Raw genomic sequence first — 69,719 nt, 5'->3', positions numbered from 1 at the left:
TTTTATTTTAAAGTTTTCATTCTTTTTGGATGTTGATTCTTGTCTCTGTGACACGAAAACATGCAAATAGAAGATCTGAGGTTTAAAAAAGAAAAAAGATTTAATCACAAATTTGATTAAAGAAGAGCTGACCTGGAAATTCGCAAGAATTGGGGGGAGTGATAGCTGAAAATGGGATACAAACTGTATGTTCTTTGGAATTTTTGGTTGCCATCTGTTGCCCATTAAAATTATTTGTTTATTGGTATTATTCTATATTTTCATTTCTGTCTGTAATCTCGCCATTTACAGTCATACCTGGAACACCACAGCGTATTCCTCGTCATTTTAGTTAGCAGAGACTCCAAATTTCTGCCTTCACATTAAAACAGGAAGTCAGCATGACCTTACGTAACCCTTTGTGGGTCACGTAACTGCTGTGTGTGATGTGTGTGACTGTTTGCATCCATATCTGGGTGGGTTTGCTGCGTACTGTATGTGGCTGCACTCTTGCATGGGTTGAATGTATGAGATGGAGTGTGTATTAGCTGCAGTGCAGAGCCGCTGCCAGCTTACAGCTACCAGTGTATCTTACGTGAGGCTGTTTTTAAGGCCGCTTTGCTAATCATTAACTGAATTAGGCCATAGATCAAAGAATACTTCTACAGGTTATTACCTGTAGAAGTATTTATTGCGGAGGAGCAATAAAGCTGCAAAAAAATAAAATCCTGCCCTCTCATGAAAGACAATGGATGGAGCATGAGCGTTTTTTAAATTCACTTGCCTGTTGTATTTTTTAGAAGCAAAGGTTGAGCTTTCCACTCTATTGCACAAGAATTCTTGCATATCTGTGCATTTCAAACTGGGAGTGGAGCCACGGCGCTGATTGATGAGCTGAAGTGGTGAACTGCTGCAGCTGCCCACCCTCAGACTGCAGCTTCTTGCTGCAGCTTGCTGCACTGAACCAGATGAAATTCTGTGCTTTGAAAGGTCCTCCTCGCCAGCCAATAGCTGACAGGCTCACTCTCTGCAGCCACCAATCACGGCGCTGTTGCTAGGGCTATAATAAGTATCCCACTATCAGCCCAGCTCCTTGCTGCACTGCTCAGACACCTATTGCATCCTGTAAAAAAAATTAAAGCTCAAAGCACACTGGAGGCATTAGGATTCGGCACCAACCTGTCTTCAAGCCGGCGTTTCAATGCACTGCTACACTTTCAGGGACGCTGGTGTCACAGTTATAAGTCAATCCTGGTGACATTACACATCCTAAAACACACTGGGGTCTACAGATGGACATTTAATTGAATCTGCAGCAGCTACAAAATCAATTTAGCACTTTTAATAGCAAATTCTTTCAAGTTAGAGTAAAAATAAATACACATTTGCCATAAAAAGACATATAATTAATTCTGTTTTCATGAAACATACATCCATTCAGATAAACTGTTTACTTAACTGTCATCTACATATCCAGAGGAGATTGCATAATAAAGGCCACATCTACAGGAAAACTGCCATGCCTCACTTCCACCTATACAACAGCTGCTCTGTCAGATCACTGTCATCACAAAAAGCTTTATTTCACTGAATGGAGGCAATGATGGCAATGCACAAGTCATCATCGAGCCACAATTATGTCACCCAGAGGCGAATGCCCTCTAAATCACTTGATTGAATTCCTCATTAGCATCAGCGGACCGCCACTGTAGACTTCCCGGTGATATTTTTTAAAAAACAAATGCTGTATGTCTTTGATGGTGGTTTAAAAATACACTGTGGAAGCCAGGTTTGTGTTGAAGATGACACAGATAGATTATTTTTGTCCTCTCTGAATTTCATGAGCACTTTCAAGTTTGCAGTGAGGTTGTTCACATCACCTAATCCTTTTTAGATCATTCACGGTAGAACAGAATCAATTAAGGGAAAACTGAAAGTGTACATGCACTGGAATTGAAGATATTTTGGAAATAGGTCACTCTAAATGTCTGTCTTGCAAACAAAAACCCACCACTACAACCCACCAGCTAGTTTAGCTTAGTATAAACTGGAGTGGAAGCAAAGGGAAACTGCTAGCCTTGCTCTGTCCAGGAGCCGTTTTTTGTTGTTGTTGTTGTTATTTATTGTAAACTGGGATTTTTATACTTCAGTACATCATGTAAAAGGCTAAGGTTTATCATGTCAGGTTATTTACAGAGGATGTTTACTGAAGGCCAGTTTTGTACCTGCAGCTGTTAAGCTAAGCTAAAAAGCTGCTAGCTGTAGCTTCATACTGTACAAATGTGAAAGTACGTATCTGTCTTTTCAAACTAGTCCTTTAAGCTGCCCCACTCTTTATTGGGCTTAATGACGGTAGCACTCTTTTTGTCATAAATATATCCGATGAAACATCAAAACACTACCACTTCTGGGAAAGCTTTCGTGCTTAGAATTAGCATGAGGAATCCAAAAAGAGCCAAATTCATGACATTAAGTTCAGGTTATAGCTGCAGCACCTTAATGTCTCTGTAATCTGTTATTTTTGCATTATTTCAATCTGTCCTGAAAATTTACCGTTGATACAGCTTGCATAGAGTAACTACAACCATGGCAGACATTATTGTAACTGGTCTCGAATATATCCATAGAAATAACCATGCTCCCTTCTTATGGCTTTTTTCCCCTCAGTCTTTATAATGCAATCTTTTTTAAGTCTTAACATCTTCAACAGCTTCTCTCTGTTGTATGTTCATCAGAAACATGTCTGTGCTAGCTGCTATCCTGCTAGCATCTAGTTTAGAGTTGAAACTATAGTTAAAATACACAATCAAATATTAGGTCTGCCTCAGCTCATGCTGCAACAGCTTCTTTGTGGATTCACTAAACTGAGGGTTAGGGTTACTAACATCACATGGCCTGTTTTTAGCCATGCTAACATATGTACCGCCTTCGTGCACCACCTTCGCACATAGTGGAACATCATTTTGTACCAAACTTCATGGTCTCCAGGGGATCAAACTTACACTTATATCCTCTGAATTTTCTCCAGTGTCACCAGCAGGCTTTGATTTGATGTAAAATACCTGTGTAATGGATGCAGTGCTATTATGCAAACATGCTAACCTAAGACGCATACTCTGGTAATAATTATATCTGCAGTGTATCACCAGAATATACAGCAGAATATACTGCAGCTAGCACGGCTGTAGACTCCCCTTGTCGAGCTTTTGTCCTCCCTTTGTTACTTCAGACATCTTTTTTCTCATATCAATCAGTTCTTTAACTCGAAACTAAATGCTGCATATTTTGCTGTATATAAACGCTAACCCTAAACGCTAAACGGCGTTTAGCCTCCTGTGGCTCAAGCTTCTCACAGTTATTGTTGACCCATTCATCATCAATGAAACTACAAAGCTGTCGTGGCTAGCTTTAAGGCTCTGGGGCAGAAGTGGCAGCTCTATGGACCAGCAACAGTGTGAAAACTGACTCACAAATAATTAAAAGTTGAGACATTCCCTGAAAGACTACAGGACGGATAAAGATGGATGGCTCTGTGAATTTGAAGGCCCGGAGCTGAAACATGGCAGCTCATGACCAATCAGGTGTTAGAAAGCAAACCTTGGATTAATGCTGAAGTGAATCACCATTCATCGGTGCTGATAGCAGACACGGTGAGAATAGATTTCTGAGCCGCTCACCACACAGACACGTCATATTTCGAAAATTTTATGATACGACTCAACGTGATCCGCACCTCAAAGATGCAAAGAAGATAATAGCTGTACAGCTCCAGAAATATCAACCCATTAGAGGTAGGGAAGGAGGGAGAACAGAGACATGGAGGGAAAGGGGGGACCGAGAACAGAGACAGATCTATAAATAGGCCTCCCTGCAGCCTGAGAGTAGACAGTGAGTGGACCAGAGACATCAATGTGACAGCATCTCCACTATAGAGACTATCTGCCTCTGTATGGATGGTGAGAGTTCGTATCTTTGGTTAGAAGAGCCTGATTCATCAGTTTTACCCCCAGCTGAGCAAACACATTAAGTGACATTAAATTACACTGATAACACACACAGTTGACTCTGATATTGGTGTTTTCTTAAAGTTAATTTCACTGTGCTACTATTGTTTTTTTTTTGTGGCGTTGAGTTACGTCTGATAAGACGAGAGGCTGCAGTCTCTTTCTGGGCACAAAGACAGCTGTTATGCATGACTGCTGCAAAATGAATTATTCAGGCTAACATTTAGACTTTGTATTATTTATCAAAAAGTGCCACAACGTTCAGCTGAAGGTTTTAAGAGACTATTTTAGGGAGCACTCGTCTCGAAACATGCCAGGATACGTTGCACTTCTCCGTCTGGCTGCAGCACACAACACTGCAGTTTTTCACGTTATTATTTGGTAACAGATTTAATTTCTTTCTTTTTTTTGACACTTGGGATTACAGGAAGTGATTATTCATAACAACAGAGACTTGTGTGATGAACAGAAGTTTGTAAAAAGTGAGTCTAAAATTAAATCCTAACATTTCCTCCCTTCCTTTCTTATGGTTACATAACTCCACATGTTCTTTTTAACACTAACCCGTATCACAGCCATTTAAATAACACGAGTGTGCTTAAACTTCATTATCTAAACTTTGGAGTCTAAGTTAGAATTTTTTAACTCAGAGAAAATTGGATATATATCTTTAGCTAAGGCCATCTTGAGCTGCTGTTCCTTTCTCTCTTTTAAGAATGATCTACTGGTCTGATCTAACCCTAACCCTAACCCTATCGATATAGATTTTTAAATTCCATGAAAAGCCAGTAAATTAACTTTAGTCAAGGCATTTAGCAGGTTTACTTATCTGATATTCCCTTCTCTTCATTATGATTTAGGACTGAGCTGATGTTTGAACCCTCTCCTAGCCAGACAGAACACTTTAGATATCCATATTGTAATAGATTTTTTCCATTCATGTGCGTGATGCTTCTTACTTCAGATATCTACAATTTTGCCGCATCAACAATTCTAAGCACACTATAGTACTGCAACCATAACCACATTTGCGAGATGTATGGGTTTACCGCCACACAGCAGTTTCTAATTAATTTTGACCACAACTCTCAAATGAACGAAGCTTTTGTTCTCCACCAACTCCTCACTGATAAGATCGTCCTATTTCGTGGCTTTTTCCAACAATCGTATCCACCACAGAAGCCACTAACGCTGTTCAAATGCTTTGCTGGACTAGGTAACCCAAGTAACCCTAAGCTTTGCATGATCAGCACCATGCACAACATTTCAGACTATTTCAGACTTTTTAATTGCCCCCTGGGGACAAATAAAATTTTCTGAATCTGAATCTGAATCTGAATCTGAACTAGTCATATTGCTGTTTGAGACAAATGCAGCTATTATTTTCACTAGTCATAGCTTTGTGTGGCACTTTGGCTAGTCAGAATGATATTACAGATATCACTGAGTAATTCTGACTAGTCAAAGACAGACAGAGACAGCTGGACATCTGTAAATTTAGTTCTGGATAGTCAAAATCAGCTGCTGTAGCATGTTTGAAAAGTACCTCCAGCTTGCCGCAGCTTCAGACACAATTACAGATATCTGCTATGTCATTTTGTCCAATTGAAACTCTAATTTCCATATCTGTAATTACATTCTGACTCATAGTAATTCCAGTTTGAGATACCTACAACATCATTTCGACTTGCTCAAGCTTAACTGAGGGAATTAAAAAAAAGACACTGTAGTTATCTTGAATAGCTGTGAATTAAGGATATGTTGAACTTGAATAATGGCTAACCAGAATTAAACTGTAGATATCAGAAACTGGAATTAACACTAGTCATAGTTCAGTTGTAGATATCAGTAATGTGAATTGTAGTTATCTGTAATGAGAAACCCAATACGCACGAATTGTTAAAGTGACGTCATGGATATCTGAAATGAAATGGAAAACTGAAATGGTCTATTTGACTACAAAGAATTGAATTGCAGATATCTGCAATGTCGTTTCTTCCCGCCAAAACTTCCATTCATTATATTTGTAATTGCATTCTGACTAGTCATAATTCCAGTATGAGATATCTACAATGTCATTCGACTTCTTCAGACTTAACTGAAGTAATTAAAAAAGGACAATATAGGTATTTGGGAATTAAAGCAGTCTTAAACTAGAATTACAATTAGCCAGAATAAACAATTTTTTAAAACAAGTCATAATTCATCTTATAATTTACTTAGAGAATATCCAAACACCAACAATTCCCATTTGCGAGGACTAAGGGAAAAAGAATTTGGAATGGAACTCAGCAATGAGGATTGGGACAATGCATGAAGTAATGCTAATTTCCTAAGTGTTTGTAACCAGGTAAAAGCTCTACAACTTAAAGTTTTACATCGTGTGCATATTTCTCCATCTCAGTGCCATAAATTTAATTCTGACCTTTCTCCGTTATGTCCCAAGTGTAAAATTGAGCTGGGCACCCTTACACATTGTTATTGGTCATGTGAAAAAATAAAATATTTGTGGTATGATGTACAATGCGAATTAGGTAAAATATTCTCACTTTCTGATGTTACAGTGTGTAATCCATTGACTATGCTACTTGGAATAACTGATGTCACCATCACTGGTAAATATGAAAGACGACTTTATAGAATGCTTACATTTTGTGCGAGGAAATGTGTCCTTGTAAACTGGATTTCGGATAAAGTACCAAGTAAAAGTCAGTGGCATCGGACAATATTAGAATATGTATCTTTGGACTATCTAACCTGCAAACTGCATGGTAAAGATGATCATTTTCGTAAAATCTGGGACCCTTTTATGTCATACATTGGTATGGACATCTCAGCACTTTTTTATAGAGGCTTTTCATAAACCTCTACTGTATGTCTATCTGCATATTCACTGTATTTGTCTAGATTTCCTGTCTGTCAAAACTGTGCCGGAATGTTATGTTGTGTTTTGGTTTGGTTTTCTTTGTAATGAAAACAAAAATCCAATAAATATATTTGGGGAAAAAAAAATAGTCATAATTCAGTTGCAGATATCCACAATCTGCAACTGAATTGTAGTCATCACGAATGGTAAAAGTGACATTACAGATATCTGAATTTACAATTGTGGATATCTGAAATATTTTAGTCAACTACAAAGAATCGAATGACATATCTGCAGTGCAATTTCTTTTTTTGTGTCATGCTCTTTCTAATTACATTCTGATTACTCATACTTCCAGTTTGAGATACCTCCAACATAATTCCGACTCGTTCCAGCCTAACAGATGAAACTGAAGGAGAACAATGCAGATATCTCCAATTATGGGGAATTAAAATCATCTTAAACCAGAATTAAACTATAGATACTGGAAACTGGAATTAACATGAGTTAACAACAACAACAACAACAACACTAGTTCAGTTGCAGATATCTACAATGTCAGTTGCAGATATCAGCAGTTAAAATGTAGTTTTCTGTAATGAGAAACCCAATACGCACGAATGGTCATAGTGACCTTATGGATATCTGAATTTATAATTCTAGATGTAGGAAATCTTCTATTTGACTACAAAGAATTGAATTGCAGATATTTGCAATGTCGTTTCTTCCCGCCAAAACTTCCATTCATTATATTTGTAATTCCATTCTGACTAGTCGTCGTTCCAGTATGAGATACCTACAATGACATTCGACTTCTTCAGACTTAACTGAAGTAATTAAAAAAGGACAATGTAGATATATTGAATTGTGGGGAATAAAAGACATCTTAAACCAGAATTAAATTGCAGATATCTGTAACTGGAATTAACACTAGCCAGAATTCAATTGTTTACCTCCAGAATGTGAATTGCAGATATCTGCAAATGAATTGTAGATATCGGGAATGAAACCCTAACCCTATGCCTGAATGGTAAAAGTAACATTACTCATGTCTGAATTGACAATTGTGGATATGAAGAATGACATTGTGGATGCGTACATCATTCCAGCTTGTTTAAGCTTAACTGAAGTGGCTAAAAGAAAGGACAATATGGATGTAATGAACTGCAGGGAATAAAAGCTATAATAACCTAGCCAGAATTAAACAGTTGAACAGTAGATCCGATGATACAGCCATTGTCGGGTGTGTATCTGAAGGGGACGAGCAGGAGTACAGGACGGTCATCTCTGACTTTGTTGACTGGTGTGAGCGAAACCATCTGCAGCTCAACGCCAGTAAGACGAAGGAGATGATCGTGGACTTCAGCAGGAGGTGGACACCCCAGACTGCACCGGTGAACATCCAGGGTTTGGACATTGACATGGTGGACACATACAAATACCTGGGTGTTCACCTCAACAATAAACTGGACTGGACACACAATACAGAGGTCCTGTACAAGAAGGACCAAAGTCGTCTCCACCTGCTGAGGAGACTGAGGTCTTTTGGAGTGTGCAGGACTCTGCTCAGGACATTCTACGACTCTGTGGTAGCGTCTGCTATTTTCTATGCAGTGGTCTGCTGGGGAGCAGGGAGCACTGAAAGGGACAGAGAGAGACTAAACAGAAGGTCAGGAGGAGGTTCTGTCCTGGACTGTTCCCTGGACTCCATAGAGGAGGTGGGTGAGAGGAGGATGTTGGCAAAGCTCACATCCATCATGGACAATCCCTCTCACCCACTGCATGACACTGTGGGGTCTTTAAGCAGCTCCTTCAGCAGCAGACTGAGACATCCACCCTGCAAGAAAGAGCGCTATCACAGGTCCTTCATTCCATCTGCTATAAGACTTTACAACATCAGCATCACTGGCTGATGTTAACATAAACTGGACTATATCATTACCACCCCAAACCATAAAATTTGCACTGACATTCTTGCACTGCACATCTTTGCACTTTTAAACTTTATTTTTTTCTTTTAAGCCACTTTATCCTCATCTCTCACCCTTGTATATATTGTAAATATTGTTACTACTGTTCTATTGTTGTTTTGTTCATATCACTACATCTACTGTTGCATGGGCTGCTGTGACAAGGTAAATTTCCCCTGGCGTGGGGAGAAATAAAGGACTTATCTTATCTTATCTTATCTTAAACACTAGTGAACCCAATACAATGAATGGTATACATGATGCCACAGATATCTGAAATGTTCTTACAAAGAGCTGAATTGTGGATATCTCCACTGCATGTCCAGTAGGGTTAGGTAACAGTTAGGTAATGGCGGCTGCCTTATTGAACAGCAGGAGGGTCCTCCACAGTCAGCTGGCTGTCAGAGGAGGAGGTGACCTATCTGACCTCTGAGTGTGACCTCCTCTGACAGAGCGCTGACCAGGAGGAGGCCACACACACAGTGAAACAATCTGTGCACATATTGGGCTAAATTTAAACGTGTCTGCATTGGGAAGTGATCTGTTTGTTCATCTTGATTGTTTTTACAAAGGAAAAGGTGAGAATGAAATCACTGTCTAGCAAGCTGTGGTGTAAAGCATAGGTTTAGCACTGTCCAGTCCTAATGGGGTGTGGAAACTAGCTGGTGATGATTAAAATGCACTATACAGACTTTAAATATTGTGACAAGACTTGATCAAATGAACAATGACTTGAAATAACGTGATCATTATGTAATTTTCACTATTTTTTAAAACTTTATATTTGTAGTGCATTCAGTCCTGTTTGTACTTCCCAGACTGATTTGTATTCCTTTACCTTTACAGTGTCTAGCCTGTCATGCTTTGTTTTACAATTAGCTCCTCAGGTGCCAACTGGTTGACAAATTGTACCTTGCAGTGTTTGTGGGTCTGCCTCGTGTCTGAGCTGGTGACTCATTATGTACAGTATGTGGGCACAGGGGATTCCCCACAGTGTAGGGAAGAGGAAGAAGAAGCAAAAAAAAAAAGGAAAATGAAAAACCTTCCTCCACTTTGCAGCCTGGAGGGGATGTACAGCTCAGTTGGCAGCGGGCCAGTGGGGTCAATCGTGGTGGAAAAAAGGCTGAGAGGGGCCGGTGACGTGAAGCTGGCTGAGGCTGAAGGAGTAATGTGGTGACAGCAATCGAGGGTTAACAGCAAGAGCCAAGGGTTAGTGTGTTCAGGAAGCTGAACTGTAGCTGGCTCTGAATGTGGAAACTGAAGGGAGTCTGGAGGTGGACGCTGAAGCAAAGTTTCCTCAGACCATTGATGAAGCAATGACACCACAGTTACAGCCGCGACATAAAGACTCTATTATGCATTTGAAAATACAGTAGAACAGAATAGAAGAGAACAGACCAGGATGCTGCATTACAACTCAGGCGGTGTGAGCTGAGGGAAAAGAGCAGTCATACAGTGAAGTTACTACTCGGTATGAACGCAGTATTGTGCTGTTGCATGGCAACAGTTTCCACAGAAATCTTTGCTCAGAAACACTCCTCTTTGGTCGTCACATAACTGCAGCCAGTGAGCAGAAAAGTGGCCCGACTGCAGGAATACAAATGAAGCGTTTTAGCTTGCAGGGGCTAAAGAGTTGTTTTTATTTTATTGTAGCACTGATTTACACTGAAGCTAAAGCAGAAAAGGTAACATGGGATTTGTTGCATGTCTCGATCCTTTGTTAGGTGACTGTTCTGTATTGCGGGCTACAGGCCACTCCAGGACACAGAATATTTATCTGCAGCTTCTATACAGAGAGCAGCAGAAACAAAGCAGAAAGGGTTTGAAGATTAGAGGCTCTTAGTCACCCTGTAAAACCTTAATTTTATGTATTTTATTCTATTATTAAACCTTGCATGAAACCTAATATTATTCAGATAGTATATTGCTAGGCCTTATGTTTGGACAACTGAAAATAAGTATATAGAATCTTTAAATACATTTAAATATGATAGTTGAAGGCAGCCTAACCACATAAATCACATGAATTTCACTAGTCAGGCTGCAGAAATGGCAACAACTGGGCTAGGCTAGTTAGCATTTAGCAGGACTACGTCTTTTGGTGTTCTTTTCTCGTTATGATCTAGAGACTCTGTAAGGCACAAATAAGTGCGTTCTGAGTATGTCACAGTACAGAAAAATATGTTATTAACAATCCCAATAAATTGAAATGGTTTTTAAAAAATCATGAAATAAGGATGGAGGATGAAAGAGGAAAACTGGTGCCAGTAACGGGCTCTCCTTTTGTAGAAGTGTAGCATCAACGCAGAATTCTGCCATTTTTTTCACAAAAAATCCTAAAGCGTGTAAGTCCACAGTACACTACTACACAGCTCACAGTGTCCACTAATAATTTACAAAACACGTAAAACTGGTTTAGTTTTAGCTAAAGCTCGAGGTGGAAGGTTACTGCTAGCTAGCCATACTCGTTAGCATTATGCATGATTATTTTTCTTGGTGTTCATTTTTTCAATATTAGTTGAAATTTAAATATTGGAATACAAATTAATTATTAAAAACTGATGCAAACAGATTTTAAAGTTCCAAGAAAAGCGGGTAAATTTGGTTTCATTATGGCTACAGATGGCAGATACTGCTACCAGTTACTCTGCTACCTAGCATTGTGTCCCATGAGTTCGTTCTCCACAGAAAAACTCAAAGACTGAATATGCAATATAATCAGTTTATTCAATAAGCAGTATTTCCCCCTTTCACTTTGATCACGGCTTTTAGTCTTTCAGGCGTGGAATGTTTGAGGTTCCTGAGTGTGGATGGTTCTATCTTCCCCCACTAGAGCTGAGCTGTTTCATGGTCGATGGTGGACTGGTAGAGATGTTCAGGATTCCCCAACAGGTCTCCATTGGGTTGTGGTCAGGAGAGTTTGGTGGCTATTCCTCCTTAAAGCCAGGTAGATGCTCAGAACACCATTGCTGAGTCATGCAGGCAGCGTGAGCAGAGGCACCTTACATAAATACCAATTCCAAATGTCTGTTAAACATTTTTTTGTTCAGTCAAAACTAGAAGTAGTACCTTTTCTAGAATGTTCTTGGTATAATATTGTGCATTAACAGTTGTAGGGTTAGGGTTGCTTCATGTCTCTGAGAGACCTGAAGCAGGCATAGCCCCCTAAACCATACTATGGACACTGAATGTCACCATCAGAAGTTGGTACTTTTTCACCATCATCTGTATAGAAACTGTTGTTTTGGCTGTTGGGTGTCAGAAATAAGTAGAGAGGGCTTTCATAAGAGAAAATCCAGTTCTCCAGTCTTTTGGAGTCAGCGTTATGGACTTCTTTACTAAAGTCAGTCTCTACTCCTTCTGCAGTTTGGTGAGTCGTGGGGTATGTTCTAAGTTTACAGACCCAATGTTTCTGTTAAATAACGATGCTCAGAGCTCTTAGGAACATTTTCTCCAAGATGTTTCAGCCTCTGACTGAGTCACCAACATGACTGGTGTCTTTTATGGTGTCGTCTACCCTCAGCCTTTCACATCAGATCCTTGGCTCTTGCAGTCAGGCCACATGGACATCCTGAGCGAGGCGAGTCTTTGAAGGATCCTCCTATGTTGTAGCTTTGCCACCACTTCTGCACCCAGCAGATATTTCTGCCAACAGCTAGAGCTTGCTGCTGACCAGTTTTTCCTGCATTTCGAAGAGCAATGGCCTGTGCATGAATCTCAGACTCTGGAAGAGGAGCTTCTCCTCTCTTATTCTTGGCCATAGTGACAACACTTCCAACATCTGGTTGTGAGTTTAATGCATTTTGATCAAACAAGAAATTCATATACTGAGACCTGACAGTTTGACAAACAACCAAACAGTACCCGATTGACCAGGTGGAACCCATTTTGGTGACAAACATGTTGTCCAGTGGACAGGGAACTTTTGGGACACGGTGTAGTTAGCATTCTGCAGGACAACTTTACACAATATTCCTTTCTCTCAGATACAACTACAGATATTTTTATGTTATATATAAAGTGAACTACTAAAATCTCAAAGCAAGAAGGAAATATATGGATAAATAAGCTTTTGCTAAAGCCAGAGAGAAGTTACTGACAACAGTTTCTCGGCTAGCTAGCGAGCTGTGCTAGCTAATATTTAGTGGGACTATATTAACTATATAATATAGATAACCATATTATCTGGTGTTCCTTAACTATGTTATCTGGTGTTCCTTTCTCTCCACTAAAATGTAGCTCTTTTTAGTTTGGGATAAAAACTGAAATATAAAAAAAAATGCATCAATATGGAGGATTTACTTCCAAGAAAAGCGGCTAATTTAGCATTAACTAAGGCTAGAGAAAACAGTTACTGATAACAGTGCTAGCTCTCTTAGCTAGCAGTAACTGTTTAGCAAAACTATTTTGTGTCATGTTCCTTTTTCCATTTATAGTTTAATATGACTTTGGGACATAGGAATAGATTTTCTTCTCTCTGGTTCTCCCAAGTGAACTGTAGTATTTGATTTTTTGGTTTTCTGTCATTAGCAGCTGATTGTTCAACCTCTAATTTCATTATTACTCAGAGTTTGATCTTTTGTGTCTTTTCTCTTCACCACAGTTGCTTTAAGATTTTGCTGTATCAGCAAATTTACCTGCAATTTTTTTTAATACTTAACCCACAATTTCTTTTCTCTTCATGGTGCTTGTTGCCATCTGTTCCATATTATAGTGTATTGTTCTGCCTCAGATCATCAGAGCTATTGTTCCACCTACTACACACACCTCCAGACAAACCTTCAACCCACTCCTCCACCTCAGTAAATCCTGCCTTTCTAAAGCCAGCTCAGTGATAAACCTGTAGTTTGTGCTCATCGGGACACTGTGCTGTGACAGTAATGCTGTGTGGTGACTGGCAGTGGCACTCCTTCTAACCCTAACCCATTTTGCAGCATCATGCCTCCTCATCCTTCGAAGTGAAGCATCTATTTTTGCAGCACGATCAAAGCAGACAAGAGAGGAGTGCTGGAACATAGTATGCGCTAGATAACATGCGTTAGTAGTGGCTAAAATCTGCTCGTTAAAAATGTGATTTTCTATAAAATGCCAAACAGGACAATCTGTACCACTATTAGTGGTATGAATTGAAGATTTCACGTGTTTAGGCCACATCATTCTAATTTAACCTGATATTTTTGTAGCTTATCATCAAAACACACCAAAAATAATTACTTTTTACTTGTACTCTTTTACTCCTGCAAAAGAACAATGTGCAAATGGAAACCTCAATATCATATTTTTATTTCTATTTATGTATTTCCATTGCATTATCCATAAAGAAATCCTTATTTGACTTTGTGTAATTTCAGTCTGTTCTGACAGTGTGATACTTACTGTCTCAGGAATTAAACACTATTCAACTGTCTTGCTTAAAGGGCCCTCAGCAGAGTAGTTTAAGTGTCATTGGGCTCTTTATTAGCAACATAATGCTCCCCTCTACTGGTGCAAAGGATGAAGTGCATCAGTAAAGGGTGCACTTCAATCAGACTTTAAAATTCAGCTTTTAAAATTGTGGTGATGAAAATCATGCATTTATACTCGGATTAAAACAGTAATTTTAATACTGTTCATGATTATACGCCATAAACTACCCAGAAAACATGCAGCTTAACCACATAAACGTAATAATGAGGTAATACGGGAACGTGATACACAGATTTTCAGAAGGCCGCCATCTAGTGTTTCATTATAAACAAAGCTGCTGGAGTGCTGCATTTAATACAAGTTGCATTTACAGACAACGTCATTCAAAATTATTGTTTAAATATAATGTTTATTATGTTCAATAGCTGTAGGAAATTGTAAAAATATCTTCTTTATGGAGCATATTTACATTTTTTGGTAAATAAATCACTTTACATCAATGTTGTATGTCATCAAAATGCAGACTTTACAATGGACAGAAGGAAATCTAATCAGATTTGTGGTCACCATGTATTCCAAGTACTATAAATCCATATTTTAATATCAAATATATCACAGAATTATCACAGTCTTCTGCACTAAAGTTCTGTCAGCATATGAGCACAGAAAGCATTAAGTAGAAGCAAAATAAGGAGAGAAAAAGACAGGGGAAAAAGGTACAAAAACATACTTTTCTACCGACTCTGCTTTTTAAAAATCTGTCTGAAAGGGTCAGTTTAATCAGTGCACTCTGTAAAAGCTTCGTCTTCATACAAGTCCTCTAACTCTCCTTCTCTGCTCCCCTCGTTGCTGACTTTCCTGTGGGCGACAAACGCTTGATCATGTTGTTGAAGGTGCCAAGTGAGACTGCAGATGAGGAGGAGGAGGAGGGGAAACACTAGACTAAAAATGTCCAAGTGTCCTTCACAGCACAGCTCATCACTTTTCATCCACATCAACCTCAAGAGGACAGAAGAGTCGGGAAAGCCAACATTCGTGTTGGCTTTCCCGACAACATACACGTGTGTCCTTTTATTTCAGCTGCAGCTCAATGCAGAGCACTTTTTTTTGTCTTTAAATCCTCTCAAGGTTCAACAAACAAGTGATGAGCTGCGACCAAGTATGAAGCATATGAGCTCAACCTAAATGCTGATTAAAAGTTTACCTCAAGGAAGGATGAGGCAGTGGCGAAGACCCCAACAAGCCCCAAGAACCACTGCAAGAAGGAGATGTGATAGAAGACGCCACAATTTAAACTCTGTTAGCTTCCAGCACAGTTTACCAGAAACACAGGTGTTATTTACGGCAGACATTTCGGAAAATAAACTTATACAGTTCTTTTTGCTTGAGCGTCGGACAACAAAGCTGACACTGTATTATGTTAAGAGAGTATAATATTAAGCTCCAGCCCATTAGCCTAGCGTAGCATAAAGTCAGGGGGAACTGCTAGCCTCCCCCTAAGGCTAATCTGTAGAAAAATCACTGACAACAGGCTAAAATCAGCAATCATTTTTACACTCCAGTCTCTGTAGAGACTGGAGTGTAACCCTAACCCTAAAATGGAAACAGCCTATTAAAGATGAAGTCTGTGATCATGGAGGAAGATTGTTGATGTTTAGCTAGTTAGCATATTTAGATAGCATGTGTCTGATTTAGTACCACTCTTGCTGCCAATGCCTCCTCTCCTAGCATCTTTCCTCAGCACAAATGTACACGGGACACACTGGAATAGGGTTCCTCTGTGGATAGGTACAGCCACTTGATTCTCATTCATAAATGACCCCTACTATTTCTTCAGTGCACACAGAGAGTTGTGTATTATTAGTATTATTCACACAGACGAAGGATTCCTACAAACAGCTACAAGCAACAAACTGAAATTTAATTCCCTCTGACAGTTTGTCAAAATCTGTCTTTTTACAAACATTTAAGTTTGTAGCCTGATAGATGTGAAATTGTATGGCAAAGTAAAAAGATGTTTTTTGATTTCGCGAACCGTATCTTTTGCCATCTATGATATTTCTGGAACAATATCAGTGCTGAAGTGTTTTAAAGTCTTCCCTAATAGCTTCACAAAACTGTGAGTACAACGTTTGTGTGTTTGAAATGTAACTAGATTCAGCCTAGTAAGATTGCTGTCGTAACCTTTATGTAAAAGTGACCAAGGTGCTCATTCAGACATGAAATTAACACAAAGGACTACATTCACGTCTGAAATGCTGCTGAAGCGTGTTGGATTAGAATCACATCCTCCACATTTAGTTTGTGAGCTTTAAAGAAAATGATATTGAGATGTTGTTACCTGGGGACAGAGTGATGCCAGGTGTTTCTTCTGTCTACTTATGCTAAGCTAAACTAGCCTGCTGCTGGCTGTAGCTTAACATCAATTTTCTCATCACCTCTCTGCAAGAAACTGTAAAAGTTATTTCTCATCTGTTAACTCCGCAAAGCTCCATCAGGAAACCTGCTGCCATTTTCATTTTAGTACCCCTGCATGGATGATTGGTTTATTTAGGTTATGGATTATAAATGTGAATAATAAGCGTGAAACAGTCTGCCAAATACTTTAAATGTTTTTTCATCCATCTTTTTTCACAGCAAAAAATTTCATTGCGGATCTGCTTTTAGAATTTTCATTTTCCCATGACTGCTTTATTTCATTCAAATGATTGTTTTCGTCAATCAAAACAAACATTACAGAACATTTTGACAATGTTAGAGCTGGTGGTTGGTAAAGAACAAAACAAATACTCTCATGGATTTGTTTTGTTTTGTTGCTGTGTAAAATCTGTGAAAAGATGGATGGAAATACTATTTTATAGTAAAAAGGTGGATGTTTACTTCATATCTATCATATTTATGTATGTGTTTTTAAATATTTAACTGGAACACAATGCCACAATACATCATCCCTCCAAGAAGATCAATCTGAAGGTGTTGATCTTCTTAAAGCCAGCTGCAGCACCAATCTATCAGACTGTGAAATATTTATATTTTTAATTTCATTTTAAGTCCAGCTTAAACACACCTGATTAGGGTTATACACCTAACCCTAACCATTTATTAATCACATGTTTCAGGGAGTGGGAGTGGCAGCGCTCTGTGCTGCTGGTGGCTGGATAAGTGAGGAGGAGGAGGATGAAGCTGCAGCTCCACTTCTCTTCACAGGGAGGTGTAATTAGCTGAGCCCCCCACAGACAGGAGGCTTGTTAATGGAAAACAAAAGCAGTGCAGCCGTTACTTCTGCCACTGGGGCTTCCATTTAGCTGATCAGGAGGACAAATGCTTTCATCTGCCTGAGTGTGCGGCTAATTTAAGGACCCAAAACACAGCAAATGACATGCATGAGTTAGTCAAAGATTAACAGTCCAGATCTGGGGTCCGTTTCACGAAGCAGGTTCAACAAACTCAGAGTTTTCACTAAACCTGCTTTGTGAAACAGACCTCTGCTGGTGTGAGAGACTCACTACATATGATCTATTTTTATCCAAGCATCTGCTCGCTGCTTTGTTGTGTTAGAGGCCTAATCGCAGAGCTGGCAGTTTGGCAGAGCGGCGTAGACGGGATTTGCAGAGTAGGCTACTTACGTAAGGAGACCTCCAGGGGCAGACATGGACCTCTCGGCCCGCCGGCCGTGACACTCAAAGGGATTACTGAAGGAGCGCTTCCTTAGCATGGACTTCACCAGGATCTGCAGCGGACATCACAGAGAAAATACACAATATTTGCATCTGAGTAGTTTGAGGAAATTGAGAAAATTTGCATTTTTTTGAGCACCAAATCTCATTAAAAATCCCATTTTATTCACTTTCTAGTAACAGCTGAGCAGCTAATCTTAACATTTTTAGTCATCTCTCCTTCTATCCTGTCATGTAAATATTACAAATTCACAATTTTGAATCTAGCATGACAAAAAGATATTCTAACGCCAATGTTAGCTCAATGTCATTTTCTTTCAACACCATTAGCTAACACAATGTAGCATTAGAACACAGGAGTGATGGTTGCTGGAAATGTTCCTCTGTACCCCTATGGAGATATTCCATTAAAAATCAGCCGTTTCCAGCTACAATAGTCATTTACCACATTAATAATGTCTACACTGGATTTATCATTCATTTAATGTTATCTTCATTGTAAAAAAAGAAAAGATTTTCTTTAAAAAATAAGGACATTTCTAAGTGATCCCATTTTTTTCAATAGTAGTGTAAATTATATGTTTTTTCCCCCACAATTAAAAGTAATTAAGGTTAGCTAGCAGCTAGTTTGCATCCGTTGTCCCTGAACAGGTACAGAAAAACAGGACAACCACAGACCAATAAATGCACTACATAAAACAATACAAATCATAAAAAAAAAACCAATAAATAAAAGCCAGCTTCAGGGAAACCTTGAGGCTGGTTTTAAACACCGCAAAGCTTCCTGCAGCTCTAAAGTTTTAAGGATGGAATTTCACTGCTTTTACTGAGAAAGCAAATTGACCAAAAGCTGGTTTAGCTGAACTGACCAAATCACCTCTAGCAGATTTTCCTGTTTTCCATGACGTATTACATTGAGATTCTAACGCAAGAGTCATATCAGTGGTTGTATATACACAACATAATATATATATATATATATATATATATATATATATATATATATATATATGTGTGTGTGTGCACAATTTGTGATGTAAACAGCAAAGACAAGCCAGTTGTGGCACCAGAAAACAGAGTTTTAGGAGAAGCTTTCAAATAATCAGATTGAAGATGTAAATGTGAATATTACTAAACAGATGAGACTCACCACGGTGGAAAGGCTGGGGATGCGTTTGATGCTGTTCTGCACCTCCTCCTCAGTGACCTCCACCGCCGTGCAGTGCTCCTCCTCCAGAGGAAGAGGACTCGAGCCGCTCTCCGTCACCCACGGATGGAGCTGCGGCAGCATTAAAAACACAATCACCGATGAATGAAAATGGAGTGTTGGCGTTATTTATGTGGTGTTTGGTAGGGTGACCAGATCTCAATAAACCAATTGTGGGACAAAGAGCATATTTGTGTGGGACAATGTGGGACACCTTACCAAAGCTGAGGGGGGGGGGGGGGGGGGGGGGTCTTATTTTTTTTTTTTTATATAATGTCTATCTAACTTTAAAAAAATAACAAACTTTGATGGAGAATAGAGTGCTTTTTTAGTCATATAAGATTTAACCAATATTTTCACCAGCAAAAGATGTACTGTGTCGCTTCACGTCGTATTCCCCACCGGGTGAAACGGAAAACGAACTCTGGCAAACTTCACAGATAACTCTCTGAGAATCACCTCGCACCGGCTTCACCCAGTGATATGTAGTTTCCCAGTCTTTGTTGAAGCTGCATCTCCTCTTCTTTGCTGTACTTTCCATTATCTCCGCCAAAATCCATAGTTTAGTTTTTGTGTCTGCTTTGCGGTGTGTCGCGACTGGCACAGTTTACGGCAACTGACAACAAGGTGCGGCAGCAAGACACTGACAGGTTAATCTGGTCGTGATTGCCTATCTGCGCAGTTTGACTAACATAGAAAAAAGCCAGATAAAAAACAAAACTCCCAGCATCTGTCCTTTAGAGTTTTAACTTTTGAAAATTATAGCTGCCAATCAAAATGCGGGACAGCGTTTTAATCGGTGGGACGTGGAAAATGCTGTGCAGTTCCGCACAAAGCGGGATACTTGGTCACCCTAGTGTTTGGATGCAGCAGATTCTCACTCTAACCTTAATTTCAGGGATGGTGATTCTTGTTTCAGGGTTTTTATCCAGCATCCTCTCAATTAGTTCCTTCAGTTCTTCACTTATCGATGGCCTGTTTAAAAAAAGAAGCAACATTAAGCTCAGAAAATAAGACCATGGATACTAAATATGCTTTAAAGCTACCTATAGTAGCATGTGACATAAATATGAAATCACAGGTGGCTACTCTTTCCTTTGAAATATTTTCCTAATTTTTCCAGAAATGCCAAACAAATAAGCACAAGTTGTGAGGAAATATAATGTCTAGATGTTTCTGTGTGTCCTCTAGAGAAAGACAGTCTGTAAATCTATAAACACCCTATGTTTTCAGCCCATCCTGGCGCTTTGTGGGTGGTTATGTGTCACAGGTACATGAACCCTAAATGTGAGCTCCATCTCCTTTCTAAACGTTTCCTGATGTTGGCTCACATCTCTGGAAACTCCACAGGTTTGTTCTTGATCTTGTTGTGCAGAGAAACGATGTATTCATCATAAAAAGGGCACTAAAGCAGAACAAGCAAAATGAAATCATTAAAATGTTGAATTAAATGTTGTTGTACTGGTTGTTTATGTGCATGCATCTTGCTTACCATCCCGAAGACAAAACAGTACAGTGTGACTCCCATCGCCCACACGTCTAAAGCCTGGCAAACAAATGCACCAATTATCAGGATGTGTCATCATCACTGGAAGGGTCTCAGACAGCATTTCTTCCTAATCTGATGCCTGATTGTGCTGCAGCCTGATATGAGTCACTTTTAAAAACATATTTAATTCACTGATGAACAACAGAGGATGTTTAGTTCTCACTTTTCCGCTGAAGCTCTGCTCTCGATCAGTCATCATCTCAGGGGCCATGAAGGCCGGAGTCCCTGCGGTGCTGGACAGGAGGGCGTCGGTCCCCTCGAACTCGTTACTCACACCAAAGTCTGCGATCTTGACGTGACCATCGTCGCCCAGCAGCAGGTTGGACGGTTTGATGTCTCTGTGGATGATCTTGTGGTAGTGCACTGGGTATAAAAAGGTTAAACTGCTGATTTACTGTTGATCAGATAAGAGAATATTAGCTGTGTTATCATTTTTAAAAAGCAAAGACGTATAATTATCGATTGTACACTGTCTTAAAATTGCAATTCTGGTAATAATTATTTTGTATTTATCTATGAACATTTCAACAGTTGCTTAATAAAGCAATGAAGTTAATTCACTAAGGCCTATTTTGGATCAACTTCCACCAGGTTTTTCTCCTCTAAATGACACAAGAAATTTGTACCATTGAATCTATAGGCATGAAATACTTTACTTTCATAAAATGTAGATGTTTGAAAATGCCTATCTTCAAAATATATATATTTTCAGTGTTTTTTGATCGTTTTAACAGTATAAACCTACTAAACTTTGAAACACTAAATTTGATGTTGCGCACAAGTGTACTGAATTTCCACTTGCTGTTTAAAACATTATGTTTTAAAAGTTCATGATGCACTGAATTGTCATAAAAACATTTTTTAAACTTCTAATTTCACACAATTGTGGCTTAAAAGTTGCTAACTGCTTCTGAGATGTGCATTTGTGATGTAGACAAACAGTTCTGGCTGACTGTTTCACATGTCAACAAACTGTAGATGCAGGTCAAAGCATACATGTTGGCTCTAAATATTTAAATTCAGGTTATATACACATGTGGACAAAATTGTTGGTACCCCTCGGTTAATGAAAGAAAAACCCACAATGGTCACAGAAATAACTTGAATCTGACAAAATAATAAATAAAAAAAATTCTATGAAAATTATCCAATAAAAATCAGACATTGCTTTTGAACCGTGGTTTAACAGAATTATTTTTAAAAATAAACTCATGAAAGAAGCCTCACAGTACTCTATTCCCAGCACAACGTCTCTGAAGTAAAAGCGAGCCTGCTCCTCCGTTAGAGGGTTTTCTGTAGGCACCTCCATCACCGGCCTGATCAGCATTAAAGGTGCAGAAAGGCAGAAAAGTAAGTCAATATTAATACAATATGTCACAGTAGCTCCATTTAGAGCCCAACAGAATTCACAAATGCACTGAAACGTACCCTTTTGTCATCAATTCGAAGGCTTGAGGACAAAAAAATCACATTTTACTGACATCTTGCCTTCATATTGAAACATTCTGTTAATGCAAAGAAGCTGAATTATTCACTACCCATGTGAAGCCCGTCTTCATCAGGATCATCAAGCACCTGCAAGACATGTTATTCAGAAGTTTCGTATTTCTATAGTTGATTAATTTCATACTATAGGCGTATTAAAAGGTGATTACACCTATTTCGGCCTACTTTTTAGATAAGAAAAGTTAACTTGTTAACACTTTATCCCATTACTACTATATATTGTCTGGTGACACAGTACACTGGAGCTTCACCGTAGTCAACCTAAACAAAAGTCTAATTACCCAAAATTAAAAAAAAAAAAAAAAAAAAAAAAAAAAACCATGGGAGTGTCTTTGATTGTGTTTTAGCTGCACTGTGATTGGTTTTCTGCAGTAAGTTTGCAGGACTGAGCCATTGAACCGACCTCCACCAGTTTAACAACACTGTGGTGATCCAGCTTCTTGAGGATGGCGATCTCCTTGTACACTTTCTCCAGAGGCAACATGGCTTTTGGAAAAGGATCCTGCTGCTGCGATTTCGATCCTGGAGAAGGCAGGCGGCCTGGAAGTGCACAAACACAATCACCACCAAACACCACAGGAATCACACACAGAGAAAATTCTTTATTTAAATGTTATTTCACTTACGCAGAAATCCACACTGCCTCATCAGCTTCTTCTTTGAAACTACTTTCATTGCCTGAAGACGAAGCAAATGATGTTAGTGAAGACAAAGTGACATTTTAACAACACTTTAATGTCTTGTACAGGGTTTAACTTACATAGAACTGTTCAGAGTCTTCATTATAGGCTAATTTCACTACACCATATGAACCCTGAGGTGTAGAAAAAACATAAATTAAAAGCTTCATGTGTTATATTTTCTATCCTGTGAATGACTACAGAATGTAGAGCCTTTAGAAAGTATTAACCCCCATTTTACTGCTTTATAACAGTGAATCATGAATATATTTTGGATTTTTTAAACAAGAATTTACAAAAAAAGACTCTTTCAAAGTGAAAGCAGAATTTTACAATGTAATGCAAATCAATTAAAAAGATATGAAAAATTATAACTTTCTTTAAAGTGAGTCACCTAATTCAGCACAGGTGCAGCCAATCTGCTTTAAACTGATCACGATTCACGTATGTTGAAAAGCAAGGAAAAAAGCAAATGAAATTGATGAGAAATCACCTTTCCGATCTCTTTCTTCAGCTTGTACTGGTTGAGCTGGACACTGTCCTACAGAAATTAACAGGAGAATTTAATCATCTCACAACAAACTGAATCATGTCAAAAATCAATCAGCTCAAGTCTTCTTACAGCAGCATCTGTGATGGAGACACGTTTGGTTTCGATGGTCGGCTGTCTGGCGATGCGACTTCCTCTCTCCTGCAGCGACAGCTTCCTGTCCGACAGCCGTTCTCTCTGGTTGCTGCCGGTTCTCGGAGCTCCTGATCTGTAGCCGTTAGGAGGCGTCAGGCGGTTGGCGGTCACGTGAATGGCCGCCACCAGGTCCGCCAGCTCACCGTGATGCTCCGAGTCCAGCTCCGGCCTGAAGACAGCGTCGGCGCTCATGGTGGTCGGTTGTGATTTACTCAAAGCAGCCGTGGATCAGCTGAAGTGTCAGAGGATGCATCACCGCACTGAAAGATGTTGAAGAACCAACGGAGACATGAAGAGATTTGACACTGCTGACACTCTGCTGACTTTCTTTTAGTGCTGTTGTGTTTAAGTGCTGAGAGACAAAATGGGCATGTAGAAAACTGTTTTTATTTCATCGATCCTTGCCCTCTAGGTTTGGTTTACTAACAACAAAGCTTACTGAAGCAGAGATTTTTAGTATCTGTCTCAAATTTTGGAATTCAAGCTAACTTGAAAGATGCAGTGTTGACCTTTACACCACAATGCATGCATGAAAGACACTGACTGGAAGTAAGTCAATATGCAGATGTACTGATTTTAGTGCTTGTAACAAAACATAAATATTATATAGCTTATTTAAAGCTTTTGTAGTTCTAGAGAGGAGCTACAAAAGGCAGCGTTGTTCTGAAGACAATGATTCAAGAAATGAGACTAATCTTGCCATGAGGAGTTAGAAAGAAGTGTTAAAGGTCAAATTTAAGCCTTAAATAGAATATAAAAGATAAAGAATTCATTTGTACTCTTACCAAGCTTCTTTTGACTACAAAACAGTGTGCTCCAGAGATTATTTGGTTTAGAACAGATCTAAGATGATTGCAGTACAGAAACAGAGATATTAAAGCAATAATAAAAATGTGTCTGTTTTTCCTGAAAATAGAAAGTTTTTGTCATATTTTAAAGCAAAATATTAAATATTTACCCTTTCTTTCTGCTGGAATAAGACAATGTGATGCACAGTAACAAGAAACTCGTGCAGAAGATACAACATTCAGTTATATAACAAGCAACACCTGTGATTTTCCTGCTGCATTTCAGACATCTGCCGGAGAAAAGGTGTGCTGGTTTCTTCTGGTGATGGTTCTTAAGCTGAACATGTCGCCCTTTGAGGAGTTCTATAAATAACACTGATCTGATTTATGCAAACTGTAGCATGACCTGAGATAAGAACTGAAGTGAGATGAAATAAAAGCACAGACAGAGGAAACGAGAGATCCCACTCTAGCTGCAGATAACATCCAACTCCTTATGAGCAAGACTGACTATTACCTAAAAGCAGAGACCTGAAAAGCCTCTTATGCAACAGAGTGGAAAGCTTTAAGAAGGGTGTAAATTCATAAACAATCAACTGACACAGTATGTACAAATATTCAAAAATCTATTGTAGCGCAACATGCAAAGCAATAAAAAGTGCATATTAAAAATGACTTACAGGAAATGCTAGCATGCATGAAAAAGCTATATCTGCTTATTTGAATCCCCCTTACATACATATCAGACCAATAAAATACAGTTACAGTTAATACAGCAGGGAATTTACTCACATAGTGGAGGTGTACTGTGCTGTAGTAAATCTGCAGCTCGTCTGAGCCTCACGGTGCAGGACTTTCACTGGAGACATCAGCAGTGCTCGTCTTAAGGATTAACTGAGGCTACATATAGCTGAGGCAGAGTTATTCTGAGGGCAGCTGCTGGTCATGTTGACAGGACTCACAGGACATCGAGCTGGACGTCAGGGAATCCCCACAAGAAGGAACAGGACGTCAACGGCTCACTGTGTTGACCAATCACACCATATACGTTGCAAAAAAGACACAGATATGGGTTTGATTTTCTGTTCACCCAATAGTGAGGTAAATTCAGTGGATGTAGAAAACAGACAGTAATATCAGTTAATAGGGTCCATTTTGGCTCAGACTGTTCATTTTTACTTCTTGTTGAATATGAAAACTACTGTGCCACTCCTGAAAATGACTAAAGCTGTGTAATGACAGATACGTCAGAGTGCGTAATGATCATGGAAGATTAAGACAGGAAAAACATGAAAAATACCTTCAAAAAGAGGCACTACCCAACTGTAAAGTCTGCTAAAACAAATGAGGGCATCCTTATGGCTAACTCAGGGACATTTACATTTATTTAAATGTTGATTAACGTACATAGTCTCCCTTTTCAAGTATGATTAATGATTGATCAGGTGATTAGTGTCCTCCGGATAAAAGCAGCTTTGCACGAACCGGAAAACCACACAAAAGCTGGCTGCCAAACATGTTTGTTATTTCCAGATCCCAAAGCGCTCTGTGCACCCTGGAGCCTAATAAATAAATGAACCAAGCTGCAAACGCTGCCAGCTGACTGACTGTTAATGCTGATGAATGGTAATGCTAATAAAATAATGATCCTTCACAGAGCCACATTAGAAGATATTTTTAGCTCACTGGAGTATATCTAAGACAGCTGGGTTGCAAGCAAATGTTTAGTAATGTTGAGTTCCAGTATCCACACTCCCATGTTATATGCAAGAAAAACAATTCTAGTATGCCGCTATGCATAGTATATGTCAAATGCAGTATGCTACAAATACTAGTATGCTTTATTACATCTGCAGTGTGCAAGCCAGCATGCTTTTCTGTCCCTTCTGACCCACAATCCTTTGCACAGTGGTTAATAGATACGTCAGAATGTGTCTGATTGTGTAACAAGCATGAGTGGCTGAGAGTGAACAAACAGGTGATTTCCTGCTGCAGGACGCTCAAAGCTTAAGGCGCACTGTTATGACTAAAAAGCATGTTCCAGTTGTATGCACGCTGCATGCGGCAGTATGTGCTTTGTAAGGGCAGCTGGAGAAAATAGTAGGGAGGTTAAGTGACTTTTGACTTCAAGTCATGATGCAAAGGTCCCCTTTGGCATGGAAGTACCTTAGGCTCATAGAAATAATTTTTCTACATTTCATTTCTGACACCAAATGAGGAATGAAACACGGAATCTGCACAATCCAAGATTAGACGTTAGATGGAGTTGCTATTGTCATTTTTTATACCTTGAACCCAGAAAAAAATTGGTTTTAAATTAAATAAAATAGAAAAGAACAAAGACCACACGCAGTTAAGTTTGTGTCGTCGTGTCACAGTCAGAAACGAGGAAACCAGAAATGATGTCATATTTACTAGTTTCTGCCTCTTTGGATTGAATCCACTAACAAACTATCATACGTCTGATCAGCTGAACTGGCTGGATTTAGTTCAGACACAAACACCAACACTATTCTGGACTGCTGCTGGTTGTCAGGTTTGTTTCCTCCTTCAGCTTCACACATGAATAAAGTTACAGACATCTGGAACAAGAGTTCAACATGTAGGGAGGAGTTTTACTGCTTTTATCTCCTTTTCTTCTGCATTTTGACTTTACTGCAGCTGGCATGAAAATCTGTGATGTTCTCTGCAGCCCTGCCTCAGTCAAAAGCTCAGCTCACTGTTTGTTCTGGAATATTCACATCTTTAACAAACTCTCCTCATAAGATGCTGTTATGCTGACATCTGCTGGACAAACACAACAACTACACTGTACATAAAGAAGCATTTGGCTTCAGAAACAGGATTTTAAATGAGTTACTCAGTCAGCCTGCTGCACATTCATTACAAAGACGTGTTTGTTACTGGATTTTTTTCACTGTTGAAACTGGTAGAAAAGCATTTAGGTTCATATTAAGGCTCCTTAATGAAACTGACTGACTGAAAGGAAACACAGAACATAGGGTTATCGTTTATTGTGCTTGTATGTTTTATAATGTGTTTGTTGATAGTTTTTCAGGCAATGATGTGCTATTATATAATGTATATATAGATCCTGACCTGCTGTATACATCTCTCTCCAACACTCACAGCTCACAGACAGCAACAGACAGCTCACAAGGACACACACAGATGTTATATTACATTACTACATACTCAGTGACAGAACATCTTCTCTCTCTATGTTCAAGTTTAATATCGTAGCCTGGAATGTTCATGGCATACGCTCACAAACAAAAAGAGTTAAAATCATGGACTATGTCTCTAAATTAAAAGCAGATATTTTGCTTCTCCAAGAAACGCATTTACTATAGTCGGAAGAAAAATCTTTGTCAGACTCGAATTATAGTATTATCTTTTCATCTTGTTATAACAGCAGACAAAGAGGGGTCTCCATTCTAGTCCATAAGAGAGTACCATTCACTTTAAACAGTACAGTAACGGACTCAGAGGGCAGATATATTATTATCCAGGCAACAATCTTTAATAAATTACATTCTATTGTAAACCTCTATGCTCCGAATAATGATGATCCAGCATTCTTTCACACTGTTTTCTCTCACTTAGCAGACTTATCTGCTAACTCAACAACTATTATCGGTGGTGACTTCAACATAGTTTTAAACCCTTCAGTATATCGATCCAATAGTCCAATACATGTAAAACAATCACAATCAGTTAAAGTTATACATGATTATATGAAAGATTTTGGACTAGACGACGTCTGGAGACTCAAAAACCCCACAAAGAGGGACTATACGTTTTTCTCTCCGGTGCACAAAACATTTTCAAGAATTGACTTTTTCCTCTTAAATAACTCTATCGCACATAAAGTTACTACTAAAATCCACCCAATAATTATCAGCGACCACTCACCAATATCTCTCAGCCTGCAAACAGATCCCATCCCTAAACCTCCTCAGACTTGGCGCCTCAACATCTCTCTACTCAAAGACCCAGAATTTGATCGAGTAATAAGGAGTGAGTGGGCAGACTTTCTAAAAAACAATGACTCTAATGACTTATCTCCATCTTTGCTTTGGGAAACTGGAAAGGCCATAATCAGAGGTAAAATAATATCGTACTCCTCATACAAGAAAAAAAAGATCTACAAACAGAGAAAGAAATTGAAGAAAGAATTAAACAACTTACAGAGAATTATGCAATAAACCCAAGTGATCAATTATGGTCCGAACTACAAAATGCAAAACTAAACCTCAATAATATCCTATCCAAGAAAACAGAGTTTTTATTACAACTAAGATATAATGATTTCGAACACAATAATAAATCAGGAAAATTTCTGGCGAACCAACTCCAGCACAATAAAGAAAAATCCTTCATAACAGCAATTCAGGATCCCTCAGGAAAATATACTCAGTCACCTCAGGAAATCAACCAGACCTTCTATAATTATTACCAGAGTTTATACTCAGCAACAGTTAACCCAAACATAGAAGGTATTCATAATTTTCTAGACAATCTAAACATGCCCGAACTAACGTCGGATTACAGAGACATATTAGATGCTCCATTGACTATGAAAGAATTACAATGTGCATTAGACAGTATGCCAGCAGGCAAGACACCTGGTCCTGATGGTTTCCCTGCTGAATTTCTTAAACATTTCTGGTCTATGTTAGCACCCCTTTTCTTCAGGACAGTGACAGAGATTAAAAATAATGGTTATATCAGTCCGCACATGAATACAGCTGCAATTATTATTGAAACCAGACAAAGATCCTACACTTCCCTCTAGCTATCGACCTCTGTCACTAATCAACACCGACATCAAAATTATCTCAAAAGCTCTTGGCTCCAGGCTGGAGAAAATCATCCCGTCAATAATTCACAGCGATCAAACAGGATGTATAAATGGCCGACACTCCACCAACAATATCAGAAGACTTCTAAATCTAATCTGTTTGACGCAACGCCAAAACAAAGAAGCTATTGTTATGTCACTGGACGCAGAAAAAGCCTTTGACAAAGTTAATTGGTCCTTTCTCTTTGCTGTGCTCTACAAATTTTGCTTCGGAGAATCATCTATCCAGTGGGTATCAGCTCTGTACAATCCACCCAAGGCTACAGTCACCACTAATGGGATCACTTCACAAAGCTTCAGTCTGCAAAGGGGAACGAGACAGGGATGCCCACTCTCTCCCTTATTGTTTGCGATCTTTATCAAACCATTAGCAACAGCTGCTGAATTTCTTTTCTTTTTAATGCACCACACACACTCACAGCTTGGGGGTAGGTCTGGGATGGCTCGGGGAACTTGGGTCAGGGTAGGCTGCAGAGTAGCCATCCTCTGTGGTCCTCTGGCCCGCCCCCTGGACGCCTCGCCCAGCCTCTCCACTTTTAATGCACCACATGACACTCAGGGTTACACTATCACGGTGCAGGGATAATGTCTCCAGTCTGGGATCGGGAGATGTATTAATAGGGGGTAATGGGGGGATTTCACTGATATGGCCTCGCTGGTGGGACCCGGCCCCCTTATGGCTATGGGGTGGCAGGGGTGGACCATCATCCGTGTTGCTGTGGCTGGGGGGTCCCCGGGACCTGGGGGCTGTGGCCTGGGGGGGTTCTCCTGAGTGCCCAACGGGTCCGGGCTGGTGCGATGGCTCTTGGTGGGCTGCGGAGGCTGGATTGGCCGTCCTGGTGGGCGCTGTGGCTGTGGCATGTGGTGATTCTGTCCTGGTGGGTTGTCAGGACGCATTGCGGGGTGTGGGGGCCCTGGGTGTACTGCGCTCGCCTGGGGCCTGGTGCGGGGGGTATGCGGGTTGCCTCCCTGTCGGCATCGCCGGGCCCCACCACACTGTCCATTTTTACCCTCTGGACTTGCATCAGGGCCCGGTTCCCGGAAATAAGAAATGGAAATTTTCTTCAGTACCTACAGGTAAAGAAGACGGTTACAAGTAGAATGCCATCGCTACAGACTACTTTACAGCCAAAGGATTTACAGCCACCTGAATTTGTCAAATACATTGTGAAACTGTCCCCAAGAAATAAGAAAAATCTCTCAAAAATATATAGTTTACTTTCAAAGACAGATTCTATACACCTACCAACTCAAAAATGGGAAAAAGATGTATCCAAATCATTTGACTCAGATTTTTGGACCCAGATCTGTGAAAACACATTTAAAATGACAAAAAACACCAACTTACAATTGATCCAATTTAAGGTGCTTCACAGAACGCATATAACGCAATATAAACTGTATAAAATGGGCTTCTCGCGCTCAGACACATGTACTCAATGCACCCAAAACATGACTGACACTTTCACGCTCTGTGGCTTTGTACACCCGTCTATCAATTCTGGGTAACAATCACACAGAAACTCTCCAATATTTTGGACTGCGGGATTCCACATTCCCCGAACGTTTGCCTAATTGGTGATCTAACGCAAACAGCCCTTCCAGACATTCATATCCAACCCACACTTGCAGCTATCGCCATTGCCAAAAAAACTATTTTAGTTAACTGGAAAGATAAGAAAGCCCTCAACATCATCCATTGGCTGAACCTCCTCACAGAACACATTTCACTAGAGAGAATATCTGCTATCAGAAAAAAACAATTGGACTCCTTCAAAGAAAAATGGTCTCCATTTATTAAATCAATAAATATTAATCTATAGCCTCTGCTTGTATGTGGGCGTATGCCACTTCCCTCATAAAATTGTAATTATTATTCTGTCTGTGTGTATGGTCTGACTTTTCTCTGCTTTATTTCAGTTTATTAACCCTCTATCTTTTTAAGTAGGATGGCACCATGGACTTCAAGCCTGTGTGCATGCACTGGTGGTGTCCTTTCCCTATTGCTCTTGGGGTTGCTCTCTGGCTCTGCGGGGCCGGCGTGGCTCGGGCCCCTCTGCCTGGGGGTGGGTGTCCCCGGTGTCTCTCCCTTTGAGCCCTGGGTCTGCTGGGTCTGTGCGCTCTCCTGGAGCCTTGGGGGTGGCGGCTGCTGGTCTCTTCTGGGGCGCCCTGGCTGGCCCTGGGGTTTGGGGTGGGTCGGCCCTCCGGTCGCTCCCCTGTCCCTTCCTGCTCTGCTTCCCTCCTCCTCCCTCCTCTCCTGCCTGGCCGCTCGTCCTCGTCCCTCTCCCTCCCCTGGGGGGGCCTGGGGCCCTCCGCTGCCTGGGGGTCTGGCATGGGGGCCTGGTGGTCTCTCTGGGGGGGTGGCTCTGGCTCATCTGGGCACAGGCCTGTGTGCCGCCACTGGAGTTCAATTTCTGCTGGCTGGGGGCTTCTGTTCGGGCCTGGTGCTGTCCTGGGGTGTGGTGGGGTGGGTGGGGTCTCGGTGGTGCTGCGGGGTGGGCGCCCTGCATCCTGGACGTGCCGGCTCTGGGGTGGGCATGGGGGCTCGTGGCCCTTGCTTCCTGGTGGTGCGGCCTGGTCCTCCCTCCGGGGCAGGGTGCTGCGTGCGGCTGGCCTGTGGTGGGGCTATGGGCACTGCGACTTCCGGGGATTGTGGTGCTGGCTGGGCCAGTTGGTTCGTGTGGGCCCACCTCGGCCTCTTGCCTCCTGGCTCTGAGGGCCCTCTGCATCAGTACCGGTGGTCTTACTACCTGTCTCCCCCGCTGCTCTGTCCTCATGGGCCGGATCCACACCAGACTGCCTCTTACTGTGCACTTCACACCTCACTGTATGTATATAGCAACTCTTAGGCACATATAGGTACACAACAGTTAGGGCCCCAAGGGCAGGTGGGGGTGGAAACGATGGGGGGGTCCTCGTGCCCCGGGCCACCTGGGTCGGTCTTGGTGCGCTGGGGGTGTCGGTAGCTGCTCCCGCTTGTTCTCCGGGTATAAACTGTTAATAACGCTCAGAGTCATATGATGCTGTTATGTAGCGAGGCAGAAAATAAGGACGGGAAGCCGCCACATTTAACAGATCAGAGTTTCCACAGACCAACAGTTCACTCTATTTATGCACTCTGAGAGGAAATTTATCGCTTATTTCTGTCAACCAAACTGGGTCAACATCATAATGTAGCATCAACTTCACATCACGTGGAATTTACACTGGAATTTATAAAGAAGCTGAGAGAAAACTGAATTCAAGTTGAGCTAACTTAACCTTCCTGTTGTCTTCATTTACAGGCACCAAAAAATATTGTTACCTTGTCTGAAAAAAAATCTAAAAAATCTGCAAAAAAATTCCCCAAATTTCTGAAAATTTGCGAAACCTTCTGGAAGAAAATTTCTTTAAAGTTTCCCTTAAAAGTTTTATTTATAAAAAATTTCCCAAATTTGGCAAGAAAATTCTTGTAAATATTTTTAAAACATGAGTAAAAATCTCCCAAAAACATCCTAAAAATATCTAAAGTGATCACACACACACACACACACACACACACACACACACACACACACACACACACACACACACACACACACACACACACACACACACACACACACACATATATATATCTCAATAAAACTTGTAATATTTTCTTGAAGAGCATTCATAAAAAAAATCTGAAATTTGCTGGATTTTAGTTGATTTTGTTGTGAATGTTCTTTAACATTTTAACATTTCTTTTAACTGTAAACTGTCTGAAAATGACAAAAAAAGATGAAACTTGGTGCAGAATTACTCAAAAATTTCTCCTAATGAGATATATGTTTCCAGATTGACTCGAAATTATATGAAATTACTCAAAATTTGTCCAAAAAGATTCAAAATGTGTGCAATAAGTTGATAGAAAACTGAATTCAAGTTGAGGTAACTTAACAAAAATGAACATAATTTCACCAACATTACTCAAAATTTGACAAAAGTTCAACTAAAACAAGTGAAAACTGTCTGAAAATGACTCAAAATGTAGCTCAAAAAAGATTAACTTTGAGAATTGAAATAAAGTCTGAATCTGAAAGGAACCCTAACCCTGAAATGGATTAAATGTTTACAGATAGATGCATATAATTTATTTTTTTCTAATTTATGCCAGTTTGAACACTGCATATATGCAAGTATTGTTGCTCTATATTAATTCTACATTACAAGTTGTTTAATTTTTTAAAAAAATTTTTACATCTTTTCTCTAACGTCTTTAACACGTTTTAATTCTTCAGTGAACAGTTTTTATGTCTGATCTTCTTGTTAAATCAGTTTTTGACATGTTTAACTTCTAGAATTGAAAAGAAAAGAGTCTAAAGAAACTTTCCTTAAACTGATTTAATGGTTAAAGATAGATGGATATAATAATTTTTTTGTCTAATTTATGCCAGTTTGCTCACTCTGTATTAGTTCTAGATTACAGGTTTTCTACATTTTTGCACACTGAATCTTCTCTCTAACGTCTTTAACACATTTTAGTTCTTCTGTGAACAGTTTTTATACCTGATCTTCTTGTTAAATCAGTTTTAGACACGTTTGACTTCTAGAATTTAAAAAAAAAAAAAAAAAAAGAGTCTAACCCTTACAAACTGTCCTGAAACTTGTAAAATGAATAAACAGAGTGATGGACTGCAGTTTGTTTTATTTTCTGTTCAGCTGAATTTCAGTTGAATCCTGATTTCTGTGCATCATGAAGAGAAACAGTTTTAGAGCTTTAACAGTTTTTCTAACCCCGTTTTTTCAGTGTTTTGTCTGAATGTTCTTTCTGATGATATAAAATCTGTTTATTGTGTTAAATGTGTGTTTTAGTTTCAGTGTTCTGGAGATTGAGATCTATTCTCTAACATTTAGCGTCAGACGTTCCTGCAGAAACCCTCAGAGCCCAGAGGGATTCTTACCGATGCTCAGGAGATGGACGAGGAGAGGAAACGTTGTCCAACCTCCAGACAGCTCTGAAGACCCGACCGGCCTCTGGGGCAGTGTTTGGTGAAGTTATCTCTGGAGGCTGCTGGAGGATAAATGTGGAGATCTGCAGATAGAAGCCAAGAAGATGAACGGAGCTAGAGAGGAAGATGATCTACAGTTGTGTTCAAAATAATAGCAGTCCCACATCACTAGCGAGATAAATCACTGTTTTTGTTAGAATTTCAACTTCTACAGTGCAAGTAAGTCTCTAGAAGGTTTAGTAAAGGTATAGAAAACCAACAGACCCAACAGGCATGACGTGCATCTGCTGATTCTGTGAAACTGGATCAGCTGAAACTGGAACTAATCAGGGGCGTGTTCAAAAAAATAGCAGTGCTGAGTTCAATTAGTGATGTCATTGATGATGTGAAAAAGATAGGTGTTAAACAGGTGGCCCTTATTTAAGGATCAAGGCAACTGACGCTGCATATGCTGGCTGTGCATTTATCCTTGAAAAACAGTAAAATGGGTCATTCAAGACACTGTTCAGAAGAAGAGCGTTCTTATTCTTATTAATTTCTTAATCAATAAAAGAGGGGAAAGCCTATAAAGAAGTGCAGAAAATTATAGACTGTTCAGCTAAGATGATATGAAGTGCTTTAAAATGGCAGCCAAAACCAGAAAGGCCGAAACGACCAGAAACAACTATTCGAATGGATCGGAGAATAACCAAAATGGCAAAGGCTCAGCCAATGATCAGCTCCAGGAGGATCAAAGAAGATCTCAGGTTGCCCGTGAGTACTGTAACAATCAGACGACGTCTATGTGAAGCCAAGCTACCAGCAAGAAGCCCCCGCAAAGTCCCATTGTTCAAAAAAAGACGTGCTGAAGTGGCTATAATTTGCCAAAGAACACACTGACTGGCGTAAAAAGAAATGGCGTAATATTTTGTGGACTGATGAGAGTCCAAAGTGGACCCACTGTCTGTGGGTCTAAGGACCACAGAAAGTTTGTCAGACGTCCTGCAAACACTGAATTCAAGCCACAGTACACGGTGAAGACAGTGAAGCATCACGATATGGGGATGTTTCTATGGTGTTGGTCCTATTTATCACATACCAGGGATCATGGATCAGTTTGAGTACATCACAATACTGGAAGAAGTCATGTTGCACTATGCTGAAGAGGAAATGCCCCTGAAATGGGTGTTTCAACAAGACAATGACCCCAAACACACCAGCAAGTGAGCAAAATCATGGTTCCAGACAAACAGAATTCAAGTAATGGAGTGGCCAGCACAATCCCCGGACCTTAATCTCATAGAAAACTTGTTGGGTGACACAAAAAATGCCGTTCATGAGGCAAAACCAAGAAATGCAGAGGAATTGTGGAACGTAGTACAATTGTCCTGGGCTGCAATACCTGCTGACCGGTGCCAGAAGTTGGTCGACTCTATGCACCACAGATGTGAAGCAGTTATCAGAAACCGTGGTTTGCAACGAGAAAAGTGACTACTGAAAGTTAGTTGAATCTTCAAGCGTTTCTTAGTTTATACAGTACATTTTTGAGTTTGTAAAGAAAGATGTGAACACTGCTATAATTTGAACATTATATTTCTTGACTTTCTGTAAAATATTATCAAATTCAATTACTTTTTCCAATTTTCTTGCTTTGAAATAGACTGTGCAGCGTCCCCAATGCATTTGTGTTCATTAAAATACAATTTATTTAAAGAATTTTGAGGTTTACTCACCTTTTTAAACACACTTCTATTATTATGAACATAACTGTAGTAGTCGGTCAATTCTTTATTTTCTTCCTGATTCAGATCAACCTCCTGAATCCATAAACCCAGCAGCAGGTTGAAAAGAACTGTTAAAATACATAAAATCACCTGAATTCCATCATTTATCAGTCAGAAACTGTAAAAAACAAACAAACTGATGGATTTTCAGGTTTCTAATGACTCAAACTCCTCACCTTTTATCTGAAATTGTTTTATTTCACCCAGATCTTTTTGTTCTACACATTTAGTTTTTAAAAATCACCAAATATAAACTGTTGGCTTGAACCAGATTCTGTCAAATACAAAAAATTCTGCCCTTTTCTGTGTAAGTGTGAAGCTGTGAGTGGCTCAACTGGGATCAACAATCATATCAATAAAATTCAGGGACTTTTGAACTGCAGGCAGTGTACACAAGAAAATATCTGTAAAATAACTAACAAAATGTCTACGTTTAGATGGAAAACATGTTGTACAGTGTCCGTAACACATGTGGAACTTGGAAACATGTTGGTACTTGCATTTTATTTTACAGGTTTTTTGAAACAAGTCCTTTTGCATCAGTTGGTATTTGGTGTCTCTTTGTGGCCATTTTATGTGTATTTTTGTTAATTTTGTGTCTGTTTTGTTGGTTCCGTCTCTTCTCAGGAATTGTTTGTCGTTATTGGTAGTTTTTACATGGTTCTCTGTCTGCTTGCATCTATTTTATGTTGGTTTGTGTCTCTTTCAGGTCATTTTGTGTCTCTTTGCTGTGTTGTTGCATCGTCTAATTGTTCTTTTGTGGTAGTTTTACATCGAAATTGTAAATTTTTTTTAACCCCCTTTTATTGTTTTCCATCATTCTAACTACACAGAAGTCATTTCTGAGTTCTCTCTCCTTCAAGTTGTTCTGTTTCCACTGTAGTTCATATCTGGCCTCTCTTTTTGTGTAGTTTTGCTTTTTTGTCTGGTTAGCAAGTTGCAGTGTAAAACATGAGAGCTCCATCAAGTTATGTGAACTTGTTTGTTTTCTTTAACTCAAATTGTCATGGTAAGTTTTGAATTTTGAACTCAAGTTTACAAGTTTTAGAAAATTAAAGTAATTAATTGTCTTGACTTTTGTAAGCTTTATCAGGACCGTCAGTGTTGATTTAACTTATTTCTGTAAGTTATACCTTGAAAAAAGAAACGGGGTGCTGGGGGGAGGAGGGGAGCAGGGCCGTGCAGAGACCTTTGGAGGGGCAGGTGCTCAAAGTTAAAAGGGGGCACATGGAGCAAGAATTTGAAACATCATACAGAAACATACCTCATAATACAAGGTGCAGCAGTGGCTAAGTCTCAGGACTGCTGATCAGAAGGTCATTGGTTCAAACCCTGACCTGTGATGTAGTGTATGTGAGAAAAATTATTATTTTGAAGTTGTATTTACATCACCATTAGACACTGGACTGTTAACTGTGGCTACTCTTCCTGGAGTCCTTGCTTTTAAATTTCATACCTTTTCCAGACATGTACTGTAGAGCCACGGATTTGCTCCATGGTGCTGATTCATAATCTGCCCTTTATTATTCGTAGTGCTAAGAATAAATTTAAAAAATAATTAAATGATATAGAAATCATGTATTTAAATGCATTTGTACTTTTATTCAGTTTTACTATCCACTTTGCGCAAGACAGTGTCGTAGTTTCTCTTAGACCTCAAGGATGTGCAGATGTTGAAGGAAACGTCCATTGACACTGTTGCTTTTATAATATAATTTTATTATATAAAAAGACAGCATCTGAACAGGCACCATGGTCTGCCTGTGGAGAGTTTCCCAGCCAATATGAAAATCTCACAGAATAATAGTATGCACTCACTTATATAGGTTCGTGTATGGGAACACAACATAACGTATGGCTTCCTTCAATAACAGGCCCCACTTCACTTTGCAGATTTCCCAGGCACAGAAGCCTCTTCAACATAAACATTCCCAGAACCAAAACAGAAAAGCATATATTTCATGTCAGAGACTACCGGTTTACGTAGGGAAAAAAGAAATGTAAGTTTTCCCACAAATTGCTGGTCAGCTACTAGAACAGACAAAACTGATTCCATTCTACTAACTTGTCAACTAATACATGTCTCAGATCAGATACTACAACAGCAAAGTTATAAAAGTTATATATTTTCTATTTATGCATATTATATTTAATTTGTCTATATATACAAATGTTATAAACAAGTACTGATATCTTTAAATAAGAGGTTGAGAGAAAAACAATTCAAATTCTTCTAATTATTATTGTTATTGTATTTGTACTGCAATAGTCCAAAATTATGTGAAAATGCATGTACGTAGTTTCAGTGAAATAACATAACCTCTGTCTCATTGCCTCTAGAAACAGGAAACACACTGCAACTCACTGACAGTAAAATAATACATCTCTCTGATGCACTTTGCCCATGACAACAGAAACATACAGAAACAAAAAGAAGCCTGGCAGACTTTATCCTCTCAGCAGCTGTGTGGTTAACTAGCGGCTAGAACTGATGACAGGTGTGTGTGCAGAGTCAGACACACACACACAGGATGCTCACTTCATCAGTCATCTTGCAAAAATACACCGTACATAAACGAATCCCGCTGCAGAACCTCCTCTCCATCAGGACCATCAGTTGTTGATGTCCTCCCTCGGGTCTCCGGTTTCTAGACTAGCGGCGCTAGCGCAGAGCTACAGGGAACATCTGGACCCCTCAGAGCAGCGAGGGACGTCTACGTATATCACGTGACCGACCGACGGTAGATCTGAATTATTTTTAGTTTTGTTTTATTTATTATTTTGGTTCTCAGAGACTTTTACACACACACACACACACACACACACACACACACACACACACACACACACACACACACACACACACACACACACACACACACTTACAAATAAAAACAAAATTAAATAGAATTTAAAAAAACAACTTTGACAACAGGGAACTTTGGGCACCAAGGAGCAAAGGGGCAGGTGCTTCGGCCCCCTCCGCCTCCCCCCCACCCCCCTCCGCCTCCACCTCCCCTGCTGAAGAAATACCATAATCTTGGGATTAATCAAAAATTAAACCCTAACTCTATGATATACAAGAACTGTCGACCTCACCTGTTGTCTAAACTGGACAAACCACAGTATTTCAACCCCAATTTAATTATTGACAAAACAATATAGAAAACAGCGGCGGACTACTTCCAGCTGCGGAGGGACACCCTTTTCCAGCTAGCTGCAATCTGACGCAGTGACGCAGCAGAGTGCAACTGACCAGGGCGGAGGGATACGTCATTCTGCTTTGAGAAGGGACACGGTGAAGAGGTAAGTTATCTTCTGAAAGTGCTTTTGAGTTTTTGTTGATAAAATGTAATAACAATGGCAGTTTCTTCTGTGATAAAATGGAATAAAATCAGCACATTGACAGAGCTTTGCGAATATGACTACATTTCCGTGTTTTTCTCTATGCTAATCCATGCGTTAATCAAAGTTTGAAATGGCGCATTAGTAAGTTACACCACTGTTGTCCATGGCGGACATTTTAGTTGAGGGGCGTTCATTTAGGTTAGAAATGCTTCCGACGTGACAGGAGCAATAAAAAAAACTTTGGAATTCAACATTTGCCTGCAAGCAACTTCTGGCTAACGTTACCCTTTTGTTAGCTAGCTAGTTTGCACACAGTTAAAGTTGTGCCGGTATGCCCGCGAAACTGAGCCCCCCTCCCCTCCCCTCCCCGGATCAAAAGGGCCGCTATTTGTCTATTTGTCCATCTGTACGGTAAGTTTTAACTTGTGAAATAACAAGTTAATGAAGTCTAAAGACTTGGACGCTTATATTTACTGCATATATTCAACGTATTTGTCGATGGTCCGAGTGTTTGAGGGGAGGCATTTGTGTTTGTACGGCGTATAGTAATGAAACGAGCTGAAATACTGTGAATTTCTTGCATTCACGCTGTTTATCTACCGTCGCTCTCTCTCTCTATTCATCCTCTTGCCCGCTCTATCACAACAGAGCTCCTCTACCGCAGCTGCTCTGGGGATGAAGCTCTCTGTCAGGGTGCAGCACTGTCTGAACTGTGTGGCTTGTCTAGTTTATCTTTCTCTACTTTTACTACTTACCCTACAGTCTACTGTTAATCTGGTTATTAAATTGATTATTTCAGAAAAGGTCAGAAAAATCTGGTTTGATGTAATTCTTATTCCTAATGACAGCTTCACTAAGCTCATATTGACACCCTCAAATTTGTCCCAAATAGATTATTTTCACTGTCACATTAAACAAAACAATGGAGCAAATTTTTTTTCAATTTGGGAGCTTGTAAAAGGCAAATTTGGGGAAATTAATTTATTTTTATTGATTGAAATCCTGGAATTTATTTTCTATACAACTTACAATATCAAATATTTGTTAGATCCAATCCCTGTGTCTTTTTTTAAATGTTGTACTAGATTTTTTGGTTCTTTGTAGAAATACTTGATAACGTAAATGCAGTTTCATGTGGAAGGACCCAAAATATCTCTTTCTCTCACTCTTACTCACTCATGCGATATAAGATGATGCAGATAGGTTAAAAATTGATTCACATTATCTTTTTCAAAACATGCAGCTCATTTTGTTTTTTTTCTCTTGCAGTTGTATAAAGCAGCCATTTCTTCAAGCAGGAGGTTGACCCTTCAAAGTGTTATGCAGTACCTGGATAAAGAGGTATGTATAGTGTGAATTTGTCAATGTGAACTTCCATAAGAACTGTAGTATTGCATGAGCTCACTTTTGTCTAACTTTGTGTAGGACACAAATCAGAACAGGAGGACAGCTGCCCTTCTTGGTTTTCCACGTTTCTTCTCGGAGGATAAGAAACGTGGAAGACCAATGTCAGGATGTGTGATGTAAGAAAATTAACGTGTTTATATTAATCATTGACTAGATTTACTGGTATTCATTTTAAACAAAAGTAAACATTTCTTTTTTCCACAACATTGCAGTTGTACGTTTAGTACACCATTCAAAACTAACTGGCAATTCAAACATTGTCTGATTGTATGAACATTTAAAACTGGTAGGCAGTTTTAAAAAGAGACTGTGTGATATGATGATGATATAGATTGCTGAACTGACAAGTTAATCCCAATAAATGCATAGCCGAGTATGGGGTGTATTTTAATGCAACCACAATTTTTTACCACTTTCGGTTCTTATTAGGTCACCTGAAACAAAGTCAAGGACCTAAATTAATTACAAATTCCAAAGATCTCAGGCTGTCCAGAACCCTATCCAGATATGGTAGAATCCAATACACTTTGTGGATGGAAGGGTCCAGGCCCCAGGGTTTCACATTTGGCAAAGTTTATCTCCCTTATCTATAGTAATCGTAACCTTGATGCCCTAGAAATTAAGATCTTGATAAAAAAAAATTTAAACACTATTTTTATTGAAATTTTAACATTATACAAACATTCAGACAATATGGTGTCAAAAGGCAAAACAGAAAGACAAGTAAACTAGAATGAATACATTTGGAAAAAAAATAAAAATAGTACAACAGACACAACGCTCAACATTCAGCAGTTCATCCCACAGCACCTTGTTGTTCAAGATATTCCAACAGCTGTTTCCATACATTTTTAGACTCCTCCGTTCTACCTCTGATCATGTGAGTGAGTTTCTCCAATACAATACAGTATGCCATCTCCTTCACCCATACGCTTATCGGAGGAATGTCCATTTTCTTCCTAGATAAAGATATCGTCCTCCTGGCCGGCAGGAGTCCAAAATCAGAGTCGATTGTTTTAAAGTTTTCTGGATATATACCTAAAGTACACAGTTTGGCTTGGAGATTTTTGGACATTCCCAAGCACAGTGAATCAGAGTTCCTTTTTCTTCTGAGCACTTAATGCAGGTATCTAGAACGTCAGGGGACCAACGGTTCAATTTCACTGGTGTGATACAGGTTCTCATTAACCATTTGTTTTGTAATAAGTTCATTCTGGTATTAATAGTTTGTTTCTGGGCTTTGATACATGCTGCCTCCCATTCAGAGGCAATCAGATATACAATTCTTGCATATCTGATTGCAGATCATGACACTTCAAGGCCTCGTAAAACAAAGAAACCTGCTTCTGTCCTTTTAAATAATGACATTTTCAGTATGATAGTGGTGGTTCAGTCATTACATTTTTATGTTTTGATCATGTGAGTGAGTTTCTCCAGTAGCTGTAAATATTTGAAGAAATGTTTTTTCGGAATATCGTGCACCTGGCGCAGTTGTTCAAATGTAAGGAGGCTGCCCTTAGAGAATATTATCAACACACATCTTCTATTTTCTGCACACCTTCATTTTTCCAGATTTTAAAGCCACCATCTGCCCTTCCTGCACTGAATTGTATATTACCCCATATCGGGGCAAAGCGGGAAGTAGATGGAGTGTCTCCAATATGCTTGTGCACTTTATACCAAATATCAATGGAGTTTTTCAGGAAAGGATTCTTGGTCATTCTTTTCAGGTTCTTTGGGTCAGCCGAATGTAAATACATCATTAATGGAAGGCTTAAAGCAGAATATTGCTCTAGGGTTGTCCTCTATCCCCGATATTATTCATCGAGGATAGAGGACAATACGGTGGCCGAGAGGTGCAAACCAAATTTACATAATGCAAAACACTTTTACAAAGCTTGAGACAAATTAACATTTAGAAAAACATTTTTACATATCATAAAACAAAATGACAAGTTCTGTAACAAATTTACATTTTAGAAAAACAATTTCACAAGATGCAAACCACTTTTACAACCTCCAAGACAAATTTACAAGCGACAAAACACTTTTACAAATCCAAAAACAAATTTACAAATTAAATTTAACCGGAAAGGGAATGTCCCAACTCCGGGATTGAACCGGAAGTGACAACGAGGAGCGGCTAATGCACTCTGTCGGTCTGATCTGCGCCATTTAAACACTCTAAAGACCGACCACACGAAAAACAAAACCGCGTCAATCGATTCATATGTTCCCCACAAAACGGGCAAAACATCACCCGCTCGCTGTCCATCTTGGTTCACCATCAATAACAACCAAAAGTTGCATTAGCCCGACCTCCTGTTGTCGTTCTGCGCCCAGATACTCCTCCTGTCGTTCTCCTCCAGGTTCTCCTCCAGGTTCTGCGCACGGGTGGCCCCTCCTGTCGTTCTCCTCCAGGTTCTCCTCCATGTTCTGTGCCCAGGTGGCCCCTTCTGTCATTCTCCTCCAGGTTCTCCTCCAAGTTCTGTGCCCAGGTCGATCCTCCTGTCGTTCTCCTCCAGGTTCTTCTCCAGTTTCTGCGCACGGGTCGCCCCTCCTGTTGTTCTCCGCCAGGTTCTCCACCCAGGTCGCTCCTCCTGTCGTTCTCCTACAGGTTCTTCTCCAGGATCTGCGCACAGGTGGCCCCTCCTGTCGTTCTCCTCCACGTTCTGCGCCCAGGTCGCTCCTCCTGTCGTTCTCCTCCAGGTTCTCCTCCAAGTTCTGTGCCCAGGTCGCTCCTCCTGTCGTTCTTCTCCAGGTTCTCCTCCAGATGCTGCGCACAGGTGGCCCTTCCTATCGTTCTCCGCCAGGTTCTCCGCCCAGGTCGCTCCTCCTGTCGTTCTCCTCCAGGTTGTTCTCCAGTTTCTGCGCACGGGTCGCCCCTCCTGTTGTTCTCCGCCAGGTTCTCCGCCCAGGTCGCTCCTCCTGTTGTTCTCCTCCAGGTTCTTCTCCAGGATCTGCGCACAGGTGGCCCTTCCTATCGTTCTCCGCCAGGTTCTCCGCCCAGGTCGCTCCTCCTGTCCTTCTCCTCCAGGTTCTCCTCCAAGTTCTGCCCCCCGGTGGACCCTCCTGTCGTTCTCTTCCTGATTCTCCTCCACGTTCTGTGCCCAGGTCGCTCCTCCTGTCGTTCTCCTCCAGGTTCTCCAAGTTCACCGCCCAGGTGGCCCCTCCTGTCGTTCTCCAGGATCTCCTCCAAGTTCTGCCCCGAGGTGGCCCCTCCTGTCATTCTCTTCCTGGTTCTCCTCCACGTTCTGTGCCCAGGTCGCTCCTCCTGTGGTTCTCCTCCAGGTTCTCCTCCAAGTTCTGTGCCCAGGTGGCCCCTCCTTTTGTTCTCTGCCAGGTTCTCCGCCCAGGTCGCTCCTCCTGTCGTTCTCCTCCAGGTTCTCCAAGTTTTCCGCCCAGGTGGCCCCTCCTGTCGTTCTCCTCCAGGATCTCCTCCACGTTCTGTGCTCAGGTCGCCCCTCCTGTCGTTCTCCTCCAGGATCTCCTCCACGTTCTGTGCCCAGGTCGCCCCTCCTGTCGTTCTCCTCCAGGTTCTCCTCCACGTTCTGTGCCCAGGTCGCCCCTCCTGTTATTCTCCTCCAGGTTCTCCTCCACGTTCTGTGCCAGGTCGCCCCTCCTGTCGTTCTCCTCCAGGTTCTCCTCCACGTTCTGTGCCCAGGTCGCTCCTCCTGTCGTTCTCCTCCAGGTTGTCTTCCAAGTTCTGTGCCCAGGTGGCCCCTCCTTTCGTTCTCCGCCAGGTTCTCCACCCAGGTCGCTCCTCCTGTCCTTCTCCTCCAGGTTCTCCAAGTTCTCCGCCCAGGTGGCCCCTCCTGTCGTTCTCCTCCAGGATCTCCTCCAAGTTCTGCCCCGAGGTTGCCCCTCCTGTCGTTCTCTTCCTGGTTCTCCTCCACGTTCTGCGCCCAGGTTGCTCCTCCTGTCGTTCTCCTCCAGGTTCTCTTCCAAGTTCTGCGCCCAGGTGGACCCTCCTGTCGTTCTCCGCCAGGTTCTCCGCCCAGGTCGCTCCTCCTGCCGTTCTCCTCCAGGATCTCCTCCAAGTTCTGCCCCGAGGTGGCCCCTCCTGTCGTTCTCTTCCTGGTTTTCCTCCACGTTCTGTGCCCAGGTTGCTGCTCCAGTCGTTCTCCTCCAGATTCTCCAAGTTCTCTGCCCAGGTGGCCCCTCCTGTCGTTCTCCTCCAGGATCTCCTCCACGTTCTGTGCCCAGGTCGCTCCTCCTGTCGTTCTCCTCCAGGTTCTCCTCCAAGTTCTGTGCCCAGGTCGCTCCTCCTGTCGTTCTCCTCCAGGTTCTTCTCCAGGATCTGCGCACAGGTGGCCCTTCCTATCGTTCTCCGCCAGGTTCTCCGCCCAGGTCGCTCCTGCTGTCCTTCTCCTCCAGGTTCTCCTCCAAGTTCTGCCCCCCGGTGGCCCCTCCTGTCGTTCTCTTCCTGATTCTCCTCCACGTTCTGTGCCCAGGTCGCTCCTCCTGTCGTTCTCCTCCAGGTTCTCCAAGTTCACCGCCCAGGTGGCCCCTCCTGTCGTTCTCCAGGATCTCCTCCAAGTTCTGCCCCGAGGTGGCCCCTCCTGTCATTCTCTTCCTGGTTCTCCTCCACGTTCTGTGCCCAGGTCGCTCCTCCTGTGGTTCTCCTCCAGGTTCTCCTCCAAGTTCTGTGCCCAGGTGGCCCCTCCTTTTGTTCTCTGCCAGGTTCTCCGCCCAGGTCGCTCCTACTGTCGTTCTCCTCCAGGTTCTCCAAGTTTTCCGCCCAGGTGGCCCCTCCTGTCGTTCTCCTCCAAGATCTCCTCCACGTTCTGTGCTCAGGTCGCCCCTCCTGTCGTTCTCCTCCAGGATCTCCTCCACGTTCTGTGCCCAGGTTGCCCCTCCTGTCGTTCTCCTCCAGGTTCTCCTCCACGTTCTGTGCCCAGGTCGCCCCTCCTGTTGTTCTCCTCCAGGTTCTCCTCCACGTTCTGTGCCCAGGTCGCCCCTCCTGTCGTTCTCCTCCAGGTTCTCCTCCACGTTCTGTGCCCAGGTCGCCCCTCCTGTTATTCTCCTCCAGGTTCTCCTCCACGTTCTGTGCCAGGTCGCCCCTCCTGTCGTTCTCCTCCAGGTTCTCCTCCACGTTCTGTGCCCAGGTCGCTCCTCCTGTCGTTCTCCTCCAGGTTGTCTTCCAAGTTCTGTGCCCAGGTGGCCCCTCCTTTCGTTCTCCGCCAGGTTCTCCACCCAGGTCGCTCCTCCTGTCCTTCTCCTCCAGGTTCTCCAAGTTCTCCGCCCAGGTGGCCCCTCCTGTCGTTCTCCTCCAGGATCTCCTCCAAGTTCTGCCCCGAGGTTGCCCCTCCTGTCGTTCTCTTCCTGGTTCTCCTCCACGTTCTGCGCCCAGGTTGCTCCTCCTGTCGTTCTCCTCCAGGTTCTCTTCCAAGTTCTGCGCCCAGGTGGACCCTCCTGTCGTTCTCCGCCAGGTTCTCCGCCCAGGTCGCTCCTCCTGCCGTTCTCCTCCAGGATCTCCTCCAAGTTCTGCCCCGAGGTGGCCCCTCCTGTCGTTCTCTTCCTGGTTTTCCTCCACGTTCTGTGCCCAGGTTGCTGCTCCAGTCGTTCTCCTCCAGATTCTCCAAGTTCTCTGCCCAGGTGGCCCCTCCTGTCGTTCTCCTCCAGGATCTCCTCCACGTTCTGTGCCCAGGTCGCTCCTCCTGTCGTTCTCCTCCAGGTTCTCCTCCAAGTTCTGTGCCCAGGTCGCTCCTCCTGTCGTTCTCCTCCAGGTTCTTCTCCAGGATCTGCGCACAGGTGGCCCTTCCTATCGTTCTCCGCCAGGTTCTCCGCCCAGGTCGCTCCTGCTGTCCTTCTCCTCCAGGTTCTCCTCCAAGTTCTGCCCCCCGGTGGCCCCTCCTGTCGTTCTCTTCCTGATTCTCCTCCACGTTCTGTGCCCAGGTCGCTCCTCCTGTCGTTCTCCTCCAGGTTCTCCAAGTTCACCGCCCAGGTGGCCCCTCCTGTCGTTCTCCAGGATCTCCTCCAAGTTCTGCCCCGAGGTGGCCCCTCCTGTCATTCTCTTCCTGGTTCTCCTCCACGTTCTGTGCCCAGGTCGCTCCTCCTGTGGTTCTCCTCCAGGTTCTCCTCCAAGTTCTGTGCCCAGGTGGCCCCTCCTTTTGTTCTCTGCCAGGTTCTCCGCCCAGGTCGCTCCTACTGTCGTTCTCCTCCAGGTTCTCCAAGTTTTCCGCCCAGGTGGCCCCTCCTGTCGTTCTCCTCCAAGATCTCCTCCACGTTCTGTGCTCAGGTCGCCCCTCCTGTCGTTCTCCTCCAGGATCTCCTCCACGTTCTGTGCCCAGGTTGCCCCTCCTGTCGTTCTCCTCCAGGTTCTCCTCCACGTTCTGTGCCCAGGTCGCCCCTCCTGTTGTTCTCCTCCAGGTTCTCCTCCACGTTCTGTGCCCAGGTCGCTCCTCCTGTCGTTCTCCTCCAGGTTGTCTTCCAAGTTCTGTGCCCAGGTGGCCCCTCCTGTCGTTCTCCGCCAGGTTCTCCACCCAGGTCGCTCCTCCTGTCCTTCTCCTCCAGGTTCTCCAAGTTCTCCGCCCAGGTGGCCCCTCCTGTCGTTCTCCTCCAGGATCTCCTCCAAGTTCTGCCCCGAGGTTGCCCCTCCTGTCGTTCTCTTCCTGGTTCTCCTCCACGTTCTGCGCCCAGGTTGCTCCTCCTGTCGTTCTCCTCCAGGTTCTCTTCCAAGTTCTGCGCCCAGGTGGACCCTCCTGTCGTTCTCCGCCAGGTTCTCCGCCCAGGTCGCTCCTCCTGCCGTTCTCCTCCAGGATCTCCTCCAAGTTCTGCCCCGAGGTGGCCCCTCCTGTCGTTCTCTTCCTGGTTTTCCTCCACGTTCTGTGCCCAGGTTGCTGCTCCAGTCGTTCTCCTCCAGGTTCTCCAAGTTCTCTGCCCAGGTGGCCCCTCCTGTCGTTCTCCTCCAGGTTCTTCTCCAGGATCTGCGCACAGGTGGCCCTTCCTATCGTTCTCCGCCAGGTTCTCCGCCCAGGTCGCTCCTCCTGTCCTTCTCCTCCAGGTTCTCCTCCAAGTTCTGCCCCCCGGTGGCCCCTCCTGTCGTTCTCTTCCTGATTCTCCTCCACGTTCTGTGCCCAGGTCGCTCCTCCTGTCGTTCTCCTCCAGGTTCTCCAAGTTCACCGCCCAGGTGGCCCCTCCTGTCGTTCTCCAGGATCTCCTCCAAGTTCTGCCCCGAGGTGGCCCCTCCTGTCATTCTCTTCCTGGTTCTCCTCCACGTTCTGTGCCCAGGTCGCTCCTCCTGTGGTTCTCCTCCAGGTTCTGCTCCAAGTTCTGTGCCCAGGTGGCCGCTCCTTTTGTTCTCTGCCAGGTTCTCCGCCCAGGTCGCTCCTACTGTCGTTCTCCTCCAGGTTCTCCAAGTTTTCCGCCCAGGTGGCCCCTCCTGTCGTTCTCCTCCAGGATCTCCTCCACGTTCTGTGCTCAGGTCGCCCCTCCTGTCGTTCTCCTCCAGGATCTCCTCCACGTTCTGTGCCCAGGTTGCCCCTCCTGTCGTTCTCCTCCAGGTTCTCCTCCACGTTCTGTGCCCAGGTCGCCCCTCCTGTTGTTCTCCTCCAGGTTCTCCTCCACGTTCTGTGCCCAGGTCGCTCCTCCTGTCGTTCTCCTCCAGGTTGTCTTCCAAGTTCTGTGCCCAGGTGGCCCCTCCTGTCGTTCTCCGCCAGGTTCTCCACCCAGGTCGCTCCTCCTGTCCTTCTCCTCCAGGTTCTCCAAGTTCTCCGCCCAGGTGGCCCCTCCTGTCGTTCTCCTCCAGGATCTCCTCCAAGTTCTGCCCCGAGGTTGCCCCTCCTGTCGTTCTCTTCCTGGTTCTCCTCCACGTTCTGCGCCCAGGTTGCTCCTCCTGTCGTTCTCCTCCAGGTTCTCTTCCAAGTTCTGCGCCCAGGTGGACCCTCCTGTCGTTCTCCGCCAGGTTCTCCGCCCAGGTCGCTCCTCCTGCCGTTCTCCTCCAGGATCTCCTCCAAGTTCTGCCCCGAGGTGGCCCCTCCTGTCGTTCTCTTCCTGGTTTTCCTCCACGTTCTGTGCCAGGTCGCCCCTCCTGTCGTTCTCCTCCAGGTTCTCCTCCACGTTCTGTGCCCAGGTCGCTCCTCCTGTCGTTCTCCTCCAGGTTGTCTTCCAAGTTCTGTGCCCAGGTGGCCCCTCCTTTCGTTCTCCGCCAGGTTCTCCACCCAGGTCGCTCCTCCTGTCCTTCTCCTCCAGGTTCTCCAAGTTCTCCGCCCAGGTGGCCCCTCCTGTCGTTCTCCTCCAGGATCTCCTCCAAGTTCTGCCCCGAGGTTGCCCCTCCTGTCGTTCTCTTCCTGGTTCTCCTCCACGTTCTGCGCCCAGGTTGCTCCTCCTGTCGTTCTCCTCCAGGTTCTCTTCCAAGTTCTGCGCCCAGGTGGACCCTCCTGTCGTTCTCCGCCAGGTTCTCCGCCCAGGTCGCTCCTCCTGCCGTTCTCCTCCAGGATCTCCTCCAAGTTCTGCCCCGAGGTGGCCCCTCCTGTCGTTCTCTTCCTGGTTTTCCTCCACGTTCTGTGCCCAGGTTGCTGCTCCAGTCGTTCTCCTCCAGATTCTCCAAGTTCTCTGCCCAGGTGGCCCCTCCTGTCGTTCTCCTCCAGGATCTCCTCCACGTTCTGTGCCCAGGTCGCTCCTCCTGTCGTTCTCCTCCAGGTTCTCCTCCAAGTTCTGTGCCCAGGTCGCTCCTCCTGTCGTTCTCCTCCAGGTTCTTCTCCAGGATCTGCGCACAGGTGGCCCTTCCTATCGTTCTCCGCCAGGTTCTCCGCCCAGGTCGCTCCTGCTGTCCTTCTCCTCCAGGTTCTCCTCCAAGTTCTGCCCCCCGGTGGCCCCTCCTGTCGTTCTCTTCCTGATTCTCCTCCACGTTCTGTGCCCAGGTCGCTCCTCCTGTCGTTCTCCTCCAGGTTCTCCAAGTTCACCGCCCAGGTGGCCCCTCCTGTCGTTCTCCAGGATCTCCTCCAAGTTCTGCCCCGAGGTGGCCCCTCCTGTCATTCTCTTCCTGGTTCTCCTCCACGTTCTGTGCCCAGGTCGCTCCTCCTGTGGTTCTCCTCCAGGTTCTCCTCCAAGTTCTGTGCCCAGGTGGCCCCTCCTTTTGTTCTCTGCCAGGTTCTCCGCCCAGGTCGCTCCTACTGTCGTTCTCCTCCAGGTTCTCCAAGTTTTCCGCCCAGGTGGCCCCTCCTGTCGTTCTCCTCCAAGATCTCCTCCACGTTCTGTGCTCAGGTCGCCCCTCCTGTCGTTCTCCTCCAGGATCTCCTCCACGTTCTGTGCCCAGGTTGCCCCTCCTGTCGTTCTCCTCCAGGTTCTCCTCCACGTTCTGTGCCCAGGTCGCCCCTCCTGTTGTTCTCCTCCAGGTTCTCCTCCACGTTCTGTGCCCAGGTCGCTCCTCCTGTCGTTCTCCTCCAGGTTGTCTTCCAAGTTCTGTGCCCAGGTGGCCCCTCCTGTCGTTCTCCGCCAGGTTCTCCACCCAGGTCGCTCCTCCTGTCCTTCTCCTCCAGGTTCTCCAAGTTCTCCGCCCAGGTGGCCCCTCCTGTCGTTCTCCTCCAGGATCTCCTCCAAGTTCTGCCCCGAGGTTGCCCCTCCTGTCGTTCTCTTCCTGGTTCTCCTCCACGTTCTGCGCCCAGGTTGCTCCTCCTGTCGTTCTCCTCCAGGTTCTCTTCCAAGTTCTGCGCCCAGGTGGACCCTCCTGTCGTTCTCCGCCAGGTTCTCCGCCCAGGTCGCTCCTCCTGCCGTTCTCCTCCAGGATCTCCTCCAAGTTCTGCCCCGAGGTGGCCCCTCCTGTCGTTCTCTTCCTGGTTTTCCTCCACGTTCTGTGCCCAGGTTGCTGCTCCAGTCGTTCTCCTCCAGGTTCTCCAAGTTCTCTGCCCAGGTGGCCCCTCCTGTCGTTCTCCTCCAGGTTCTTCTCCAGGATCTGCGCACAGGTGGCCCTTCCTATCGTTCTCCGCCAGGTTCTCCGCCCAGGTCGCTCCTCCTGTCCTTCTCCTCCAGGTTCTCCTCCAAGTTCTGCCCCCCGGTGGCCCCTCCTGTCGTTCTCTTCCTGATTCTCCTCCACGTTCTGTGCCCAGGTCGCTCCTCCTGTCGTTCTCCTCCAGGTTCTCCAAGTTCACCGCCCAGGTGGCCCCTCCTGTCGTTCTCCAGGATCTCCTCCAAGTTCTGCCCCGAGGTGGCCCCTCCTGTCATTCTCTTCCTGGTTCTCCTCCACGTTCTGTGCCCAGGTCGCTCCTCCTGTGGTTCTCCTCCAGGTTCTGCTCCAAGTTCTGTGCCCAGGTGGCCGCTCCTTTTGTTCTCTGCCAGGTTCTCCGCCCAGGTCGCTCCTACTGTCGTTCTCCTCCAGGTTCTCCAAGTTTTCCGCCCAGGTGGCCCCTCCTGTCGTTCTCCTCCAGGATCTCCTCCACGTTCTGTGCTCAGGTCGCCCCTCCTGTCGTTCTCCTCCAGGATCTCCTCCACGTTCTGTGCCCAGGTTGCCCCTCCTGTCGTTCTCCTCCAGGTTCTCCTCCACGTTCTGTGCCCAGGTCGCCCCTCCTGTTGTTCTCCTCCAGGTTCTCCTCCACGTTCTGTGCCCAGGTCGCTCCTCCTGTCGTTCTCCTCCAGGTTGTCTTCCAAGTTCTGTGCCCAGGTGGCCCCTCCTGTCGTTCTCCGCCAGGTTCTCCACCCAGGTCGCTCCTCCTGTCCTTCTCCTCCAGGTTCTCCAAGTTCTCCGCCCAGGTGGCCCCTCCTGTCGTTCTCCTCCAGGATCTCCTCCAAGTTCTGCCCCGAGGTTGCCCCTCCTGTCGTTCTCTTCCTGGTTCTCCTCCACGTTCTGCGCCCAGGTTGCTCCTCCTGTCGTTCTCCTCCAGGTTCTCTTCCAAGTTCTGCGCCCAGGTGGACCCTCCTGTCGTTCTCCGCCAGGTTCTCCGCCCAGGTCGCTCCTCCTGCCGTTCTCCTCCAGGATCTCCTCCAAGTTCTGCCCCGAGGTGGCCCCTCCTGTCGTTCTCTTCCTGGTTTTCCTCCACGTTCTGTGCCAGGTCGCCCCTCCTGTCGTTCTCCTCCAGGTTCTCCTCCACGTTCTGTGCCCAGGTCGCTCCTCCTGTCGTTCTCCTCCAGGTTGTCTTCCAAGTTCTGTGCCCAGGTGGCCCCTCCTTTCGTTCTCCGCCAGGTTCTCCACCCAGGTCGCTCCTCCTGTCCTTCTCCTCCAGGTTCTCCAAGTTCTCCGCCCAGGTGGCCCCTCCTGTCGTTCTCCTCCAGGATCTCCTCCAAGTTCTGCCCCGAGGTTGCCCCTCCTGTCGTTCTCTTCCTGGTTCTCCTCCACGTTCTGCGCCCAGGTTGCTCCTCCTGTCGTTCTCCTCCAGGTTCTCTTCCAAGTTCTGCGCCCAGGTGGACCCTCCTGTCGTTCTCCGCCAGGTTCTCCGCCCAGGTCGCTCCTCCTGCCGTTCTCCTCCAGGATCTCCTCCAAGTTCTGCCCCGAGGTGGCCCCTCCTGTCGTTCTCTTCCTGGTTTTCCTCCACGTTCTGTGCCCAGGTTGCTGCTCCAGTCGTTCTCCTCCAGATTCTCCAAGTTCTCTGCCCAGGTGGCCCCTCCTGTCGTTCTCCTCCAGGATCTCCTCCACGTTCTGTGCCCAGGTCGCTCCTCCTGTCGTTCTCCTCCAGGTTCTCCTCCAAGTTCTGTGCCCAGGTCGCTCCTCCTGTCGTTCTCCTCCAGGTTCTTCTCCAGGATCTGCGCACAGGTGGCCCTTCCTATCGTTCTCCGCCAGGTTCTCCGCCCAGGTCGCTCCTGCTGTCCTTCTCCTCCAGGTTCTCCTCCAAGTTCTGCCCCCCGGTGGCCCCTCCTGTCGTTCTCTTCCTGATTCTCCTCCACGTTCTGTGCCCAGGTCGCTCCTCCTGTCGTTCTCCTCCAGGTTCTCCAAGTTCACCGCCCAGGTGGCCCCTCCTGTCGTTCTCCAGGATCTCCTCCAAGTTCTGCCCCGAGGTGGCCCCTCCTGTCATTCTCTTCCTGGTTCTCCTCCACGTTCTGTGCCCAGGTCGCTCCTCCTGTGGTTCTCCTCCAGGTTCTCCTCCAAGTTCTGTGCCCAGGTGGCCCCTCCTTTTGTTCTCTGCCAGGTTCTCCGCCCAGGTCGCTCCTACTGTCGTTCTCCTCCAGGTTCTCCAAGTTTTCCGCCCAGGTGGCCCCTCCTGTCGTTCTCCTCCAAGATCTCCTCCACGTTCTGTGCTCAGGTCGCCCCTCCTGTCGTTCTCCTCCAGGATCTCCTCCACGTTCTGTGCCCAGGTTGCCCCTCCTGTCGTTCTCCTCCAGGTTCTCCTCCACGTTCTGTGCCCAGGTCGCCCCTCCTGTTGTTCTCCTCCAGGTTCTCCTCCACGTTCTGTGCCCAGGTCGCTCCTCCTGTCGTTCTCCTCCAGGTTGTCTTCCAAGTTCTGTGCCCAGGTGGCCCCTCCTGTCGTTCTCCGCCAGGTTCTCCACCCAGGTCGCTCCTCCTGTCCTTCTCCTCCAGGTTCTCCAAGTTCTCCACCCAGGTGGCCCCTCCTGTCGTTCTCCTCCAGGATCTCCTCCAAGTTCTGCCCCGAGGTTGCCCCTCCTGTCGTTCTCTTCCTGGTTCTCCTCCACGTTCTGCGCCCAGGTTGCTCCTCCTGTCGTTCTCCTCCAGGTTCTCTTCCAAGTTCTGCGCCCAGGTGGACCCTCCTGTCGTTCTCCGCCAGGTTCTCCGCCCAGGTCGCTCCTCCTGCCGTTCTCCTCCAGGATCTCCTCCAAGTTCTGCCCCGAGGTGGCCCCTCCTGTCGTTCTCTTCCTGGTTTTCCTCCACGTTCTGTGCCCAGGTTGCTGCTCCAGTCGTTCTCCTCCAGGTTCTCCAAGTTCTCTGCCCAGGTGGCCCCTCCTGTCGTTCTCCTCCAGGTTCTTCTCCAGGATCTGCGCACAGGTGGCCCTTCCTATCGTTCTCCGCCAGGTTCTCCGCCCAGGTCGCTCCTCCTGTCCTTCTCCTCCAGGTTCTCCTCCAAGTTCTGCCCCCCGGTGGCCCCTCCTGTCGTTCTCTTCCTGATTCTCCTCCACGTTCTGTGCCCAGGTCGCTCCTCCTGTCGTTCTCCTCCAGGTTCTCCAAGTTCACCGCCCAGGTGGCCCCTCCTGTCGTTCTCCAGGATCTCCTCCAAGTTCTGCCCCGAGGTGGCCCCTCCTGTCATTCTCTTCCTGGTTCTCCTCCACGTTCTGTGCCCAGGTCGCTCCTCCTGTGGTTCTCCTCCAGGTTCTGCTCCAAGTTCTGTGCCCAGGTGGCCGCTCCTTTTGTTCTCTGCCAGGTTCTCCGCCCAGGTCGCTCCTACTGTCGTTCTCCTCCAGGTTCTCCAAGTTTTCCGCCCAGGTGGCCCCTCCTGTCGTTCTCCTCCAGGATCTCCTCCACGTTCTGTGCTCAGGTCGCCCCTCCTGTCGTTCTCCTCCAGGATCTCCTCCACGTTCTGTGCCCAGGTTGCCCCTCCTGTCGTTCTCCTCCAGGTTCTCCTCCACGTTCTGTGCCCAGGTCGCTCCTCCTGTCGTTCTCCTCCAGGTTGTCTTCCAAGTTCTGTGCCCAGGTGGCCCCTCCTGTCGTTCTCCGCCAGGTTCTCCACCCAGGTCGCTCCTCCTGTCCTTCTCCTCCAGGTTCTCCAAGTTCTCCGCCCAGGTGGCCCCTCCTGTCGTTCTCCTCCAGGATCTCCTCCAAGTTCTGCCCCGAGGTTGCCCCTCCTGTCGTTCTCTTCCTGGTTCTCCTCCACGTTCTGCGCCCAGGTTGCTCCTCCTGTCGTTCTCCTCCAGGTTCTCTTCCAAGTTCTGCGCCCAGGTGGACCCTCCTGTCGTTCTCCGCCAGGTTCTCCGCCCAGGTCGCTCCTCCTGCCGTTCTCCTCCAGGATCTCCTCCAAGTTCTGCCCCGAGGTGGCCCCTCCTGTCGTTCTCTTCCTGGTTTTCCTCCACGTTCTGTGCCCAGGTTGCTGCTCCAGTCGTTCTCCTCCAGGTTCTCCAAGTTCTCTGCCCAGGTGGCCCCTCCTGTCGTTCTCCTCCAGGTTCTTCTCCAGGATCTGCGCACAGGTGGCCCTTCCTATCGTTCTCCGCCAGGTTCTCCGCCCAGGTCGCTCCTCCTGTCCTTCTCCTCCAGGTTCTCCTCCAAGTTCTGCCCCCCGGTGGCCCCTCCTGTCGTTCTCTTCCTGATTCTCCTCCACGTTCTGTGCCCAGGTCGCTCCTCCTGTCGTTCTCCTCCAGGTTCTCCAAGTTCACCGCCCAGGTGGCCCCTCCTGTCGTTCTCCAGGATCTCCTCCAAGTTCTGCCCCGAGGTGGCCCCTCCTGTCATTCTCTTCCTGGTTCTCCTCCACGTTCTGTGCCCAGGTCGCTCCTCCTGTGGTTCTCCTCCAGGTTCTGCTCCAAGTTCTGTGCCCAGGTGGCCGCTCCTTTTGTTCTCTGCCAGGTTCTCCGCCCAGGTCGCTCCTACTGTCGTTCTCCTCCAGGTTCTCCAAGTTTTCCGCCCAGGTGGCCCCTCCTGTCGTTCTCCTCCAGGATCTCCTCCACGTTCTGTGCTCAGGTCGCCCCTCCTGTCGTTCTCCTCCAGGATCTCCTCCACGTTCTGTGCCCAGGTTGCCCCTCCTGTCGTTCTCCTCCAGGTTCTCCTCCACGTTCTGTGCCCAGGTCGCCCCTCCTGTTGTTCTCCTCCAGGTTCTCCTCCACGTTCTGTGCCCAGGTCGCTCCTCCTGTCGTTCTCCTCCAGGTTGTCTTCCAAGTTCTGTGCCCAGGTGGCCCCTCCTGTCGTTCTCCGCCAGGTTCTCCACCCAGGTCGCTCCTCCTGTCCTTCTCCTCCAGGTTCTCCAAGTTCTCCGCCCAGGTGGCCCCTCCTGTCGTTCTCCTCCAGGATCTCCTCCAAGTTCTGCCCCGAGGTTGCCCCTCCTGTCGTTCTCTTCCTGGTTCTCCTCCACGTTCTGCGCCCAGGTTGCTCCTCCTGTCGTTCTCCTCCAGGTTCTCTTCCAAGTTCTGCGCCCAGGTGGACCCTCCTGTCGTTCTCCGCCAGGTTCTCCGCCCAGGTCGCTCCTCCTGCCGTTCTCCTCCAGGATCTCCTCCAAGTTCTGCCCCGAGGTGGCCCCTCCTGTCGTTCTCTTCCTGGTTTTCCTCCACGTTCTGTGCCCAGGTTGCTGCTCCAGTCGTTCTCCTCCAGGTTCTCCAAGTTCTCTGCCCAGGTGGCCCCTCCTGTCGTTCTCCTCCAGGATCTCCTCCACGTTCTGTGCCCAGGTCGCTCCTCCTGTCGTTCTCCTCCAGGTTCTCCTCCAAGTTCTGTGCCCAGGTCGCTCCTCCTGTCGTTCTCCTCCAGGTTCTCCAAGTTCTCCGCCCAGGTGTGCCCAGGTCGCTCCTCCTTTCGTTCTCCTCCAGGTTCTTCTCCAGGTTCTCCTCCACGTTCTGTGCCCAGGTCGCTCCTCCTGTCGTTCTCCTCCAGGTTCTCCTCTAAGTTCTGTGCCCAGGTGGCCCCTCCTGTTATTCTTCTCCAGGTTCTCCGCCCAGGTCGCTCTTCCTGTCGTTCTTCTCCAGGTTCTCCAAGTTCTCCGCCCAGGTGGCCCCTCCTGTCGTTCTCCTCCAGGATCTCCTCCACGTTCTGTGCCGAGGTCGCTCCTCCTGTCGTTCTCCTCCAGGTTCTCCTCCACGTTCTGCCCCCAGGTGGCTCCTCCTGTCGTTCTCCTCCAGGTTCTCCTCCACGTTCTGCGCCCAGGTTGCTCCTCCTGTCGTTCTCCTCCAGGTTCTCTTCCAAGTTCTGCGCCCAGGTGGCCCCTCCTGTCGTTCTCCGCCAGGTTCTCCGCCCAGGTCGCTCCTCCTGCCGTTCTCCTCCAGGATCTCCTCCAAGTTCTGCCCCGAGGTGGCCCCTCCTGTCGTTCTCTTCCTGGTTTTCCTCCACGTTCTGTGCCCAGGTCGCTCCTCCTGTCGTTCTTCTCCAGGTTCTCCAAGTTCTCCGCCCACGTGGCCCCTCCTGTCGCTCTCCTCCAGGATCTCCTCCACGTTCTGTGCCGAGGTCGCTCCTCCTGTCGTTCTCCTCATGGTTCTCCTCCAAGTTCTGCCCCCAGGTGGCTCCTCCTGTCGTTCTCCTCCAGGTTCTTCTCCAGGATCTGCGCACAGGTGGCCCTTCCTATCGTTCTCCGCCAGGTTCTCCGCCCAGGTCGCTCCTCCTGTCCTTCTCCTCCAGGTTCTCCTCCAAGTTCTGCCCCCCGGTGGCCCCTCCTGTCGTTCTCTTCCTGATTCTCCTCCACGTTCTGTGCCCAGGTCGCTCCTCCTGTCGTTCTCCTCCAGGTTCTCCAAGTTCACCGCCCAGGTGGCCCCTCCTGTCGTTCTCCAGGATCTCCTCCAAGTTCTGCCCCGAGGTGGCCCCTCCTGTCATTCTCTTCCTGGTTCTCCTCCACGTTCTGTGCCCAGGTCGCTCCTCCTGTGGTTCTCCTCCAGGTTCTCCTCCAAGTTCTGTGCCCAGGTGGCCCCTCCTTTTGTTCTCTGCCAGGTTCTCCGCCCAGGTCGCTCCTACTGTCGTTCTCCTCCAGGTTCTCCAAGTTTTCCGCCCAGGTGGCCCCTCCTGTCGTTCTCCTCCAGGATCTCCTCCACGTTCTGTGCTCAGGTCGCCCCTCCTGTCGTTCTCCTCCAGGATCTCCTCCACGTTCTGTGCCCAGGTTGCCCCTCCTGTCGTTCTCCTCCAGGTTCTCCTCCACGTTCTGTGCCCAGGTCGCCCCTCCTGTTGTTCTCCTCCAGGTTCTCCTCCACGTTCTGTGCCCAGGTCGCTCCTCCTGTCGTTCTCCTCCAGGTTGTCTTCCAAGTTCTGTGCCCAGGTGGCCCCTCCTGTCGTTCTCCGCCAGGTTCTCCACCCAGGTCGCTCCTCCTGTCCTTCTCCTCCAGGTTCTCCAAGTTCTCCGCCCAGGTGGCCCCTCCTGTCGTTCTCCTCCAGGATCTCCTCCAAGTTCTGCCCCGAGGTTGCCCCTCCTGTCGTTCTCTTCCTGGTTCTCCTCCACGTTCTGCGCCCAGGTTGCTCCTCCTGTCGTTCTCCTCCAGGTTCTCTTCCAAGTTCTGCGCCCAGGTGGACCCTCCTGTCGTTCTCCGCCAGGTTCTCCGCCCAGGTCGCTCCTCCTGCCGTTCTCCTCCAGGATCTCCTCCAAGTTCTGCCCCGAGGTGGCCCCTCCTGTCGTTCTCTTCCTGGTTTTCCTCCACGTTCTGTGCCCAGGTTGCTGTTCCAGTCGTTCTCCTCCAGGTTCTCCAAGTTCTCTGCCCAGGTGGCCCCTCCTGTCGTTCTCCTCCAGGTTCTTCTCCAGGATCTGCGCACAGGTGGCCCTTCCTATCGTTCTCCGCCAGGTTCTCCGCCCAGGTCGCTCCTCCTGTCCTTCTCCTCCAGGTTCTCCTCCAAGTTCTGCCCCCCGGTGGCCCCTCCTGTCGTTCTCTTCCTGATTCTCCTCCACGTTCTGTTCCCAGGTCGCTCCTCCTGTCGTTCTCCTCCAGGTTCTCCAAGTTCACCGCCCAGGTGGCCCCTCCTGTCGTTCTCCAGGATCTCCTCCAAGTTCTGCCCCGAGGTGGCCCCTCCTGTCATTCTCTTCCTGGTTCTCCTCCACGTTCTGTGCCCAGGTCGCTCCTCCTGTGGTTCTCCTCCAGGTTCTCCTCCAAGTTCTGTGCCCAGGTGGCCGCTCCTTTTGTTCTCTGCCAGGTTCTCCGCCCAGGTCGCTCCTACTGTCGTTCTCCTCCAGGTTCTCCAAGTTTTCCGCCCAGGTGGCCCCTCCTGTCGTTCTCCTCCAGGATCTCCTCCACGTTCTGTGCTCAGGTCGCCCCTCCTGTCGTTCTCCTCCAGGATCTCCTCCACGTTCTGTGCCCAGGTTGCCCCTCCTGTCGTTCTCCTCCAGGTTCTCCTCCACGTTCTGTGCCCAGGTCGCCCCTCCTGTTGTTCTCCTCCAGGTTCTCCTCCACGTTCTGTGCCCAGGTCGCTCCTCCTGTCGTTCTCCTCCAGGTTGTCTTCCAAGTTCTGTGCCCAGGTGGCCCCTCCTGTCGTTCTCCGCCAGGTTCTCCACCCAGGTCGCTCCTCCTGTCCTTCTCCTCCAGGTTCTCCAAGTTCTCCGCCCAGGTGGCCCCTCCTGTCGTTCTCCTCCAGGATCTCCTCCAAGTTCTGCCCCGAGGTTGCCCCTCCTGTCGTTCTCTTCCTGGTTCTCCTCCACGTTCTGCGCCCAGGTTGCTCCTCCTGTCGTTCTCCTCCAGGTTCTCTTCCAAGTTCTGCGCCCAGGTGGACCCTCCTGTCGTTCTCCGCCAGGTTCTCCGCCCAGGTCGCTCCTCCTGCCGTTCTCCTCCAGGATCTCCTCCAAGTTCTGCCCCGAGGTGGCCCCTCCTGTCGTTCTCTTCCTGGTTTTCCTCCACGTTCTGTGCCCAGGTTGCTGCTCCAGTCGTTCTCCTCCAGGTTCTCCAAGTTCTCTGCCCAGGTGGCCCCTCCTGTCGTTCTCCTCCAGGATCTCCTCCACGTTCTGTGCCCAGGTCGCTCCTCCTGTCGTTCTCCTCCAGGTTCTCCTCCAAGTTCTGTGCCCAGGTCGCTCCTCCTGTCGTTCTCCTCCAGGTTCTCCAAGTTCTCCGCCCAGGTGTGCCCAGGTCGCTCCTCCTTTCGTTCTCCTCCAGGTTCTTCTCCAGGTTCTCCTCCACGTTCTGTGCCCAGGTCGCTCCTCCTGTCGTTCTCCTCCAGGTTCTCCTCTAAGTTCTGTGCCCAGGTGGCCCCTCCTGTTATTCTTCTCCAGGTTCTCCGCCCAGGTCGCTCTTCCTGTCGTTCTTCTCCAGGTTCTCCAAGTTCTCCGCCCAGGTGGCCCCTCCTGTCGTTCTCCTCCAGGATCTCCTCCACGTTCTGTGCCGAGGTCGCTCCTCCTGTCGTTCTCCTCCAGGTTCTCCTCCACGTTCTGCCCCCAGGTGGCTCCTCCTGTCGTTCTCCTCCAGGTTCTCCTCCACGTTCTGCGCCCAGGTTTCTCCTCCTGTCGTTCTCCTCCAGTTTCTCCTCCACGTTCTGCGCCCAGGTTGCTCCTCCTGTCGTTCTCCTCCAGGTTCTCTTCCAAGTTCTGCGCCCAGGTGGCCCCTCCTGTCGTTCTCCGCCAGGTTCTCCGCCCAGGTCGCTCCTCCTGCCGTTCTCCTCCAGGATCTCCTCCAAGTTCTGCCCCGAGGTGGCCCCTCCTGTCGTTCTCTTCCTGGTTTTCCTCCACGTTCTGTGCCCAGGTCGCTCCTCCTGTCGTTCTTCTCCAGGTTCTCCAAGTTCTCCGCCCACGTGGCCCCTCCTGTCGCTCTCCTCCAGGATCTCCTCCACGTTCTGTGCCGAGGTCGCTCCTCCTGTCGTTCTCCTCCAGGTTCTCCTCCAAGTTCTGCCCCCAGGTGGCTCCTCCTGTCGTTCTCCTCCAGGTTCTCCTCCACTTTCTGCGCCCAGGTTGCTCCTCCTGTCGTTCTCCTCCAGGTTCTCCTCCACGTTCTGTGCCCAGGTGGCCCCTCCTGTCGTTCTCCGCCAGGTTCTCCGCCCAGGTCGCTCCTCCTGTCCTTCTCCTCCAGGTTCTCCAAGTTCCCTGCCCAGGTGGCCCCTCCTGTCGTTCTCCTCCAGGATCTCCTCCAAGTTCTGCCCCGAGGTTGCCCCTCCTGTCGTTCTCTTCCTGGTTCTCCTCCACGTTCTGCGCCCAGGTTGCTCCTCCTGTCGTTCTCCTCCAGGTTCTCTTCCAAGTTCTGCGCCCAGGTGGCCCCTCCTGTCGTTCTCCGCCAGGTTCTCCGCCCAGGTCGCTCCTCCTGCCGTTCTCCTCCAGGATCTCCTCCAAGTTCTGCCCCGAGGTGGCCCCTCCTGTCGTTCTCCTCCAGGTTCTCCAAGTTCTCCGCCCAGGTGGCCCCTCCTGTCGTTCTCCTCCAGGTTCTCCTCCACGTTCTGTTCCCAGGTGGCCCCTCCTGTCGTTCTCCGCCAGGTTCTCCGCCCAGGTCGCTCCTCCTGTCCTTCTCCTCCAAGTTCTCGGCCCAGGTGGCCCCTCCTGTCGTTCTCCTCCAGGATCTCCTCCAAGTTCTGCCCCGAGGTTGCCCCTCCTGTCGTTCTCTTCCTGGTTCTCCTCCACGTTCTGCGCCCAGGTTGCTCCTCCTGTCGTTCTCCTCCAGGTTCTCTTCCAAGTTCTGCGCCCAGGTGGCCCCTCCTGTCGTTCTCCGCCAGGTTCTCCGCCCAGGTCGCTCCTCCTGCCGTTGTCCTCCAGGATCTCCTCCAAGTTCTGCCCCGAGGTGGCCCCTCCTGTCGTTCTCCTCCAGGTTCTCCAAGTTCTCCGCCCAGGTGGCCCCTCCTGTCGTTCTCCTCCAGGTTCTCCTCCACGTTCTGTGCCCAGGTCGCTCCTCCTGTCGTTCTCCTCCAGGTTCTCCTCCAGATGCTGCGCACAGGTTGCCCCTCCTATCGTTCTCCTCCACGTTCTCCGCCCAGGTCGCTCCTCCTGTCGTTCCCCTCCAGGTTCTCCAAGATCTCCGCCCAGATGGCCCCTCCTGTCGTTCTCCAGGATCTTCTCCAAGTTCTGCACCCAGGTGGCTCCTCCTGTCGTTCTCCTCCAGGTTCTCCTCCACGTTCTGTGCCCAGGTCGCTCCTCCTGTCGTTCTTCTCCAGGTTCTCCAAGTTCTCCGCCCACGTGGCCCCTCCTGTCGTTCTCCTCCAGGATCTCCTCCACGTTCTGTGCCCAGGTCGCTCCTCTTGTCGTTCTGCTCCAGGTTCTCCCCCACGTTCTGTGCCCAGGTCGCTCCTCCTGTCGTTCTCCTCCAGGTTCTTCTCCAAGTTCTGCCCCCAGGTGGCTCCTCCTGTCGTTCTCCTCTAGGTTCTCCTCCACGTTCTGCGCCCAGGTTGCTCCTCCTGTCGTTCTCCTCTAGGTTCTCCTCAACGTTCTGTGCCCAGGTCGCTCCTCCTGTCGTTCTCCTCTAGGTTCTCCTCCACGTTCTGTTCCCAGGTGGCCCCTCCTGTCGTTCTCCGCCAGGTTCTCCGCCCAGGTCGCTCCTCCTGTCCTTCTCCTCCAGGTTCTCCAAGTTCTCCGCCCAGGTGGCCCCTCCTGTCGTTCTCCTCCAGGATCTCCTCCAAGTTCTGCCCCGAGGTTGCCCCTCCTGTCGTTCTCTTCCTGGTTCTCCTCCACGTTCTGCGCCCAGGTTGCTCCTCCTGTCGTTCTCCTCCAGGTTCTCTTCCAAGTTCTGCGCCCAGGTGGCCCCTCCTGTCGTTCTCCGCCAGGTTCTCCGCCCAGGTCACTCTTCCTGCCGTTCTCCTCCAGGATCTCCTCCAAGTTCTGCCCCGAGGTGGCCCCTCCTGTCGTTCTCTTCCTGGTTTTCCTCCACGTTCTGTGCCCAGGTTTCTGCTCCAGTCGTTCTCCTCCAGGTTCTCCAAGTTCTCTGCCCAGGTGGCCCCTCCTGTCGTTCTCCTCCAGGATCTCCTCCACGTTCTGTGCCCAGGTCGCTCCTCCTGTCGTTCTCCTCCATGTTCTCCTCCAAGTTCTGTGCCCAGGTCGCTCCTCCTGTCGTTCTCCTCCAGGTTCTCCAAGTTCTCCGCCCAGGTGTGCCCAGGTCGCTCCTCCTTTCGTTCTCCTCCAGGTTCTTCTCCAGGTTCTCCTCCACGTTCTGTGCCCAGGTCGCTCCTCCTGTCGTTCTCCTCCAGGTTCTCCTCTAAGTTCTGTGCCCAGGTGGCCCCTCCATTTGTTCTCCTCCAGGTTCTCCGCCCAGGTCGCTCCTCCTGTCGTTCTTCTCCAGGTTCTCCAAGTTCTCTGCCCAGGTGGCCCCTCCATTCGTTCTCCTCCAGGATCTCCTCCACGTTCTGTGCCCAGGTCGTTCCTCCTGTCGTTCTTCTCCAGGTTCTCCAAGTTCTCCACCCACGTGGCCCCTCCTGTCGTTCTCCTCCAGGATCTCCTCCACTTTCTGTGCCCAGGTCGCTCCTCCTGTCGTTCTCCTCCAGGTTCTCCCCCAGGTTCTGTGCCCAGGTCGCTCCTCCTGTCGTTCTCCTCCAGGTTCTCCTCTAAGTTCTGTGCCCAGGTGGCCCCTCCATTTGTTCTCCTCCAGGTTCTCCGCCCAGGTCGCTCCTCCTGTCGTTCTTCTCCATGTTCTCCAAGTTCTCTGCCCAGGTGGCCCCTCCATTCGTTCTCCTCCAGGATCTCCTCCACGTTCTGTGCCCAGGTCGTTCCTCCTGTCGTTCTTCTCCAGGTTCTCCAAGTTCTCCACCCACGTGGCCCCTCCATTTCGTTCTCCTCCAGGATCTCCTCCACTTTCTGTGCCCAGGTCGCTCCTCCTGTCGTTCTCCTCCAGGTTCTCCCCCAGGTTCTGTGCCCAGGTCGCTCCTCCTGTCGTTCTCCTCCAGGTTCTCCTACAAGTTCTTCCCCCAGGTGGCTCCTCCTGTCGTTCTCCTCCAGGTTCTCCTCCACGTTCTGCGCCCAGGTTGCTCCTCCTGTCGTTCTCCTCCAGGTTCTCCTCAACGTTCTGTGCCCAGGTCGCTCCTCCTGTCGTTCTCCTCCAGGTTCTCCTCCACGTTCTGTGCTCAGGTCGCTCCTCCTGTCGTTCTCCTCCAGGTTCTCCTTCAATTTCTGCCCCCAGGTGGCTCCTCCTGTCGTTCTCCTCCAGTTTCTCCTCCACGTTCTGTGCCCAGGTTGCCCCTCCTGTCGTTCTCCGCCAGGTTCTCCGCCCAGGTCGCTCCTCCTGTCGTTCTTCTCCAGGTTTTCCAAGTTCTCCGCCCAGGTGGCCCCTCCTGTCGTTCTCCTCCAGGATCTCCTCCAAGTTCTGCCCCGAGGTGGCCCCTCCTGTTGTTCTCTTCCTGGTTCTCCTCCACGTTCTGTGCCCATGTCGCTTTTCCTGTCGTTCTCCTCCAGGTTCTCCAAGTTCTCCGCCCAGTTGTCCCTCCTGTCGTTCTCTTCCTGGTTCTGCTCCACGTTCTGTGCCCAGGTCGCTCCACCTTTCGTTCTCCTCCAGGTTCTCCTCCAGGTTCTCCTCCACGTTCTGTGCCCAGGTCGCTCCTCCTGTCGTTCTCCTCCAGGTTCTCCTCCAGATGCTGCGCACAGGTTGCCCCTCCTATCGTTCTCCTCCACGTTCTCCGCCCAGGTCGCTCCTCCTGTCGTTCTCCTCCAGGTTCTCCAAGATCTCCGCCCAGGTTGCCCCTCCTGTCGTTCTCCAGGGTCTCCTCCAAGTTCTGCACCCAGGTGGCTCCTCCTGTCGTTCTCCTCCAGGTTCTCCTCCACGTTCTCTGCCCAGGTCGCTCCTCCTGTCGTTCTTCTCCAGGTTCTCCAAGTTCTCCGCCCAGGTGGCCCTTCCTGTCGTTCTCCAGGATCTCCTCCAAGTTCTGCCCCCAGGTGGCTCCTCCTGTCGTTCTCCTCCAGGTTCTCCAAGTTCTCCGCCCGGGTGGCCCCTCCTGTCGTTCTGCCCCCAGGTGGCTCCTCCTGTCGTTCTCCTCCAGGTTCTCCAAGTTCTGCCCCCAGGTGGCCCCTCCTGTCGTTCTCCTCCAGGATCTCCTCCAAGTTCTGCCCCGAGGTGGCCCCTCCTGTCGTTCTCTTCCTGGTTCTCCTCCACGTTCTGTGCCCAGGTCGCTCCTCCTTTCGTTCTCCTCCACGTTCTCCTCCACGTTCTCTACCCAGGTCGCTCCTCCTGTCGTTCTCCTCCAGGATCTCCTCCAAGTTCTGTGCCCAGGTGGCCCCTCCTGTTGTTCTCTGACAGGTTCTCCGCCCAGGTTGCTCCTCCTGTCGTTCTCCTCCAGGTTCTCCAAGTTCTCCACCCAGGTGGCCCCTCCTGTCGTTCTCCTCCAGGATCTCCTCCACGTTCTGTGCCCAGGTCGCTCCTCCTGTCGTTCTCCTCCAGGTTCTCCTCCACGTTCTGCGCCCAGGTTGCTCCTCCTGTCGTTCTCCTCCAGGTTCTCTTCCAAGTTCTGTTCCCAGGTGGCCCCTCCTGTTGTTCTCCGCCAGGTTTTCCGCCCAGGTCGCTCCTCCTGTCGTTCTCCTCCAGGATCTCCTCCAAGTTCTGCCCCGAGGTGGCCCCTCCTGTCGTTCTCTTCCTGGTTCTGCTCCACGTTCTGTGCCCAGGTTGCCGCTCCTATCGTTCTCCTACAGGTTCTCCAAGTTCTCCGCCCAGGTGGCCACTCCATTCGTTCTCCTCCAGGTTCTCCTCCACGTTCTGTGCCCAGGTTGCCGCTCCAGTCGTTCTCCTGCAGGTTCTCCAAGTTCTCCGCCCAGGTGGCCCCTCCTGTCGTTCTCCTCCAGGTTCTCCAAGTTCTCCGCCCAGGTGGCCCCTCCTGTCGTTCTCCTCCAGGTTCTCCTCCAAGTTCTGTGGCCAGGTCGCTCCTCCTGTCGTTCTCCTCCAGGTTCTCCTCCAGATGTTGCGCACAGGTTGCCCCTCCTATCGTTCTCCTCCACGTTCTCCGCCCAGGTCGCTCCTCCATTCGTTCTCCTCCAGGTTCTCCAAGATCTCCGCCCAGGTGGCCCCTCCTGTCGTTCTCCAGGATCTCCTCCAAGTTCTGCACCCAGGTGGCTCCTCCTGTCGTTCTCCTCCAGGTTCTCCTCCACGTTCTGCGCCCAGGTTGCTCCTCCTGTCGTTCTTCTCCAGGTTCTCCAAGTTCTCCGCCCAGGTGGCCCCTCCTGTCGTTCTGCTCCCAGGTCGCTCCTCCTGTCGTTCTCCTACAGGTTCTCCTCCACGTTCTGCCCCCAGGTGGCTCCTCCTGTCGTTCTCCTCCAGGTTCTCTTCCACGTTCTGTGCCCAGGTCGTTCCTCCTGTCGTTCTCCTCCAGGTTCTCCTCCACGTTCTGTGCTCAGGTCGCTCCTCCTGTCGTTCTCCTCCAGGTTCTCCTTCAATTTCTGCCCCCAGGTGGCTCCTCCTGTCGTTCTCCTCCAGGTTCTCCTCCACGTTCTGTGCCCAGGTTGCCCCTCCTTTCGTTCTCCGCCAGGTTCTCCGCCCAGGTCGCTCCTCCTGTCGTTCTTCTCCAGGTTTTCCAAGTTCTCCGCCCAGGTGGCCCCTCCTGTCGTTCTCCTCCAGGATCTCCTCCAAGTTCTGCCCCGAGGTGGCCCCTCCTGTCGTTCTCTTCCTGGTTCTCCTCCACGTTCTGTGCCCATGTCGCTCTTCCTGTCGTTCTCCTCCAGGTTCTCCAAGTTCTCCGCCCAGTTGGCCCCTCCTGTCGTTCTCTTCCTGGTTCTGCTCCACGTTCTGTGCCCAGGTCGCTCCACCTTTCGTTCTCCTCCAGGTTCTCCTCCACGTTCTCCTCCACGTTCTGTGCCCAGGTCGCTCCTCCTGTCGTTCTCCTCCAGGTTCTCCTCCAGATGCTGCGCACAGGTTGCCCCTCCTATCGTTCTCCTCCACGTTCTCCGCCCAGGTCGCTCCTCCTGTCGTTCTCCTCCAGGTTCTCCAAGATCTCCGCCCAGGTTGCCCCTCCTGTCGTTCTCCAGGATCTCCTCCAAGTTCTGCACCCAGGTGGCTCCTCCTGTCGTTCTCCTCCAGGTTCTCCTCCACGTTCTGTGCCCAGGTCGCTCCTCCTGTCGTTCTTCTCCAGGTTCTCCAAGTTCTCCGCCCAGGTGGCCCTTCCTGTCGTTCTCCAGGATCTCCTCCAAGTTCTGCCCCCAGGTGGCTCCTCCTGTCGTTCTCCTCCAGGTTCTCCAAGTTCTCAGCCCGGGTGGCCCCTCCTGTCGTTCTGCCCCCAGGTGGCTCCTCCTGTCGTTCTCCTCCAGGTTCTCCAAGTTCATCCCCCAGGTGGCCCCTCCTGTCATTCTCCTCCAGGATCTCCTCCAAGTTCTGCCCCGAGGTGGCCCCTCCTGTCGTTCTCTTCCTGGTTCTCCTCCACGTTCTGTGCCCAGGTCGCTCCTCCTTTCGTTCTCCTCCACGTTCTCCTCCACGTTCTCTACCCAGGTCGCTCCTCCTGTCGTTCTCCTCCAGGATCTCCTCCAAGTTCTGTGCCCAGGTGGCCCCTCCTGTTGTTCTCTGCCAGGTTCTCCGCCCAGGTTGCTCCTCCTGTCGTTCTCCTCCAGGTTCTCCAAGTTCTCCACCCAGGTGGCCCCTCCTGTCGTTCTCCTCCAGGATCTCCTCCACGTTCTGTGCCCAGGTTGCCGCTCCAGTCGTTCTCCTGCAGGTTCTCCAAGTTCTCCGCCCAGGTGGCCCCTCCTGTCGTTCTCCTCCAGGTTCTCCAAGTTCTCCGCCCAGGTGGCCCCTCCTGTCGTTCTCCTCCAGGTTCTCCTCCAAGTTCTGTGGCCAGGTCGCTCCTCCTGTCGTTCTCCTCCAGGTTCTCCTCCAGATGTTGCGCACAGGTTGCCCCTCCTATCGTTCTCCTCCACGTTCTCCGCCCAGGTCGCTCCTCCATTCGTTCTCCTCCAGGTTCTCCAAGATCTCCGCCCAGGTGGCCCCTCCTGTCGTTCTCCAGGATCTCCTCCAAGTTCTGCACCCAGGTGGCTCCTCCTGTCGTTCTCCTCCAGGTTCTCCTCCACGTTCTGTGCCCAGGTTGCTGCTCCAGTCGTTCTCCTCCAGGTTCTCCAAGTTCTCCGCCCAGGTGGCCGCTCCTGTCGTTCTCCTCCAGGATCTCCTCCACGTTCTGTGCCCAGGTCGCTCCTCCCTTCGTTCTCCTCCAAGTTCTCCTCCAAGTTCTGCCCCCAGGTGGCTCCTCCTGTCGTTCTCCTCCAGGTTCTCCTCCACGTTCTGCGCCCAGGTTGCTCCTCCTGTCGTTCTCCTCCAGGTTCTTCTCCACGTTCTGTGCCCAGGTTGCTCCTCCTGTCGTTCTCCTCCAGTTTATCTTCCAAGTTCTTTGCCCAGGTGGCCCCTCCTGTCGTTCTCCGCCAGGTTCTCCGCCCAGGTCGCTCCTCCTGTCCTTCTCGTCCAGGTTTTCCAAGTTCTCCGCCCAGGTGGCCCCTCCTTTCGTTCTCCTCCAGGATCTCCTCGACGTTCTGTGCCCAGGTCGCTCCTCCTGTCGTTCTCCTCCAGGTTCTCCTCCACGTTCTGTGCCCAGGTCGCTCCTCCTGTCGTTCTCCTCCAGGTTCTCTTCCAAGTTCTGTGCCCAGGTTGCCCCTCCTGTCGTTCTCCGCCAGGTTCTCCGCCCAGGTGGCCCCTCCTGTCGTTCTCCTCCAGGATCTCCTCCAAGTTCTGCCCCGAGGTGGCCCCTCCTGTCGTTCTCTTCCTGGTTCTCCTCCACGTTCTGTGCCCAGGTGGCCCCTCCTGTCGTTCTCCTCCAGGTTCTCCTCCAAGTTCTGTGCCCAGGTCCCTCCTCCGGTCGTTCTCCTCCAGGTTGTCCAAGTTCTCCGCCCAGGTGTGCCCAGGTCGCTCCTCCTGTCGTTCTCCTCCAATTTCTCCTCCAAGTTCTTTGCCCAGGTTGCTCCTCCTGTCGTTCTCCTCCAGGTTCTCCTCCAAGTTCTGTGCCCAGGTGGCTCCTCCTGTCGTTCTCCTCCAGGTTCTCCTCCACGTTCTGTGCCCAGGTCGCTCCTCCTGTCGTTCTTCTCCAGGTTCTCCAAGTTCTCCGCCCACGTGGCCCCTCCTGTCGTTCTCCTCCAGGATCTCCTCCACGTTCTGTGCCCAGGTCGCTCCTCCTGTCGTTTTCCTCCAGGTTCTCCCCCACGTTCTGTGCCCAGGTCGCTCCTCCTGTCGTTCTCCTCCAGGTTCTCCTCCAAGTTCTGCCCCCAGGTGGCTCCTCCTGTCGTTCTCCTCTAGGTTCTCCTCCATGTTCTGCGCCCAGGTTGCTCCTCCTGTCGTTCTCCTCCAGGTTTTCCTCAACGTTCTGTGCCCAGGTCACTCCTCCTGTCGTTCTCCTCCAGGTTCTCCTCCACGTTCTGTGCCCAGGTGGCCCCTCCTGTCGTTCTCCGCCAGGTTCTCCGCCCAGGTCGCTCCTCCTGTCCTTCTCCCCCAGGTTCTCCAAGTTCTCCGCCCAGGTGGCCCCTCCTGTCGTTCTCCACCAGGATCTCCTCCAAGTTCTGCCCCGAGGTTGCCCCTCCTGTCGTTCTCCTCCAGGTTCTCTTCCAAGTTCTGTGCCCAGGTGGCCCCTCCTGTCGTTCTCCGCCAGGTTCTCCGCCCAGGTCGCTCCTCCTGCCGTTCTCCTCCAGGATCTCCTCCAAGTTCTGCCCCGAGGTGGCCCCTCCTGTCGTTCTCCTCCAGGTTTTCCAAGTTCTCCGCCCAGGTGGCCCCTCCTGTCGTTCTCCTCCAGGTTCTCCTCCACGTTCTGTGCCCAGGTCGCTCCTCCTGTCGTTCTCCTCCAGATTCTCCTCCAGATGCTGCGCACAGGTTGCCCCTCCTATCGTTCTCCTCCACGTTCTCCGCCCAGGTCGCTCCTCCTGTCGTTCTCCTCCAGGTTCTCCAAGATCTCCGCCCAGGTGGCCCCTCCTGTCGTTCTCCAGGATCTCCTTCAAGTTCTGCACCCAGGTGGCTCCTCCTGTCGTTCTCCTCCAGGTTCTCCTCCACGTTCTGTGCCCAGGTCGCTCCTCCTGTTGTTCTCCTCCAGGTTCTCCGCCCAGGTCGCTCCTCATGTCGTTCTTCTCCAGGTTCTCCAAGTTCTCCGCCCAGGTGGCCCCTCCTGTCGTTCTCCTCCAGGATCTCCTCCACGTTCTGTGCCCAGGTCGCTCCTCCTGTCGTTCTCCTCCAGGTTCTCCTCCACGTTCTGTCCCCAGGTGGCTCCTCCTGTCGTTCTCCTCCAGGTTCTCCTCCACGTTCTGCGCCCAGGTTGCTCCTCCTGTCGTTCTCCAGTTTCTCCTCCACGTTCTGCACCCAGGTGGCCCCTCCTGTCGTTCTCCGCCAGGTTCTCCGCCCAGGTCACTCCTCCTGCCGTTCTCCTCCAGGATCTCCTCCAAGTTCTTCCCCGAGGTGGCCCCTCCTGTCGTTCTTTTCCTGGTTTTCCTCCACGTTCTGTGCCCAGGTTGCTGCTCCAGTCGTTCTCCTCCATGTTCTCCAAGTTCTCTGCCCAGGTGGCCCCTCCATTCGTTCTCCTCCAGGATCTCCTCCACGTTCTGTGCCCAGGTCGTTCCTCCTGTCGTTCTTCTCCAGGTTCTTCTCCTAGTTCTGCCCCCAGGTGGCACTTCCTGTCCTTCTCCTCTAGGTTCTCCTCCACGTTCTGCGCCCAGGTTGCTCCTCCTGTCGTTCTCCTCAACGTTCTGCGCCCAGGTTGCTCCTCCTGTCGTTCTCCTCCAGGTTCTCTTCCAAGTTCTGC

The 69,719-nt window shown here is 47.8% G+C and overlaps 2 protein-coding genes across 5 annotated transcripts in view; one reads left to right on the top strand and one right to left on the bottom strand.

The window, feature by feature from the left end:
- ywhag2 (3-monooxygenase/tryptophan 5-monooxygenase activation protein, gamma polypeptide 2) overlaps window positions 1-247 on the top strand; it is a 6,598-nt gene extending 6,351 nt beyond the window's left edge. Inside the window, exon 2 of the mRNA XM_023274255.3 lies at window positions 1-247. This exon is cut by the window's left edge and continues 3,091 nt beyond it. The gene's annotated coding sequence lies outside the window, so the exon portion shown is untranslated.
- Window positions 248-14,614: 14,367 nt separating this feature from the next.
- On the bottom strand, window positions 14,615-25,254 carry camkk1b (calcium/calmodulin-dependent protein kinase kinase 1, alpha b). Of its 4 annotated transcripts, XM_055011823.1 has the most exons (18): window positions 25,110-25,131; window positions 24,579-24,680; window positions 23,467-23,789; window positions 23,338-23,385; window positions 22,925-22,978; window positions 22,791-22,842; window positions 22,568-22,704; window positions 22,197-22,233; window positions 22,087-22,108; window positions 21,886-21,974; window positions 20,822-21,021; window positions 20,602-20,655; window positions 20,441-20,514; window positions 19,997-20,084; window positions 19,053-19,181; window positions 17,852-17,955; window positions 15,430-15,480; window positions 14,615-15,083 (listed from the first exon to the last, which is right to left on the bottom strand). In XM_055011823.1, the coding sequence occupies exons 3-18, from the start codon at window positions 23,719-23,721 to the stop codon at window positions 15,002-15,004; spliced, it is 1,476 nt and encodes a 491-aa protein (XP_054867798.1). In that variant the 5' UTR covers window positions 23,722-23,789; window positions 24,579-24,680; window positions 25,110-25,131; the 3' UTR covers window positions 14,615-15,001. The 4 variants fall into 4 exon arrangements, with proteins under 4 accessions (XP_054867798.1, XP_054867797.1, XP_054867799.1 ...); XM_055011822.1 differs by lacking the exon at window positions 24,579-24,680 and having other exon boundaries at window positions 25,110-25,254; XM_055011824.1 differs by lacking the exons at window positions 15,430-15,480; window positions 24,579-24,680 and having other exon boundaries at window positions 25,110-25,254.
- Window positions 25,255-69,719: the final 44,465 nt, after the last annotated feature.

This window comes from Amphiprion ocellaris, chromosome 7 (assembly GCF_022539595.1).
Source record: "Amphiprion ocellaris isolate individual 3 ecotype Okinawa chromosome 7, ASM2253959v1, whole genome shotgun sequence".
Taxonomy (NCBI): domain Eukaryota; kingdom Metazoa; phylum Chordata; class Actinopteri; family Pomacentridae; genus Amphiprion; species Amphiprion ocellaris.
This window is presented reverse-complemented; position numbering and strand designations above follow the sequence as displayed.

Bases quoted from the DNA above. Each gene is read 5' to 3' on its own strand.
- camkk1b (XM_055011822.1), bottom strand. From the start codon at position 23,721: ATGAGCGCCGACGCTGTCTTCAGGCCGGAGCTGGACTCGGAGCATCAC. The intron at 22,234-22,567 runs GTCGGTTCAATG...CATGTCTTGCAG, and splicing joins GTGTTGTTAAACTGGTGGAG to GTGCTTGATGATCCTGATGA. The intron at 19,182-19,996 runs GTTAGAGTGAGA...ATGCTGCCGCAG, and splicing joins TCACCATCCCTGAAATTAAG to CTCCATCCGTGGGTGACGGA.